Source organism: Balearica regulorum, chromosome 4, assembly GCF_011004875.1.
Source record: "Balearica regulorum gibbericeps isolate bBalReg1 chromosome 4, bBalReg1.pri, whole genome shotgun sequence".
Classification (NCBI taxonomy): domain Eukaryota; kingdom Metazoa; phylum Chordata; class Aves; order Gruiformes; family Gruidae; genus Balearica; species Balearica regulorum.
The window spans coordinates 12,612,882-12,684,970 of NC_046187.1; positions in this window are offsets into that span (position 1 = coordinate 12,612,882).

Below are 72,089 nucleotides of genomic sequence, written 5' to 3' on the forward strand. Positions count from 1 at the left end.
GTAGCTCAGAGGTCTTTGCTTTGAGAATGCTACCAGCACACTGATGAAACCAGTTTTTAAATAACAAGCTCAAACAACTTTTTACTGACATGCGTTTTAATGCTCACACAGAGCAGCCAAGGTATTTTAGTTCTGAAGTGCCAGTACCATTGTAGGATTAGGACTTTACATCTGTGTAACATATCTATTACAAGGAGAAAACAATTTAAAGTATAAATTCAGAAGCACCATCCTGACATAACCCTATGCTAGCATTTTTGCACATAACTCAATCTTCAGGACGATAAACTGCTTTTTCACCAAAAAGCCCTGCAGAGCAGGACCCATGCGCAGTTTCACGTGAGTTGTCGTGTTGACTCCAAGTTTAAAATTGCATTCAAGCCTAAAATTGCATTAGGTTTGTGGCCTAAACAGCTACCTTCAGACTAACCTCTGTACTTTGTTCATTCCATGATCTATTTTGCAACTATGGAGGGATGCAAGAATTCCCCATGCTGCCTTCCATTTTATGTATTACAGAAATTACCACCTAAATTGTATTACATATTCCAGAGATTTTAAATGAAGGCAGAAGCATTCATGCAACTGCAGGGAATTCATGAGAGGATATTTAAAATCACATATTCATGCTCCTGTGGAGAGCTGCAAAGCCAGGCACGCACCTCTTGGCCACACAGCTCAGCAGCAGCCCTCCCACTCTCCTCACCCCACAAACACTCGGAGAAAGAGATAAATGCCGATAGCCTGGGACTGCTCTGCCTTCCTAGTCAGCTGTGCACATTGTGCAGAAATCCTACTAAGAACAAGGTTTTAATCTTGTTCCAATACCCTTTCTCCCAACCCCATGCAGGCAGGCAAGCCAACCCATCTCCTGCATGCCTCTGCTAAGCCTCTGAAGTCCTTTGTTGTGCTTCCGACTGTGTTGCCTCTAGCCCAGTGTTTTTCCTTTGAAGACTTGCATCACAATTCCTCTCTCTATGGTTTTAGTGCTTCAGTGAAGGGTTTTCTGTCTTAAGTAAGTGTTTTTACAAACCCAAAAGTATGTTTTTAAAAAGCAACTTCCCTGTTTGCAAGCCAGTGCACGGTGATGTGACACTCCATCCATGAGATCTATCATTACTGAAGGAGGGAAAAGGTCTCCTCACATTCTCAGAATACGCTTTTTGCCACTTTTCTTTGTTTCTAAAACCATTTACTGAAAAAAAACTTTTAATTTTACATTGTCAGTTGTTTAGTGATACACCGCCAAAAATCAAAATAATGCTTGCCACAAAATGCAGATATTTATGTTCAGAAACATAAGGACTTGCAACAATTTATCTATACCTAGAAGTACAAAAGAATAACAAGAAAATTTTTATGTTAAATATTGAGTCTTTGTCTTACTGTAGCTTCATCTTTCAGCTGCTGGTCTTAACAGAAATGGCTTTGCACCATTTTGTGACCCAAAGCCACCCAAACCACAATGGAAACAAAGCAGCTCAAAACCAAGTTCTGAACACATCTCTCCCTCTCTGCCCTGTGCTGTTGGCATTTACCTTTTTTGCACCAAAAGGAGAAGAGTTGTACATGCAAAATGGGGTCAAGTGCATTCACGGTTCAGAAAACTGAGGCTGAACATCATCTGGGTCACTGAACACAAAAACGAGTTTCAGCTATATAATCTATGTGACAAGGTGCACTGCACCTCACCGAAGCTCAGCCACAACAGAGATGGTTCTCTCATCACTGTGTTCCAGCACTTTTTGTCAACAGGATAAAAGAAAAATGTCACAGAGCTACCAGAACTGCATGGGGCTCATCTACATGATGAGATTTCCCTCAGAGTAACAAGTGGCTATTCACTGCAGCAGTTGATTCATAAATGCAGACTTTATACCCAGGCTCTCATGGCAGGCTGACAGTGAAGATGACATCCAGCTGTAAACACCAAGGGAGCAGTCTTTACTGGTACGGTGCGGGACTGGGAGACCCCTGTTCCCCCTCAGGCAAAATGGGACCCTGCCCTCTAAGAGCCCTACAATTGAAACTCAGTTTATAAATTAACTGGGAAGGTACTGAACCTCCCTCGCAGCGCCAGTGCTGCCCTCCATAGAGCCGCTGGCTGTTACGATGGAGCAGAGGAATGCGGGAGGGTAAGGAGGAAACCCTGGTATTTTTGTGCTTTTTAATACGGTGCCTACTCCTGCTGCAGGTAACACAGGTAAAGCAGTTCATAGAGAATGTATGAACTGATTTGGGATTATTACTTAAAGGCCTTCGAGAATTACATTTCTGCTAAAGCCTCTTTTAGAATACGAAATTTACTTTTATTTAAAAGCCGTTTATGAAAATGGCTGAGATATATAGATACACAAATTTGTGCAAGACCTTGGAGAGCAGCCTCGCCAAACTTGTACCAATTAATATCCCTCTCTATCACGCAGCAGGTGCTTTGGATGGCTCATACAAGGTTTCCTGCTCAGTAAAAGACATCTTTGTTATGGAAGTCTTCTCCTGAGCCAAAGATGGATGGGGTGCCAGCTAATAAAGTCAGATGGAGAAGCGGGACAGAGATGCAAAGAGAAATAGTGGCTAGATAGCACTTTAGGATTCAGCAAAAGAATAAGATGGGGGTAAAGATGCAAAACCTGACATTTTTAGCATGCATTTGAGGAAGCTATATCATGGAAGAAATTGTGCTGAGTCTAAACTCTCGTTGTTCACATTAACCCAAAATGATGACAACCAATGTCAGGAACAAAACCATGCATTAGCTCTAAACATCCCCTAACAGCCAACACAAGCACAAGCATGCTTAGTGCTTGCACTACAAGGCTGCTGGTAGCTTCACCATGAAGGTCTAAGGCTCCACGACCTGCCTCAGGCTGCCAACCACAGCACAGCTCCAGGCAACCAGGCACATCCCTAGTCAGAGTGTCACCTTTTCTACCCATGTTACTTTATTCCAAGCTATCTTCATGCTGTTCAAGACGTGAAATTCAGTGCAAGGCTTCATGCCAAAATCCTGTCCCCCTCCCTCTGCAATTCTGGAGCAGTGCTAGAGGTGTCATTTCTGTCTTTGATCTACTACTACTCCCACCTGCTGTCTCGCTGCAGCCCTGCAGGCTACTTCAATTACAATCTGGAACAAGGGAGATTAGTTCCTTAGTCCCCATATCTGTTACTGTGTTGGGTTTGCGTGGCAAGGTTTTGGTAGCGAGGGAGCTACAGGGGTGCCTTCTGTGAGAAGCTGTGAAAAGGTTCCCCCCATGTCCCATACAGCCAATGTCTGTCGCCTCCAAGAGGGGCTTGCTGCTGGCCAAGGCCGAGCCCATTAGCGACGGTGGAGGTGCCTCTGGGATAACATAATTAAGAAAGGGGGAAAAAAAACCCAGCACAACTGCAGCCAAGGAGAGGAGCAAGAATATGTGAGAGGAACAACTCTGTTGACATCCAGATCAGTGAATAAGGAGGGGGAGGAGGTGCTCCAGGCACCAGAGCAGAGATTCCCCTGCAGCTCATGGTGAAGACCATGGTGAGGCAGGCTGTCCCCCTGCAGACCATGGAGGAAGGTTGATGGTGGAGCACATACCCACCTGCAGCCCATCAAGGACCCCATGCTGGAGCATGTGGAGACACCTGAAGGAGGCTGTGACCCCATGGAAAGCCCACACTGGAGCAGGCTCCTGTGGCAGGACCTGTGGCCCCATGGAGAGAGAAGCCCACGCCAGGGCAGGTTTCCTGGCAGGACTTGTGACCCCTCCATGGGGGACCCACACTGGAGCAGTCTGGTCTTGAAGGACTGCACCCTGTGAAAGGGAGCCACACTGGAGCAGTTCATGAACAACTGCAGCCTGTGGGAAGGACTGACATTGGTGAAGTTGGTGGAGGACTGTCTCCCATGGGAGAGACCCCATGCTGGAGCAGGGGATGAGTGTGAGGAGTCCTCCCCCTGAGGAGGAAGGAGCGGCAGAGACAACCCCCATTCCCCGTCCCCCTGGACCGTCTGCAGGGGAAGGGGTAGAGAAATCAGGAGTGAAGTTGAGCCCAGGAAGAAGGGAGGGGCGGGGGGAAGGGGTATTTAAGATTTGGTTTTATTTCTCATTATCCTACTCTGATTTGATTGTTAATAAATTAAATTAATTTTCCCCAAGTCAAGTCTGGTTTGCCTGTGATGGTAATTGGTGAGTGTTCTCTCCCTATCCTTATCTTGACCCACAAGCCTTTTGTTGTGTTTTCTCTCCCCTGTCCAGCTGAGGGGAGTGAGAAAGCATCTTTGGTGGGTGCCTGGCCTCCAGTCAGTGTCAACCCACCACAGTTATTTGTCCTTACAGGATGAGCTGGGGGATAATCTTCAGAGAAGCACAGATGTAAATATCAAACCATCAGCATGGCAAAGGGTTTGCTAGTCAAAAATACATATATTCTTGAGGTGTCCTGAAACCATCCATGTAATGAAAGCGGGGTGTAGGCTGCCTGTGAAGACTCCACAAAAAGCAAGTTGCAAGAGAAGCTTCTCTGTGTGAGACAAGGAAAGCATCACGTTGGCCCCACACTCTTCCTGTCCTCCTGGCCAACCTCCCAGGCAAACACGACAGGCCAAGAGCCTCAGACCAGAAAATCCTTTCCAAAACAAGCAAAAACCAGACAAAGTTCCAACACTTTCCACACAACGAGAATGCAGGAGCAGACCATAGGAGGCTTGGGCAAATCCAAAATGGTATTTTTGGCTTCTACCCAAACAGGTAGAAGTCCAAGCCACATGTAGTTCAAGAGGTAAAGCAGATGTGGGCAACCTAGCCATGCTGGTACCTCATAGAGTCTCAACTTCTGGTCACAGGAGATGTAAGGAGCAAGATTATAAAGCACTCCCAGAGCAGAAGTCTGGTCCCTTTCCTGAAAGTCTCACCAGCCCATCATTAGACAATCAAATTATTTCAGTATAAAGGGACATACAAGTAAACACGGCTATGTTATGAGTTGGTTTGAGGCAAAATTATACCCACTTCAGAGAGGAACAAAATTTCCAAATGTACTCCTGACTCTGCAACAGCAAGGAGCTGCATTCTACAGGCTTAAGCTTTTCCACATCAAAGAAAGGTGGTTTAAAAAAGACACTCAAACAACCGACCCCATGCTTTTTGATACAGAGGGCAAAAGGAAGATACAGCAGTGAAGGAAAGCTCAGCAGCATTCTGTCATCCTGAGCTACCCACGAGACAAGAACAAGGACCTTCTGTGCAGAACATGTCGGTACGTCTAGCCATTCAAATGAGATACATCCAGCACACATAAGCACAGGAGAGTGGTTTGTTTCATGTCTAGCACAAAAATCTATATACAGTGATAAGCAATAAAGCAGATGGTCTCGGAGTAAGAGGTCTAACTGTCCCAGAGACTCTCCACTCTCTCTTCCCATGGTCTTCCAAGCTTCATTTAAACCATATGTTTTACTACAGCTCCGAGTGCTCAACGCTCCGGAAAATTGCACCAGTAAATTAGAGGACTGTTTATGTCTACTTGTACAGAAATCCTTCCTCTGCTGGCTACAGTAATGAACGAGTAAAGCTTTCATTTGCTGCAGTGTTTCTAACTATTTCTCTAACGCATCGCTGCTTAGAGTTTGTGGAAAGATCAGTCCTTGGCAAGACAGGAACTTTGCTAAACAAGTACTTACAGGCCCATTTGGAAAAGGTTTTGTCGAACTGCATTCCCTCTGTTTAAGCTCAGGAAGAACTGCAAGCCCCAAATCTGCCAATATGCCTCTATTAATATTTGGAGAATTAGCTGTTTTATTAGAGAAAAAGGCCAGGCAGTCAGAAAGAGATTTTGTGAGCTCAGACTAAAAATAGTAGTGAGCATTTATTCATCTGTAAGTCTGTTTATCTTCGATAGGTTTTCATTGATTTTACTGGGGCTCTTCCAGGTCTATAAGCTTGAAAAGCTTTTAACAAATAAAGGTACTAGTTTGTCAGATGGGCTGTTTCCAAGCTTTCAAAGCAGAAGCTCCCTTTAACCTTTGTGGCAAGCCCATCAATAAAAAGGATGATCAAAGAGGGCAAAATTCTACCCTCAGCAGTACAGATCTGTATAATCACACATCCCCAAAGAGCGCAAGCTCCTTTTCCTCAGCACACACGCAACAGCCAAATAATCAAACGGAAAGCAGGACCCAGACACTTATGCCATGTGCACATTTAACTGTGTCCCAGTCTTCTAGAAAAGCAGCAACACGCTGGATAACTGTAGGAAGAGACATGATTTAGAAGATGGTAAGTCATACAGAAGTAGGTAGTATGCTGCTGGAACTGTACCTCCTTGTGTATTAGACCTAATACTTGTCTAAAGAACTGTACCAAAGCATTAATTTAATTTGTGCTATAAAACACTCTAGAAGTACTTAGCCTGAAGGATTCATAACTGAAATGCAAACTCTTCTGATGTAGAAAGGTAGCAAGAATCATAAATCAAACAGCAAGAGAAAAGCTGGGGGAGAAGGGTAAGCATGCTGCTGTCCTGAGTAGAAATTTAGCAGATGAGGAATTTCGCCAGAGGAACAGGAGCACTGACCACCCCCAGGTATCACAGCTCCCACAGCACTTTCTGAAGTCTTGAGGCTAATACTGTGTCTTAGCCGAACACAAGTGGTTATACTTTCCTTTCCTCAGCTTCCCTTCCAGCATCAATTGCAGAAGTTATCCTCTTGCTTTTTCATCGCTTCGGTTTCTGCTAGCAGCTGCTGAGTTCCGCGGGTTCGGTCAGTAATCATCTGTGGGTGGATTCAGTCTCTATATCCTGTATACACACAATTGTTAGTGTCCCAGTTGGATCCTTGGGAGTACAGGGTATATCTTAAGCGTCCTGTGCACCATAGGCTGTAAAAGTAGCTTAACATAGAGCTTAATACCCAAGCTAAACCACTTTCAAAGCTTAAGAGGCTACCTCTGCTTGTGATTTAAAGCAGCTTAGTGTGTCTAATCACAAAATCTATGTCCCACAAAAGAGATCTTGTCATCCCCATTAAAGAAAGGATTATCCATTGAGTGTCAATGGAAATAAACTGGCTGTTTGAAGAAAATCCATTCAAACACACTTCTCAATTACCCATTTCCAAAACTAATTGGAGTGTACTGTATTACACAAATGAAGAATGTCACTGATTAGTGTCCCCATGGAATCTTAACCTACTTTGCATGAAAGTTTCAAGGCCAGAGTTTTAAAGTACAACCAGTAATATAAGCCCTGTCATTTCTGGGTACAAAACCTGAGGCGTTTGAAAGAATGGTATTTCAGAGACCGCCAAACCCTGTGTTTTTGAGATTGGCATTCAATGCCCAGCCCATTGAAGTCAATGAAAAACATTTTGTTGAGGGGAGGATTTCACATCCTCACCTTTTAACTTTGTCACAGGAAGAGCAACTGAAAGTAGATGAAGCCGGCTGGTTCGGGGGGGGGGGGGGGGGGGGGGGGGGGGGGGGGGGGGGGGGCGGATCTAAAAATAATTACCTAGTAGAGTTTGTTTAAACTTAATTTGTAAAAAATTCTAAAGTGATAATTGCAGAATGTCCTCTAATCTCTTATATTTGTCTTCTTCACAAGTACCAGATAAGACAGACATGTATCTCTGCATTAATGGTCTTTTATATAAGTAAGTGTATCTTGTGCTAGCTCTAAAATAAATTCAGAGCATGACTACTTGGTGACTATTATTAAAATGAAAAGTACATTAAAATTACTATCAAATCAGACATAATATTCTTTCACGTTCACAGAGCAAGATACAATGTATATAAGTAGTCATGAACTTCAGTTTCATTTGTGTTCCCAGTTTTTCACTTAAAATTTCATGTCCTAGTACAATCTTTTCATTGTCAAGCCAGCCCTAATGCCTGTATTTTAGCATGTATTTACAGAAGCGCACTTCGCACTTTCAAAAAAGTCTCCCAGTCATCTTCCCTTTCAGCAAACTTCAGATTTCAAAGATGAAGTGATAATAATTGTTTCTTATTCCTCCCTACCCTCCCACCTTTTTTGGTTTTTTGTGTGGGTTTTTTGTTGGTGGTTTGTTTGGGGGGTTTTTTTGCCTCAGGGGAATCTCCCAGAAACACATTTCTTGCTGTTTGCATTGCGACCACTCAGCGTATCTGCTCTGCTTGGCATTTGGAACCTGTGCACTGCAAACTGCTGCTCATCACTGCTTCAGAGGGGCTTTAAATGCCATTTGGTACAATTACAAACAGATAGAGATGCTACAACAATACTTACTAAAACATTTCATGACCAAAGATCGTATATGCTGAGGCTGTTCAAGTACAGAATGTGGACTGCTACTCTGTCTTCAGTATATTTAAAAATATCATAAAGACACAGAGCTAATCTCATTTCTTAAAATGACATAAATTGAAAAGAGATAGTAATTCTTACTGTAGGGTTAGTTCTACCGAACCACATAAAGCCAGCGTATACCATTTATAGGTGCAAGTTTTATTTAATTTACAGTATTTTTATTACTCAAAGTTTCAAAAATGTCTTTATATATCCACAGCCTACTACTCTCTACTGGATTGAATTAGATCCCCTAAAACTGTCACAGAATTTTCCGGTGAATTACAACAGGCATTTTCATTAAAATAGGTATGTATATATAAATTTTGTGTATATATATATATGTATATTTAGAAATGTACCTGTGTTCCCACCCCAGGAAGCCATAAAGCAAAAGCTCAATATAACCTTAGAGGGAAATCAGTGGGCTTTGATAGGCTCTCTTGCTGATTTCTGATTATTTTAAATACTATCGTGAAGCAAGAGTGAAATACATGTATGTCACAGGAGAAAAAGAAAATACCTTCTGTTTTTTACAAATTATTCATCTTATTATTGCTGTACACAATATATAACATTTATTACAGCTTCACGGAAAAGTATCTGATTATTATTGGTATCTGTGACTAACATGCAATACAAGGAGAAAGTGATTAATTATCAGCTGATACTGGGTTACCATCAGATTAAGAATCCATCTTATGTTTTGATAGGACTGGTCAAATGTTCATTTCAAACAGAAAAAAGTCCTTTAAAAACAATCAATTTGATTGACTGCTATGGACCCTCAGCATACACATTTTCAGATCCCTTTGAAAATTGTAGTCTACCATCGGAAACACTATAATAAATAACATCTAACCAAAATCAATGATATTTAGACTTTATTGTTAGTAAACATTTGAATTTGAAATGCAGGGCCAAATTACATGCTTCAGCCATACCATCCATCCACCACGCATCAGCACCCACAAGGCAGCTTCGCATTACCCACCGAATCCCTGACTTGGCAAAGCTACAACGTGTGCACTTGGAGGAACCCAACAAAAACTCTACCAGAAACTTGCTGCTTCACCGTATTTTGGCAGATGTCATCCACAGTTTGAAGAGCACTATCCCACCTCAATTCCAGATTTATCAGCCCAAGCAGTCACAGTCAAAAATTTAGGCCCTTGAAGTAAAGACGATGTGTAAATTCTCAGAGTTTAGAAGTTAATGTGGTTGGGTTGTTCTTCATCTCACAGAGGACTCAGAGTCAGGGCCCTGAGAGCACCAACAGTGTTGAAGCATTTAATGGCCCCAACCAGCCTCCCCTGGAACTCCACTCATGCCAAAGTGCTTAAGCTACAGTCTCTTGTCTTTTAAGACCACAGGTTGCAAACACACACATGCAAGTACATAAATACTCGTATTTCCTGAAGATCTTGTTTTCCAGTGTAAAATCTCATTATTCAATTTCTGCAAGCACTGCCATAAGACAATTTCCATAAATATGTTCAATACTCTAGCAGGATTTATCCAAAGTACTGAGAACAGCAATACATGCTCTCACCTTTTTAAGACTTGTGACTATGAAAAAGAGAATTTCATTTTTAGAAATCCCATAATTGACTCTAAGCTGATAGCTATCAGGAATAATAACAATCATGGCTTGTTTGTTGTTTTTTTTGTTTTTTTTAAAAAACCAAAACCCAAACACCTAGCCCTTGTCCTCACTAGGAAAACTGAGTGCTCTCAACTGGGTTAGCTCTAAGCGGTGATCAGTTACCTTGAACTGAAGGTAGCGGACCAGATTAAACCTTCTGATTCTCAGCATGTGGTAGGACAGGCCTGGCAGCCCTGCAAACCTGCAGATACTTCACCTCCTGGTGGGCCAACCTCTTCAGACCCCCTAACCCACAAGTCTGTTTTTAAGACAGGCTTTGAGCATCCTAGTTTACCAGGGACATCAGACCTGCTCAGAGTGACAGGTTGGACAAGATGACCTCTAGAGGTCCCTTCCAATCTTCCCTCCATCCCCCCACCCCCCGCTGAGGCTTTTCTTAGACTGCAGAGTAACAGTGTCTCAACACCTATTTACCTTTTCATTACAGGCACCACTATAAACCTGTAAAACTAGCATAAAAAAAATACCTTTTGTACTCTTTATACAGAGATAGTGACATAAGCCCATCAAGCTTCAGCGCACATTTCAAAATACACTGTCACCTTGAGAAGGACTGGTTAGGGCAAAAAGGGGAAAAATAGGAGCTGAAAGCAATGCATAAGCAATTAAAGCCATTGTTTGGACCGGGAAGGAAGGAATACAGGTGAACATTTCACTCAGGTGGGTCTCAGCTATTCCAGAGTGTAGCAGAGAGGCGTTGTGCTGATTTCTTGACTGCTACAACCGCTTGTGCTAGAACTCCTGTCTAGCTCAAATACTACCGTTGCAAACTCACGTGTGAACAAAGTTCAAATAACCACTCTTTCTAGAATAAAACCTTTTTTTAATTCCTTCCCTCAGAAGACATAGCCAAAGTCTTTCCAAACCATTTCCATCAATTGATCATGGCTTAAGAGTCATAAATTCAGTGGCAAAAAGTAGAAAAAAAAGTCACTCTACAGAAAGCTCCCAGCAATTCCTGAAGCTTTCCTGTCATCTTCCTTTTGTCTGTCCCTTCAGAAATGTTTCCACACTATCCACTCCTATTTTATGATTTCTCTGATCACAAAACTGGCATAAGGAGAGCCTGGGAGAGGGATCACAGAGTTCACTACTCACAGTTGCCCTCATATTCCAGTGTAAAGCTCACTCAGTTTCCATTTAATTATTTGTGATTCAGAGCCCAAACCACAAAACCTTTAATCTGATCATATCATGGATCTGGTACATCTCTCTATCAATCAAATGAAGACAACTTAATTCTGATGTAGGGCATGTATGCATAAGTTTAAATAGTCTTTCAGGGACTCCATGTTTCACTTTTTTATTCTGAGTAGGTGCAAATTAGCTAAAGGAAAAAGTTCATCCAAGACAAGCGAAGGAGCGCCTTGTGTTAAATTTGACACGGCCTAGTAGTGAAAATATGACTGGAAGCCCAGAGACTTGAATTATAGACTTCACTTCTCATCTTATTGGACAAGTTGTGTTAAATCCTGAGTTTCAAGTGGAAACATTTTCTTGTACCACTGTTCTAAGCATTACTCATCAATGCTTATAGCCCTCTGAGATTCCCAGATAAAAGACATCACGCAATCTACAAAGGTCATCCAGTCATTTGTTTTTCTATTTTACTTTGCTGGCTTAAATTGTGATAAATGCTCATCGATTCTCCTATATGACATAACTGCAGGCATTAAACTTCCTGTACCACTCTGACACGTGCTGCAGTTCACGACTCTGAACCCCTCGCCTTTAAGTTGTAGGCGAGTTTACTTTGCCATTATATAATGCACCAGCTATTTTCTGAAATGCGCTCCAGATCAGTTCTGACTTGTTAAGCTTTCTTATTTCCCAAGTAGACTAAATACATCCATCTTCTTGATTCTGCAGCACATTGAACTCAGATGCAAACTCATGCAACAGGCTAGCAGAAGTATACACACCACCTGGATCCCCTAATACTGACGATAAAATCCACGTAGCCAGGATACTGAAGTCTAGGACATCAGAAAGATTTTTGTACAAAAAGACATGAAACAAAAGCTTCGTAAAAAGATAATTTTTCCCTATTTTAAAACGTTACTCTGAGAGTTGACAAAAAGTCCCAAAGGAAGTAGTCAGCAAATCCACAGAGATGACAGTTAAAAGCTTCAAGTAACAAAAACAACTGAAAAGTTTTAACAGGTCTCTAAGGCTGAACAATTTGTTCCCACCAGGAGATTTCTCTGTGGAAGTCCATCTTATATTACAAGTGACAAACCACCAACAGAGCAAGTAATAAGTGTCTCTGAAATCAATCAAATGCAATTATTTTACTGCAGCTGTATTTTTTTATTGTGGCTTCTAAAGATTACAATATTTTATTAGTGCTGCCACCACTATAAACTTATTTTATACCACAATTTTGCCTCACAAAGAGACTCAGCAATTTTATTTTTTGGTCTTCTATTCTATTGTTATTTTGTGTTTTACACTTTTACTCTGTTACAGAACCACTGCAGGGGGCCCTGGAGGAAGCCACTTGCTTAATCCATTTTAGACTTGTGTATCATGGAAAAAACATCACTAAATTCTCCTCACTAATTTCAACTAATCTTTTCAAGCTATTTTAATTTTAGATTTATGCAAAGGAGTAGAAGGAGAAAAGTACTTTGTTGCAAGAAGCAGCGAGGAAACAACCTCTTACTGCAGCATTACTACACTGTCAGTTCTTACAAAAACAGATCTGAGGTCCAACACATCTGATGCGTGAGAAGCTCCCACATGGGGGACAGCACATGCATACAGAATGAGTAAATCTAATTATAAGAACTGAAATATTTCTCCATCAGGTTAGGTTTGCTCCCATTCCCATTATTCCTCCGAAGAAGCAGCAAACGTGTTCAAGAAGTTTATGGATTGAAAGGAAATAGTTGATTTTCTTCTGTGTGCACCAATATCACCTCCTGGGAGGGTAGTGAAATTTCTGGTTTCTTTCCATACATGTCTACTTTTAGGTAACACCTATTTTTCAACTTTGTCAATATTCATCTGCCATTTCATGAATGACAAATAAACAAGAAAGGAAGGAAGGTAATATTTCTGAGAAGTTTGAAGTTACTTGTTAACAAACTTGTGAAAATTGGCAGGAATGCATCTACCAGTGGCTTCACAGAAAACCTTTTCTGAAAGTTGAGTAACAACCTAAGAAAAAAAAAAAATAATAAAATGCTACTGGCTCTCCACACCCAGCTACGTAGCCAGTAACCCACGTTCCTTTATTTTTCTCTAGGTGATGCAGAAAACCAGAGCTGCTGGTGAGAGCCCTGGGGGTCTGAGCTATAAATCAAGAACACCTCAAGTATAACAGAAGAAGGGAAAATCAGGTCCAGGTACATCTAAAGAGATCTGAAAAAGTTTTTCTTTGTCTTCTACTCAAAGCTGTTTTCAGCTGGAGGTCAACTGCTACAGACTAATTGCAGTTTTATTTCATGAGCATTAGCTACCTACCAATCACCATACAGCAGCACCAACGAACTATAAGTATTCTGGGTTGCCCCTTTAATCACTTCTCATCACTCATCATTAGGTGCTGGCCTCACTGCAAATTTCATCATCCATCCTGGATGATAAGCACATGCTTCTGTGCTACCAGTACAGGACACCAAAGCAGTGACAATCTTTGTTTTTCCAAAACAAGAAAAAAACTAAAGCATCGTAACTGTCTTCATTTTACCCTCAGAAACCCTTTCGCTCAATCCCCTACAGTTTTTCTTGCACATTCATTTATGCTAAATTAAACACTCTGAGTGACTGTGCTAAGCTTTACTCAGCTGATCACAAAGAAAACTACAGACATTGGAAAATACCTTGGCACATACCTAAACCCAGACAAACTTTAGGTCTAATAAAAACACTTCATCAAATATATCTCCTTTATTCTTTGATAATTTCTACATAAAAGTTGGGCGAGTGGGAGCGGAATGCTCCAGACTTCCTTCTCCAAGGACGAAAAGGTAAACTGGTTTGATTACTTTCAATAATTATTTAGGGCCATGGTCTCAAATAAAGTGAAGAATTCTTACTTCTATACCAGATCTATCCACTCTTACAGCAGAACCAGTTGGTTCTGTTTTCCCCAGAAAAATGCTAATTTTTCCTGTTAGAGTCAATTCTAATTTAAATTTGAAAAATGAATTTTAATATATAGACTGGGAAGCTGATAAAGATAATTGCCACTTTAGTTGCGTGTGATTAGAACAATTGAAATTGCTTACAGCTAATTCATTCTCTTGACTTCCACTCTATTTCACTAATCTTCTCAGAGTGTGCCATACCATGCATAGAAAAGACCATCATGGGGTCCTAGATGCTAAGCTAAAATCAGAATGTAATAGCAAATATTTAAATACAACATCTTCATTTTCTAATGCCTTACACCTTTACGTCAGTTATGTCCCTACAGATGGTTTCTTCACAGCCCTCTAAACTTCCATAATCCCTTTCTTCATACATAAATCCTTCCACTCTGTTTGTCATGTAGATGCTCTAGGACACATGCTCTACAATTTTAGTACATCTTTCTTCAAAATAGAGTGAACTAAGTTGGGCAATAAATGTCAGATGAAGACAAAATGAGTTCTACGAAGTGACAGCATAACACTCCTAGACTTACAGCCCACTTTATGCAAGCCAACATCTTATTAAACTTTATTACTGCTGCTCACTGGTCAAGGAATTTAAATAATGTGTGTATTAATACACTTCAATCAATTTCTTCTTAGGCATGTGTGAACATATTTGAAATTCTGTGAATTGAAGCCACAGATCATCCATCACAATCTCCTTTTGGCTGCATCATCGTACAACTGTACCATGCAGCAACAAAAGACGAACCTTTGTGTGGATACAGAACTATTTCAAACAACAACAAAAGGAGCACAGTTAACTACTGATTGATTCCCCTCTGCTACGTATAATTGTTCCCTCTCCTTACCAGCTTGCTTCAGTGAAAAACCTGCTTATTTTATGCTTTTGAACACATTTTCAGAAGGTTAAGGAAAGGACAACTTTGGGAAATTACAAGATCTTTGTTCTGCATGACAGAATTATGACAGAGTGTGAATTTGCATAAAGTTCACTTTCCTTCAGAGAAATTTAATTTCTCTGCAGAGGTTTATACGCCTTAGGAATTCAGAGACTGGATTTGTTTGGCTTTGTGCAACACTCACCATCTGGCTTCTTGTGTCCCTTCCACAGAAAAGTTTACTTTTCTGTCAATTCTATGTATTTGAGATGTTTTTAATCTTTCTTTTGAGATCTTAGAAATGGCTCCACAGAGTCTGGCACGTAGCGGCATTTAGAGAACTTTGCTGAGTGAAAATTAGTCATTTATTGTGCTGTGTGCCAGCTGTACTTTTGCCTGTTTTGTCTGTTTTCCTAGCTGCAGAGAGGCCATTGAATAAAAGAACATAAGCATGAAAAACCCCTCTGTTCTTCATACACTGTGGACTGTGAGCCTGGAGACCCACCAGGATCTTGCCGTCGCTTGCTTTCTACTATCTATTGAAAGGATAAGGTGAATCATCAATACATAGAGTTGCTAAGGTGTCATTTGCATTTTTGCCAGTATATCTACAAATACACACACACAAAAAAATAATCCCCAAATGCAAAATGTTTAAATTGTCTGCCTCCCTATGATGGCAACTACTTAGCCAGCTTGTAGTCAGTTCCACCATAGTGGGGAGGAAATACTTCTCCCCCATCTGGCTGTTCATTCACTCCACACCAAAATCCATAGTTTCCACCCATTTGCAGGCATTTTCTGTTCCCTTTTTGTCACCTAATCTCTCCCCACTTTCTCAGCCTTTCCTCACACACCTTCCCTGTTACCAATCTTTTTCTTCACTTCCTCCAAGTTCATTTGAAATGGGAACAACATTTCTCTTTATTTTACTCTGAAAGTAAAGCAGAAAAAGAAAGAAAAGATGTAACGTGAAAAAACAGAGTAGACTGTTAGGAATACATCCATCTAAGGACAACAAAGAGGTAAAGGCAAAGCTGGCAGCAGAATAGCAAGGAAGTCAATGTGGCAACACTATTGGTAAGGGAAGTGCAGCACTGCCGGACGGGACAGAGGTCTGTATCCATGTGCTACGTTTGCAGACACAGGTCTGTTTTCCTTCATTGCCTTGAAAATTATCCTTTCTCTTCCACTGCCAAATGAAAAACATCTCACATGAAAAGCAGAAATCCTGTGAAACACTGACACTATGCATTGTTCTTAGAGTATACGGCTGTGTAAATCAGGAGGAGCATTATGTTTACTTGCAGATAGCTCTGCAGGCTCTCCATGTGCAGCCATCCCACAGGAGAGTGTGCAGCAGGAGACAAAGCCCTGGCAAAGTCACACATCTGACATAAATCTCTAAAAAAAGTTGTTTAACTGATCTGGAGAAGTAGACAACCTGCTTAAAGCTTCTTATCCCAAGTGACTCAAGTCTGTTGGCTCTATATGCCTCTACAAGCATATATATGTACACGAGACTCTCGCTTTGGACGGGCAGAAATAGAAGATTAACCAAACACAAGCTGGGGTAGTGGCCTCTGACTCACACAGAGGTGCATCTGTGTCAAGCAGGTTACTGCAGTATCTGAAGCTGCACTTATTTGTTTACCAACAGACATTAACTTTGAGTTCATCCTCGTTTCCACGCAAACACGAGGTGCTGCGGTGGTGTGAATCAGCGCTGAGAATCCTCCTACATAGCTGCATGGCACTCCATATTCTCCAACCCCTGTCTTCACTACAGGGCATTTTTTTGCCTCCATAAGCACAGCAAAGCAGATGAGATGCAATGAAAATAAAGGATATTTGACATCCGTCATTACATGTAGTTCAACACAATACAGCCTGGGACACTGAGACAGGATTAGGCTGAGCCATATAAACTCCCAAGTGTTCTCATTACAAACGAGACAGCAAAAGACCATCAACTAAAATGTTGAGGAAGAGTCAAGAAACATACAGCACAATACTCCACATGTAGTATAAAAAAATTACGGGTGCAAAGAGGGGCTTACACTTGCAGTGCTTTATACCCATCTACGCAACCTCAGCTGTGTCAGCAGATGCCAGTTTGGCAGCCAGTAGTTACCATCCAAGGAGGGCTCTGCCCCAAGAGCCCAAACCCAGCAAGTTTCTCGGGTGCCCCCAGGAGAGCCTACGCCAGTGTTACCTGTAACACACTTGTACCTCTTCTGGTATTTTCCCTGTGTCAGCTCTTCCAAGCTAATTCACAAATTTAAGAATAATTCAGCAAACAAGCTATCTGGGGAAAAAACATTGCAAGGACTAGCTTGGCAAAGCAGAAGATATTGACACTGATGCCCAGTGCAGAGGAAGTTCCCGGGGGAAAAAAAAAAAAAAAAAGAAAAAAAACAGTAGTCAGCAAGTTTCAGAGAGAAGTCTGCAGAGGTTTAAGAGATGCATTCAAAGCAAGACAACATTTGGCAGCCTACCCCGATACCACACTTTGATTTTAACAACATAATGACACCAATTTTTTAGGCAAAGGCTTGCCTTCCAAATGACGACTTAATTATTTTCACAAGTTCCTGAAGTGACACCAGTACTGCCTCCACTGCAGCAAGGCACCCAAGAAGGCATGATAGAAGTGACATGGTCTACACAGCATGGGTTAGAAAAACGTGGAGCCTTTCAGGCTTCAGTAAAAACAGAAACTGTTTCAACCAGTAACTAATTATGCACTTATTTTATTGCAATTTTATGTTCATATTTATCATCTGCAAACCAGTACGCTTTCTTTGCTCGAAACACTGTATTGTCATTATAATTCCATAGGTATTTTGACAAGGTTAACCCACATAACAGGATATCAAACTAATCATCAGAAGCACTTAGGAATATGAATATTCATAGCAAAATCTGGTGCATACCCTAAATTGGGACTCTTTCCATTACTGAGAGATAAATTATCAGGAGGTCAGTCAAAATACAGGTTCCCTACACTTAAGATCTTTCTCATACTTAAGTAAATTCCACAAACTTGGAAAATAAAATGCCCTTTCCGTGCTGAACACAGAAGGAATTTCCTTGCTCACGTGTTTGCTAAAGCCCCATACCAATACAGACATACAGATATATTTTAAGGAAAAAAAACCAACAAAACCACAAACCCCCCCAAAAAACCAACCTGAAAAAATCCACAGTAAAAGAAAAGTTATGTTGACAGTGTAAAGTCCTCCTTGCAGGACCTTTGGCCATCAACACAGTGGTGTGAGTGTCCCTTCGATAACCGTTGCACGACTACAGCCTTTACCTGTCTACCAAAACCTGTGGGCATCCGGACAAGAACACAGTATTTGTTCTGGTTGGTCTCCAATCCTAAAAGCATTTCTACCTAAGTCAGTTTAATGATCTAGATATCACAAAACTTTTGGTTTTCATGCCCTTCTTCACCTTGCTCTTAAGGAGGAAGGGAAATGAAGGCACTCAAAAACTTCCCTCTCAGTACTCTGTACTGTTCTGGCAACTGCCCATCCATGAAGGACGTATTTGTGTTAAATAGCAGATATAAAGTAAGCACCCTAGGGTAAAACTTGCCATTTTCATCAGGAGATGAGGCAGAGCGCTCCTGCATCTCGAAATGCAGGACATGCATTTGTAGCTTTGTTTCCTGCCATGAGTTTTCCAATTTTCCTGCCTGCTTTTTGTAAACTTTGCTAGATGAAAGAGACTGTGTAAGAAGTGACTGATTTTTCCACACAGAGGAGAAATGTGAGTCACCTTTTGGCTCCAACTGCGCTGCCTGGGGTTTTGCAGATTCCAGGTCCAGCAGGCTATGTCTTCTTCAGGCCTACTAGCCATCAAGTCCCTTCTGAAGTCAGCATAAACTCTAAGTTTATTCTAAAACTTATGATTCATATGCTGGACTGATGTCATTTATGTTCATCTCATTCTTCCAAATTAAAAGCAGCTCCCAATATAGCATGTACCCATGTTCAAGCATAGAAAGAGTTCATGCAAATGTTTTCCTGCTCCTCTGCTGTCTCAGAGGGGATTTAATCACCATGCATAGGTAGAAGGGATCCTAGAGAGCTCAGGTAGCAGTTTGTTGCAAGAAGGAACATAGCTAAACTTCACCTTAACTTTGTCTTTCTCTAAATATAAAACTATTGCATGTAAACTCCTTTGTAGAATACTAACTTTAAACACTATTACATTCATGCATGCAGGAGTATATACACATCCATATATGCATACACATCTAAAATCATACACGTCAAATGTGTGACACATTACACATAAGATACACGCAGAGCTTAAGCCATCTCTGGAGCTGGTTTTCTGACGCTCCTTTGTACACTGCCTTTTAGTTCTGCATTCAAAGACCACAAAAGCCAGCAAGGGCAAGGTTCTGGAGGTCCCCTTGGCAATAGCTGTTAGCTGCGGCAGGTAAGCAACCACCCACGGATGTAAATTGCCAGTGGAAGCAGCCAGGTACCCAGCACTTTTGAAAATCACATATTTAAATAGGAGCTAGGGTAGTATTCACAACACCTAACTCTAAGTACCTAATTTGTGTTTCCAAGTTTGACAGCTTTTCTTCCTGTGTTACCACTGAATAGAAACAGCTCCTAAATAGGGAGGTTTAGATATTAGAAACATTTAAAATTATATAGTGTGAATACACCCCCTTCTTTTTATCTTCCAGCTCTCCCCTCTTCCCAGAAAGTGTAACTTGAAGTTCCTATTAACAACAGCATCAGATGGATATATTTCGTATACAGGCATACAATTGCTATACGTATATATGTGTACGCAGTTACACAGAGCAGGGAGAAATCTGTCTGTAATTTGCCACTGCTTTGTTTAGTCTTGGGCACCAAAACAACAGATAAAATTACCCTAGCGCACACACACACCCCCCCCCAGATACCACTGATCAGAGAAATATAAAGTATATCCCCGCTGGGCTGTGCAATTTCTGCATTTTTGATGCCTCTTCAGCCTGTTCTCTCACACCAGTCAAGCAAGGAAAATATAAATGTCAACAAGTTCCTGCATATTACCCGCTCATTTTTCATTTAATCCCTTTTTGGGTTTGTGAGGTTCAAGTAATTACAAAAAGATGGTGGTGCTTCTGCGGGGAGGAGTTACCATTATGCAGAGCTACACTTCTCTAACAAGGTCCTTGTTTAACTTCCACTCTCAATACAGGCTCTGACAACATCTGGGACACACAGAAGGATGCTTCATATTTGAACTCTGAGTAGAATCAGCATCATCCCAGTATAAGATATCACAGCTCTTTTTGGTATAATCCAGACGCACCTTCAATTTTTTTTGGTAGTTACATTAAGCCTCACACAAATCAGCAAAATTACTTGATAGATATTTTTTATCTTCACCCCCCCACCCTGCCCCAAACAGTTCCTTCTCTCCTATTTTTCTTTATTGAAAAAATATTTTCTTTATTTCTTTATGGAAAAATCCTACAGAAAATAAAGTCTGTTGACTTTCTTATGCCACTCGGTAGGATTTAACTGAAAATTGTATTCCTCTTACAAAACATCTGTAGAATTGCTTTTGGTTGAGACGGTACAGGTTGTTGTTTCCTTAAGATTTTTAGACCTGGGTTTATGGAATAACCGTATGTTTCTGTATAAGTAATACTGAGTTTGTCTTATTAAACTCATGGAAATCTGGCTCTGACCTTTTATGGGTTTATTTCTTTATTTAACTTATCTTAATAGTTGTGAAAACATACCTGTTGCTCTATTTGCCCACAAAAGCTAGACAGTAAAGCAATTCAAGTGCTGCACCCCTGAGCTGAAGATAATATACTTGAGTAGACACTTCTACTCCTGCACCCCAATTCTCCCTGGGCCAAAATAACCAACAGGATTAAACCCTTCTGGGGACTGAGAGGTGTCTGTGGGCACCTGGACTGCAGTGAGCTCAGACAGCTATTTTGTATATCAAAGAGCTACATTTTGCTCAGCAATTGAAATAACATCTTGGGAATGACTGATTCTATTGACTAATGAGTTGACTAACGACTTGCTGAATCACAAAAATGCGAAAAAAACCCACCCATCCTACACGGTTGTATAGGGATCTGACATTCAAACAAGAAGTGAGAAAAAGTTATCCTCACATCAGCAGATATCCATGCAGTTGGACTGGATGATCACTGTAGGTCCTTTCCAACTGGAACTATTCTATTCTGTATCTGGATTTCCAGCTAAAATAACATTGTCTTCATAGACTACAGATCTTGGAAAAATAATAATGTGAATTGCAATTGTCTGTGAACACCTTACCATACGTTCCAGCACAACTGTAGGCAACAAATAACTATCCAAGTATGATTTAAAATCTTGGACCCATCCAGGTTCCCAAACAGAGTTTGACAAATGAGTCCACAGAGAACATAAATGCCAATGGCTGGGCACTCCAAATGTCTCCTCCTCAGTTCTTTGAGCTGTGCAATAAAGGCAGACTAGCGCAGTCCTTTAATGCCTCTACCAATATGCAGTGACATTTTAAATTGAGTAACACTTTTCTATCCATCTGCTCGTTACACAGGTGAGTCCAATGGCAATTGTGCTAATTTCACAAATGCCTAGAAAGCTCCCAGCTCACAGAGAGATTTTGGTCTTTAACTAACCTTCATCAATATAGGCTTTAGAGATAGGCATGCTACTTTGATGTAAGCTTACCTTTCCATCCTAATTAAAGGGAAAGGAGAGAGAGCTGGGCATTACTGCTTCCCTCAGGTTAGTCCCTACCTGTCTGTAGCTCAGAGACCTCCTGCATAGCTGACGGTTTTCTGAACATAGCACATTGAGTAGAGAAGCCAAGAGAGAGGAGAATTTGACTGCAAGCACCTCTTTACTTCAACCTTGATATTTTAAACAATGCCTGATGTTATTAAGTCTACACACACATGCTTATTCTATAAGCAGAGGAATTATCTTTCATCTTTATAGACAGTCACATGAAAAATAATTTAAAAAAGAACAATATCTTGTTTCTTCTTTTCATATCTATGAAACATACTGCAATAACATGAGTGATGTTTTAGTCTGTTAATAAAAAACACGTGAAAAACTTAAGGAAAAATTTAAGTAAAGTGATACCCTTTCACTTTTAAAAAGCTGTTTTCCTGATAAATGGTAAGGTTAAATTCTGCCATAAAAATCTTCTTGAGGATTCTTCAGGAACCTCAAATGTTTCCTAGTAGTTAGGTTTGTATTTAAAGACCTGTAAGTAACACCATAACATTGCAAAGTTCCCCGAGATACATGATTTTTTTCAGAATTAGTATAGAAACAGAAGTGCTTAATGGAAGGGAGCTGAACTCCAGTATGCCACATCTACCTTACCCACTTAGGATACAAACCTATCTGCCAATTGCACAAAGAAATTATCTTTATATTAAAGACTTTGTAACAGAATAAATATAAGCATTCCTTGTAAATATATGGTATGTTTCACAGGTGGGAAAATACTGTAACAAACTCACCAGATGATTTTTTTCAGATGCAAATATCTTCTTGATTCTTACATTACTCTTATTTCTAAGGTCTACAGAATTCCACATTCAATAAACCAACTTTCAAAGCCAGCTGTAGTCACACCACAAAATTCTTCTAAAAAAGCTGTTAAAAATCTCCTGTTGGTGCGTGGTTGTTGATAAAGGCTTGTTCTCTTTATTTACTGTATGCAGTATTACCATGCAGACTGCAGGGTCTGCCATGCCACCTACCTGCTCTGGGAGGCAGGACGAAGATACAGGATTCAGGTGTGGAGTTCAATCCCATGAGGGAAATTATTCCCTAGATATCTCTGGCCAAGTTAAAGGAAGGGCCACCTGTACGGTAAGGCTGTACACTTATTTCACAGCAGTGCAGGCTATAATAACACAGGCTGTTACTCAAGTGCAGCTGAAATCTGCAGCCAACTATTTTAAAAATCAAAGGCAACTCATGTAAACTCAAACTTTTCTACTAGCAATCACATTTCTGGATGCAAGCTCCACTTCTGTTGGACTTGGAGCTCCAGGGAATGCACTCACTACTGAATTCGCTACAACTTCTCTCCTAATTACAACAACCAATTTTGATGTCACAACCTATGGTCTGAACTATTCTGGATAAAAAAGCAGCTCAACTTACCTATGGAAAAAAAACCCCAAAAAACAAACCAAACAACAAAACAAAACACCACACTCAACAAAAATAGTTTCTACTTCATTTTATATAAACTATCATCAGTTACTTCATCATTTGGTCAATGAGACACCAAGGAAGCCACCAGTTTAGCAGAAATGTCCGCCATATGCAGCATAAAGGCATCTTTAGTGCACAAAGGACAAAAAAAACCCCTTCTGCTATCATTGCCTCTGAAACCAACTAGCAGATGGAAAGTGTAGCAGTCTCTCCTTTGCTGAGCCAGTCACTGCTGCACTATTGGAAGTCATCTAATCAGATTTTGTTCATATTCTTTCCAGGACTGCTGAGTTGTGTCAGCAAAAAGTGTTCAGAAAATGCTAACATACAGCATTTTGCAGTCAATTTGGTGTTTTCATTTGAACTACCTTTTGCAACCCATTTACCTCCTCCTTCTAGAATGAGGGAAAAAAAAGCAACAAACAAAAACAAACCACAATCACTAACCTTGAAAATAAACTTGTTAAGTTTTAAAAACATGTAACAGCTCCTGAGGTTGGGAACTGGGAAACAAGCTCTTAAATATTTTGGTCTTGCGTATTGAGACAGACATCTGCTTTTTATGTTAAGGAACAACAAAGAAAGTAAAGGCAGAACAGCTTGGCAGAGATGCACAGGAGGACTAGGCAAGGTTCCTCAGGGACATCACATGGACACCTCAGCCACCAGGCCACACCAGCTAATCAAATTTCTATAAGAAAATAAAGGGGGAAGAATAAACATACAAGGGAAAGAGGTAGTTAAATTCAGGGCATTTTGGCTAAACATGCCATGTGCAGCAAAACAAAAAGAGGTAAGAAAGTCCTGTAGGTCTCTCTTACCATCCTGGGTTCTTTACAAACCCCAAACTTTTATGGTAACAATCGTTAAAAGACAAAATACTGTAGGAGCAAACCTTTAATAGTTAGAGATGGCTGTTTCCTTGTCAGGATATATAGAAATCCATACACCAAACCCCATTTTTATGAAAAGGTACATTACATACTCATTTAGGAGAATTATAAATGCTAATGTCCTATTAATCCCCCACCTTACTTTTATCTAAGAAATAGTTGCCTAATCTCTGTCATTCTATTATTCAGTCAGCTACATAAAAGAATAGCACCATTTCTCCTTTGTTTTCTACTTAATACTGGAAAAATAAGAAAAGAAAAATTATTTCCCCAGTGTATAATATGAGAAAACCAGGATATTTTTGTTGTGGTTTAACCCACAGGCAGCTAAAACAACCACATAGCTGTTCACTCACTACCCCTCCCCTCTCTTCCCCAAATAGGATGTGGGAGAGAATCAGGGGGGAAAAAAAAGGTAAAACTCTTGGGTTGAGATAGTTTAAAGGACAGAAAAGGAAGAGAATAATAATAATAATATACAAAACACATGATGCACAGCACAATTGCTCACCACCTGCTGACCTATGCACAGCTAGTTCCCGAGCCATGGTCCAGCCCCCAGCCAGCTTCCCCCCAGTTATATACTGAGCATGACGTCTTATGGTATGGAATATCCCTTTGGCCAGTTGGGGTCAGCTGTCCTGGCCGTGTCCCCTCCCAGCTTCTTGCGCACCCCCAGCCTCCTCACTGGTGGGGCAGTATGAGAAGCTGAAAAGTCCTTGACCTGGTGTAAGCATTACCCAGCAACAACCAAAATATCAGTGTGTTATCAGCGTTATTCTCACACTAAATCCAAAACGCAGCACTATACTAGCTACTAGGAAGAAGATTAACTCTATCCCAGCCAAAATCAGGACAATTTTTTTCATTTTCTATTTATTTATTCTTATGTTCTCCACAGGTATGTTCTTCCTCTCCTTCCATCTCACATGCTATTGATGTTGCATGCAGTTCACAACATCTGAAAGGTGCTGCAAGGCTTAAATGTTCTTATCAATATATGTTTTTGTGGCATCAGTCTCTAATCCATGGAGTTATCACCTCCAGAATAATACTTCTACAAGCAAAGGCATGCATTATTATCTAAATCACAGCAATATCAATGAACAAAAGGATATGCCACTTCTGCCCTGAGGAAGACCTAAAAACATTTCAGTAAAGTAAAATATCTCATTTTATCCAAACCAGAAAAAGCTTTGCAATAAATAAAAGACAGGTTTCATTTACAAAAACAAGTTCCTGCTACATAACTTTCAGAATCTTTCAAATATGATTGTATAAATACATAGGGCCTGTGGGTTCCTTTCCCTGACTTTCTGCTATTCTCTTTTCCCTCTCCCCACCTGGCACAGGTTTCTTACACTCAAAGTATCATTAATATCTAGGATGGTTGCTTGTCTCCCATCAAGCAACTTCTTGAAATTACTTCATAGTTATAAGGAGGAGAAGTTGTAAAGAGCTGCTTGTCTTCCACGTTCCTTTTCATCCAGGCTGATTCCCCATAGGAAATTACACCTACCGGACCAGCTAATTGGCAAGTCTCTCCAAATATAGTAAAATATAACATAATATTATTTAATTTAGTAATAGTAACTGGCAGCAAGTAAAATTAGCTGCTGCCCATTTGGCAGAGTCCCTGCTTGCCCCATGAGCAGCTCAACACAGAGGAAGACTTCGGGCTGCTTTGACAGGGTTGCTGCCCCATGAGATGTGGCCCAAGAGGTCTTGCACTGTTTAGAAATGCTTGGCGCTAAATCCCAGGGCCCATTCCCTACAGGGAGTAGGGAAACAATCCCAAAGATTAGGCAAAACAGGTCAAACAAAACTCTGTGAAACCAAAGCCTTTGAACTTGGTTCTGTCAGGGAGTAACATTTATAAGCTGATCACAGCCATGCACAATATCAGCTGCTAAAGACCAAGAACAGGAAGGCTTCAGTCACTTCCTGGTAAAAGGAAATCTACTGAAAATAAACAGTAAAATAAATAATATTGGGAAATTAACCTACACTCATTACCAAGCATAGAAGCAGCCTAATCTGTTTTGCATGAAAAAGCTCTTCATCCATCCCTAGAAAAGGAATAGGTGGGTTTGATTGATTGATTTATTTTCCATGCATCATTTTAAAAAGTGCTGTAAAACCACAGTCAAGCCAATACAACTGGTTAACTATGTCTATGCAGACATTAGGAGATAAAATGATTCCAACATCAATCTCTTTTTCCAGTTTCTTGCTGCAAAACACAGCAATAAATTGCAGACAGTTCACCGCAAGGCTAAGATGTAATGTTGTAAAAACTTCTATAAAGCTTCAGTACCAAATTTAACTCCAGTGATAGCCTGTATCACAAGGTCCTCATGCTGTGGCAGGAGATGGCTTTGCTAAACAGCAGCAGCAAATCAATTAAAAGTTGCAGTAAATAGTACAATCCATTAATAGCGTTCACAGTACAAACATGTTAATGCTCCATGTCATATTTATGAATAGGATATAACTAACTTAACATTACATTTACAATGCTTCAAGCTTTGCTTAAGGATAAAGCATAACTGTATAATAATTAGAGCTGAGGAGGTTTAAGGAAGTTTCACAGAGGCTTTGTTATTAGTGCATTTAAGACAACAGACTAGTTGCACTATTGCATTAAAAGTCTCTGCTATTCTCTGTGAAACTCCTAACAGTAACAAAACCCCATGTACCAAAGTACCTTGAACTATCACTTGTCTGTCTGGCAGTCTGTGTCCCTTGTGAGTGAGGGGTTGTGTTCAGTGGAAGAAGCTTCCCAGGGATGTCCACCATGCTGGAGCCCCCGAGAGGGCAGATGTGAGTTGGGGAGCACGAGTGGGAGACATACGCATGGGGCAAGGGCTCCAGTGCACCAGGGATGAGCAGCGTCATTTCCTTGACCAGCAAACATTTGTTTGGCTACCCTATGTTATGACTCCAGAAATGCCAGTACTGACCCATGCGTGAAATATTAACATGGATAATCTGGAATTACCATATATTTATATGATATGTTCCAAATAAAGGCAAAAGTATAAGTATGGGTGATATCTGGGACATTAAAGAACTAGTATCTTATTAATGAAGATGCTTTATAAACCTTAGGAATCAGAGAAAAATCAACAAGACAAAGAAATCTCAGCATTTTCAGAGAGAGGTCTTTCAGTTGCAGGTAGTTACATACAGCTCGGCATTAACAAAACCCACACTAAACCCCCGTGAACCTAAAAAACAACCCACACTTTACAACCCAGACTAACACAGGAATCCAGCTAGTAGCTAATGAACACATGCCATTTGCCCTAGAGCCTACCACAAAGGAGCCTGACTGAAAAGATGAAAAGAACTCAGGATAAAGTTTCATCATCTCTCATCTAGATTTAGAAAATTACAGCCAGCCAATAAGTATAGAGCGAATCGTATTCTCCTTTAGCAGAGGATGTCTTCTACAAACAAAAAAGAAACAAAAACTGATATTGGCAATGGCACCTGCCCAGCAGAGACCCATACGGTGTCCCCTGGGTCTTCATTTCTGCAAACAGAAAGTACGTTCTTGTGCGTACTGAAGGTATCACATGTGCAGGACCAGGTGCAGACCCATTAAAAGCTATGGCAGCGTGCCTGCTGATTTTTCCTCTTAGTGAAAAGCTTAACAAAACAATAAAATATATTTCCCCCTTCTCATGAGCATCAGCCCCACTGGAGTTTAATGCATTCGTCTTTTCGTGCATTAGAAAGTGCTTCAGCAGAACAGACATGGACAACACAGAATTAAACAGAAAGGGAAAAAATACAGAGAGAAATGACCACAGGCTAACAACGCACATGCAAGCATAAACACATATATTTTATAACCTCAGTACATCATACTTTGCCAATTACTCATTTAAGGATTTGGCAGCATAACTGGCAGTTACAATGACCACTATTTTCCTACTGCATAATTTTTTAAATTGAATATATCTTTCGTACAGGGGTGTGGGCAATTTGAAGACATACAAAGTTCCAATACACTGCAACAGAAACCAATTTTTGCGTACATCCATGCGACACCAAGACCAGCAGAACCCCAAGAACAACTGGAGCCTTTGTGTACGGCTATAGTAGACCTAAATATATCCTTACACCTTTTAGGCAATTTTTCTGTGACAGAAAATTAGGTCATCGCCTTACCTATTTCAGATTAACAGCTTCTCTTCAGCTCCTTACCTAGCTACTAAGGGTATTCTCCAAGGGCACCATGTTGAAGATTATGTCACTTTAAAAGGATTTTAGTGTAGAGACTAATTCATTAAAATTGAGAGCTCCTACCTGTGCTTCTAAAAGGCCATCTCATATAATGCCTACGTATTAAAAATACACTCTGGCATTAACAAGCAGAGAATTGAAAGTAGCAAAATTGATAGACAAACAAAATTGAGGTGGGATAGTAAGCCATCAGGTTTTTTTCTTTTCAAGAAAGAAGCAGAGCAAGAAATAGAGCTGATACATTTGTGAAGATTTGGGTGTTTTTGAGCAAAAATCTATACGACAGTGGGGCATACTGTAGAAAGGACATCATCTTTCTCATCCTAGGAAAATATAGGTTAGATATGCTCAACTCACATGATAATTGTTATATCCACCACTGTAAATTGCCCGGTTACCCATATGCTTGCCTCCTGTTCCTCAACACAATGCCATGAATTGCAGCTGTTGTTTTGTGCTGGTTTTGACTGAGTTAATTTTCTTCATAGTAGCCAGTACAGGGCTGTGGTTTGGATTTGCGTTGAGAACAGTGTTGGTAACACAGGGATGTTTTCATTACTGCTGAGCAGTGCTTACACAGAGCCAAGGCCTCTTCTGCTTCTCACCCCACCCACCAGCGAGTAGGCTGGGGGTACACAAGGAGTTGGGAGGGGACACAGCTGGGACAGCTGACCCCAGACTGACCAAAGGGATATTCCGTATGGTGTCATGCTCAGCGTATAAAGCTGGGGGAAGAAGTAAGGGGGGGGCATATTCAGAATGATGGCATTCATCTTCCCAAATACCTGTTACGCATGATGGAACCCTGCTTTCCTGAAGACGGCTGAACACCTGCCTGCCAATGGGAAGTGGTGAATGAATTCCTTGTTTTGCTTTGCGTCATGGTTTTGCACCAGCCAACAGCATGGCGTTACATGGTAGGGAATATCCCTCTGATCAGTCTGGGTCAGCTGTCCTGGCTGTGCCCTCCCAGCTTCTTGTGTACCTGGCAGGGCATGAGAAGCTGAAGAGTCCTTGACTTAGTGTACACACTACAACTACCTAGCAACAACCAAAAACATCAGTGTGTTATCAATATTATTCTCATACTAAATTCAAAACACAGCACTATGCCAGCTACTAGAAAGAAAATTAACTCTGTCTCAGCTGAAACCAGGACACTTTGCTTGCATGTGAGGCTTTTGCTCGAGTGAGGGGTTGCATAGTGCTTAGTTGCTGACTGGGGTTAAACCGCAGCACGTTCCCTCATTTGTTGCTCAGACTCACATTTGGCACCACCTCTTCAGTAATGAAATAAAACCACCACCAGCAGCTTTTCTCCTTCTCCTGAAAACTTTGTCCTGTGGGTTTCCGAAACACCTACAAGGTTCCCCCAAAGGTCACCCCATCACCTCTCAAGAGCAACATCATCAAGAGCAACAACGGACTCAAAAGGAACCATAGAGAGAAGATTAGACATGCATGAACAGCTCTAGTGTGAACCCCTAATGTTATAACAAATGCCAAAATATTTTACAGCCAATAAAATTATATCTTTCTTTATGTAAAGGCATTCCACACACAGGAGAAAAAAAGCTGAATGCATTGCATTCTGCTTTGAACTTCATGTGTGTTTCTTGTAGAAACAGACACTCTATGCAATTCCAAAACCTTATAAAATGTTAATTGAGCAAAATTTAAATACACCAACTGAGGACATGAATGGCCATGTATTTTGTGTACAAACTAGAATGAGCACATACAAATTATGTCAAACCCTACATACTCTAGGCATTCACATAATTTCTATACATAATTACCAAATCCATCATGCTAAATATGTTATAATTCCCATTTTATCTAAATTGTATCACAAAAGCCACATTTCTGTGCCACCACGTAAAATTTTACAGGTTACTTTTTGTTTTCTTTTTTTGCATTTCATTCTGGAAATAAATTGAGATTCTACAGTTAGGTGATTTAATGCAACAGATTTTTTCACATCTTTAAAGTGTCATATAGTTTAAAGAGATCAGAGTTCTAGAGATAAACCTTTTATAGGCATTTGCAATTATTAGCTTATCACTTTTTAAGATCTCCAAATTCATACCTGTCACAAATACACTTTGAAACAAAAGCAATACCCTCCTCTTTCTTTTTCAAATGCTGAAGTAATGCTTCAAAAAAACTCTTTTGTTCTGCTCAAAAAGAAATGAAAGTAAATAAGGAGAAGTGTGTAGGTCTTGCACTCTACTGTTATCAGGACTGAATTCGTTAATTTGATGAATTGTCACAGATAGGCTATAAAGTGTAGAAAATGTCTGTAGCGTACAGTAAGAGAAGTTCTGGAGTTTCCAACTTCCCACTACCACTTACTTTGAAACTCCACAATCAGCAATAACTTTCATGCCAGAAAGCTAAAACTCACATTTTTGGTTTTTATGGCCAAAGGAAGAGATAATACAAATGCTATTAGACAAGGCTACTTTTCTTTCCATCCACGCTTCCTAAAAAAAATCCAAGACAAATTACATTTTCCATATTATCCTAAAAAGTCAAGATCCCAGCCCCACTTGTAACCACATAATTCCAGACAACTGTACTATTTAAAGTCCTAAGCATATGCCTGTTTTCAGGATCAGGATCCCACAAGTAGCGTACCAAAATAAATGTCAAGTCTTATAACACTTTTAAGACTGTAAGAAAAGGGTGATTACTTTGAGCTAATATGTCATGTTGACAACTCTACATATTTTGGGTCTTTTGTGTCATTTAACCAAATAACTAAAGAAGGTCACACAGTGCACATCAGTCAAAAATTTACTCCCAAAATATCCAGGGACCTCAAATCCTGCCAGTTTCCATTTCCCCTTCCCTGCAATAGACAATTTTCTAAACAACTCTGATTCACATCTACATTGAGAACAAATATTTGACCACTTATCTATAGAAAAGTAGCTAGTAATAAAAACAAAGCACATTTCTCCTTTCCTCCCTTTATTTTCTTTGATCATCACCATGACCCATCCAGCTTTAATTTGATCTTATTGAAAAGAATACCTTGGGGAAAAAAGGTCCTAGAATCCACCTATACATTCTGGAGTAATCAAAGTGGGTTTACTTTTACTTCTGTTCTTTTTCCCTTACCAGCTATCTAGTGCAGTAGTGCTTACTGCCTGTTGCTACCACCAGCAATGCTCAAAAACCATGAGCACCAATTTTTCTGCGTGTAAATACACTGTAGGCACCCTATCTCATTAGTAATCTACAAACAGCCAAAGCTGCAGAATTATTTGCATTGCCTAGAGGTGAAATTCCCCATTACCATCTCCTTCATGAACCACACTGAGATTCAGAAATTAAGTATTACAAAATTCAGGTCCTGTAGGGACACTTGAGTGCACCTATTGCACGCCAACTGTATGGCACAGCTATGCGGCACCTACACAGCTATACAATCAACTATGCCAAAGGTGTGTGCCTGACTCCCCTAAGATTAGACCTGGGGTTCAGTGCTCCTCCTGAGCTCAAGAGTGTCCTGGCATTTGCTGTCAAAGATAACAAGTAATGGGGTACCTGAAAATAGGAGAAAAAGGGGAAGTATAAATTTTTCTTTAGAAAAAATTAAGGTCACAAGACTTAAATATTTTTTCCAACAAGTGACAATTTGCACATTGGTAATACAACGGTGCGGGTATTGAACCACATTAAGAATGGGCCTCCAGGGAACCTCTTTTCTGCCTGCCTTCTGATGGAAATCAATGTGATGTATACCCATTGCACAAGCTGAATTGCATCCTCCTTTTTGTGAGGTAAATGGTCAGTAGCAAATACTTTCCTCATCGATTACATCTCGTCTTTACTTTTTCATTTGTTAGAAAACAAGGGCAGTTGCATGTTCCAGCCCCAGAGAACATTATGCTGCCACAAAGATGTAAGAACTGGGTATAAGCAGCCTGAATCTCTAGACATCTGGAGCCTTCTCTCTGCTCAAGGAAAGAGAAACAAGCAAAATAAGATTGAACTGCATTATCTACTGTGTGGCACATACAGCGATGCGAGATTATCGCTTCAGAATCCTATTTGTCAGCTGTATCTGAACTCTCATATTATTTGCTTATGCATTGGATTCTATGTACTGTGCTTGAGAATGACTGCATGAAAAATGATTTAACGTGCAAGCATTATTAATAGTATCTGGAGGAGGTTGGTTTTGCCTTAAAGAGTAGTTAAATGTGTGTTGGACTCTTTGGGGAATTCTGATCTTAATCCAGCAAAGCATCTTAAGAGGTTGAAGCCTCTCATATGCTTAAAATCGAGCGTATGCGAAAATGTTTTGCCAGGCTGCAGCTTTTAATAGCTCCACATATGCCTATAATTAATGCTCTCTAGCTATTTTTCATTATTGGATTTTTGTGAAAACTGCAGGAGACTTGACAGACCTGTCATAGTATGCAGTCACTCAACAAAAACTAAGGCAGCCCATATCAGTGACATTGAAGACCATTTGAGTCTGGTAACAGCAGAAATCCAAGCAGTAAAGGACACAATTTTACAGTGCCTGCTTAATGAAACAACATAGAGTCCTGGTGAGGATCGGAAGAGCTAACTACAGCCAGAGAGTCACCTTGCTAGAGACCTGGATGCTACCCAGTACTAAAAATGCCAGGGCATTCACTTAGCTGGCGGTCACTGAAGGCATTTGTCCTTCACAGTTTTCCTCAAGTTTGACTTGAAGCACCACTAACAGGTGCCCTGAAACAGAAGCCCAGACAGGACAAGTAGTATGGCCCTCTGCTTCCCAGGGGGAAGCCATGAAAACACGTTCGCACCTTCTGTTTTACACTGTATGCTGGAACATCTATCTGTACATTATATGTATACGTGTCACGCTTTTGGTGTGGGCATATTACTTAAAAATTAGCAATTCTATTCAAAACAGTTCCCTTTACCAAAATTATTCCAGTTTTGTTCAGTTACATTCCTCCCTGCCATTTGTTCGGGAAAAGGGGTCACTAGAGATGGAAAAACAGTGGTAAGGTAAGGCTTTTAAAGGGAAAAGAGCTCTATAACTCCATCTCTTGGTCAGTATGGGGAGAGACATGACAAAGGCACACAGCAAAAATGTTACCTGCTTTCATTACTAGCCCTCTGACAAGAAGGAAAGTTTAACTTCTAGTTCCTTCTAGGGGTAATTGAATCTTATCTTAATTGCATATAAAAAGATCCACACAGACTCCTGCACTGGGAACCACCACGCTGCAACCAAAAAGGCAGGACAGCGGAACCAGGACCATGTTAAAACCAGAGGGAAAAGGGCGACCCATGGCCAGGACAGATGCACCAGGTCTGCTGGAGGCTTCTGTGCATGCTGAGTTCCTTCCACGGTGCCATCACAGAATCAATTAGATATCCTGTTCTCCTATCATTTAGGAGCAGGGATGGAAAGAAGTCTTATTTCATACCTCCAAAGAGGAGCTCCTAGAAGCTAATACTAACATCCCTAGATAGGACTGCACAAACACCCATTCCCCCCCAAAAATTACCACGTCATTGAGATCCAATTGTATGATTTCATTACCTGTGTAACAACCCTAATGAAGTCAGGGGTAAATCAGAGTTTCCACTGTTAGGTTTACCGGTAGGACAGTTATGCCAACTCAGGAACTCTCATCCTCTGCAAACACCACTGACAAAAGACGCCAGCTCCAGCAGTACAACCTATCCCAAGAAAACATTTTGTTGGCCTACTACTTGATTCCAGGCCATTACTCATGACAACTTGCAGTGAGAGACAAGATTATGGAAAATAATGAGTACGTATACTTTTACGTTACACATCTGAGCAGAAATTAGTCTTTTACTGGCCACAATACAGAGGGAATGTTCAAATGCAATACAAGGTGCACATCTCATTTTATACCTACTCCCCAAAGTCCACTCAAACACATAGATAAATGCTGAGGAGCAGTACCTCCAGGGAAAACAGATACCTACTCAGTCTGTGGGGCTTGGTTCTCAAGCACAAAGAGAGCTTTTCAGTTTGTTGAGCCAAGATAGAAGAGACAACAGTAATAGAGTGGAATACTAGTCATCTTCCAGTGAAGTAAGCTTATTTTCGAGTGCTCTAGCACATGTAGACACTCAGGAATCAAAGAAAGGAGTCAGAATAAACACAGTCTGACTGAAAAACTAAACCAAAAACTTTGGATACATAGAGAAAATATATTTAACAGATACAAAAACACTTAAGTTATGTGGTCACGCATAAACCCCTCCAAGGCTCTGTTTCACCTTTTGGTCCTCATAGGGCTTTTAGCAGGGCTCCAATCTCACATTAATATCAAATCCAACAACTTTGTTGTTTTAAAAACAGCTTCTTGGTGCCAACCAGCTAGAGCTGTCCAGTCCTCTAAGGAAAAAGACATCTCAATAATCAGTCAACTCTAATCTCCCTGTTATTGACATGCAGAAAAAGAAACCCTCACTTTTAATAATATGACTTCCTTTCATGCAAAGATAGTGGAAGCTTTCAAAGGATAAATAATTCATTGTCTTCCAAGCTCTGAGAATAAATTTGTTCCTTTTCTGGTTTACTTTCCTTCAAGATATGACATCTTAGGAAAGCAGGGGGAAAGAGACTGCTCTTTGCTTCTAAAGATATAAACACACTCGATGTTTCATTCCCCACTGCAACAAAACTATAAGATCAATAGACAAGCGCTGAAAAGCTTTTCCCACCAGGCAGAGACTCTGCCATCTAAATAGTCTCTCAAAAGATATAATCTCACAAGCAGCAACAACAAAGAAACATCTAACACATAGCTAGGGAGCATGCTTGGAATAATCTCACACAGGGACAACTCTGCAATAAGACATCAAATTAATTAAGCTTGATCATATCAGTGACTGGTGACCTATCTGTCTCCATTCTTTTAAGCTTTATCTAAACTCCAAGGGGATACCGGAAAGTTGTTTTACTTATTGTGACATTTTTTGTAAACAAGAAAAACAAAAAATCTGTAGCCAGGTTGAATAAAAAAAAAAACCAAAACCTCAGTATACTCTATCTGGCAAGTTGGGCTGCATTTATATAGGTCTAAAGCAGCAAAAAAATAACTGAGCAGAGAAATCACCGTTTTTCACCAGTAACCAATAACACCAGGAGGCTAAGCGTTTCTGTCCAAAACTCAGGGGGGCTATTCTCATGCATGGGAGTCACTCAGTTCTCAGCCCAATTGCATTTGGCAAAGCATCCAAAAGGCAGCTTGGAGATGATTCTCATGGCTCCTGTTTGTAGCACGGCAGGAATCACCTTGTATTAAGTTTATATATGAATCACAAAAAGTAGATGCAAAAAAAACCCATAAAAGCTGCCATCTGGTCAGTTGAAAGCCAAATCCATCCCAGGAAGGCATTTCTCACAAGGAAGGAGGTGATCCCTGAGGATGGTGTGTGAACAGGAACACCAGAACAAGTATTCCCATCCATCCTGCAGGATTATTCCCTAATACACACTTACTAATCTTTGTCTGATCACAGTTTACATTTATTAAAGAACAGAGCTTTCAGTACTTACTTTTAAAAGCTCCCTCAGCATTATGCAGTTAGGTCATTGCCAGCGGCCACAGGACACCAAATGTAAACATCGTTCTGCAGATGACAGGGTATTATTTTCTAATGATAATTTTAAACAATGTATCCCTCTTCAGGAGGCTGAAAGTGCATTAATATGAATGATTTGCTGACCAAAGAGGAAGCAACGGTATTTGAAACTTACAGCTGCCTGGTACAAAGTACCGCTAGAGAGGGTGGAGGATAAAACCACTATATAAGTGATAAGTCATTAATTTATACCTTAGTGCTGTGGATTAATTATTTCCAGCAATAGTGACAAGAGAAGCCATGGGGAAAAAAAAAGCACTGCCAGAATTTATTTTTCTTTTTTTTTAATGACTGTTACTGTCAGCACTACTAATCCAGTTAACAATCTACTAAAATGATTAAGGAAATGCAAGATAAGGCTTCCACAAATACAGTCCACCCTATGAACCAGTTTGCTGCTTCAAGCCCAACTCTATCAAACAGTGTGCTGGTATCCATGAAACTGCAGCTTTTACAAAGAAGCTGTTATGAAAGAGGAAAAAGGGCGGCGGGGGATTTAAAATGGTTCATTGCAAATACTTTGCATGGCAGCTACTATCACGGTGCTGAGAGGCAGTGAAAGTTGAGGAAAGAGCAGAGGAGAGATCGGTTACAGTGACAACACTTATTGCTGTGGATGTCATTTTATCTGTGAGTTCTGGGAGCAGAGATCCAGAGCTGTTATTGAAATGGTATTGAAAACACACTCAATGCTTCTCTTCGCAGGAAATGCAATTCCAAAATATGGAGGGTTTGCTAGTTTTAATGACCTATTTTCACCATTTACATGTACTTGTGTGGAGGAAGAAGAGGCAGATGTCTTCCCCTACTACACCCTGTTTGCTCCTTGTCTCTGCTGGTTTTGCTCCCACCAGAGCAGCAAACATGAGGGGAGAAACCAGCAACACTGAATTGAGCTCTTTGGCTCAGCATGCCATACACACCATTGATCTGGTATCATGGTGGGCATTCAGCAGCATTCACTTCAATAACCTTTACTTATAAATATAAAAAGTGAGAAAAATTAAATTTCCAGTATTGTGGGTTTTTTCCAGTCTTCTCTTTATGCCCTGATACAAAAATAAATGCTATCACACATCACAGGCAAACCTATCCAAGGAAAAACCCCAACATTTGGCCCATTTCGACATCAACCACAGAGGAGCTGTCAAAAAGCTGCTACACAGCATGCAGGAGGAAAAAGAACTGGTGCAAACAGTTGCTGAGGCAAAGATTTTTTTTTCCCCTCAGCACTATTATACCCCAAGGAGCAGAAACAGGCTGCACACCCAGTGCGCCATTGCTCCAGGGAGGGAGGGAGGGAGGGAAGCGGCCTGGGCTTTAGTCCCATTAATCAGCAGTACAGCTAGTAAAAATCTCATCTCTGCACTGCTAGGACTAGAATACAGCTAGTACCCAAACTCACTGTTAAAAGTGGTTCAGGTCATTCTACCCCTACAATATTCATTAAGATGTAAGCGTATCCCCTGCCTAAAAGACATTGGGTTTTCAATGCCTCACCGATACAAACAGCCTAAGCCTATATACATATGTATATATTTCTTAGTCAGTATACGTTTAAAGCAATTTGGCACATACATTTAACTAAAATCCAAGGGGATTCCTTCAAAGAAATTCAACCTCATTAGCATTCCTACCACAAGGAAGCTGGCACAATCCCCCTGGAGCGCAGGTTACTCAGCGCAGTGCCGACCCTGCAGCTTTGGGCTTCGCTTTCCCCAACACAGGTTTAACATACGTATTAACACGTGAGGGCACAGGGGAGCAAGTGCATTTCCCTAGCTGAAACTGGAACCTGTTCCTTAAAACTGAGCTACGTGACCCAACAAGCCACGCTGCTGGGCACTCCACAGTTTTCCATGCAAGCTTTCTCCCCACACTTCTGCTAGTGTATGTGTGTCAGTCGGAGATCTGGAGCCAGATCAGTGTCGGGAAAAGCTGCCAGAGAGAATATAAGCAACAGGCAAAACCCCACCAAAGTTTATTCACTTCAGAGAAGAGGAATACAGGCTGACAGAAGCAGAGTTTTGCCATACCCCCACCACATACAAGACGTGCCATTATAAGCTGAACACTGTTCAGATCTGACCCAAGCAGAGATGTGGAGCAATTCCTGAGACATTAACTTCACCAGATGCCTGGAAAGACCTTTCACTTCCCAAAGTGAGCGCGCTTTGTTAGGTCACTAGGGCTCGGCTAATTAGAGCCATTTCCTGCTCTTCCAGAATTGAACATATCAAATAAAACTGGTTAGAAGAAAGAAGTTTTCACACGGATTAGTTTCAGTCTCTCAACATAAATTTGTCCTACATTCAAATGGCTCTCAAAAAAAATGGGAAAATTTGGAACATTGGTAATAAAGTCTGCAGAGGTCAGTCCTAGATGCTCTGCATGTGCTTACTATTTGCACACAGGGGCTTTAGCAGCTCCTAGTTCAGTGCATTTTTCAAGATTTTGGATGTCCAACAGCTCAGTTAGCATCCCAGACAAATGGCCGCTGTCATTTGTGCAGTGAGCGTGACACATCCTGGACTCACACTGCATGCACTATGGGGTCCGGCTACATGGCCACCAAAAGACCGGCAGTTCCTATAGACTTATCACTTCAGCTTCTTCCATAAGCACAACACACGTACAGCACATTTGGCCTACTGACACAGTGATTTCATTGCACGTGAACCCAAGTGTTTGCCCAGGATTTCTCAGAAAGAAAATATGGAAACTTCCCATACAACTCAGAGGTCACACAGCTGTACAGCCCTTGCATCTCCCCAACTCCCACCCCTCCCCAGTTTGGATCAGCCCAGCTCAGCTCACACTATTAGCACATAGCCGTGCTTTCACCATCCCTGAAAAGATGTTTTCCTGGATTTGCAGCTTCATATCATAGGGTGCCTTCAGCTCCCAAAGGAGGAAAGTCTCCATCCTCTTCTCTCGGCTGAGGACTTTATTAATACAGTTTTGCACAAGTAAGACAGGGTGCTTTCTATCAAAAAGTAAAGGCAGAAATGTCCGTAATATATCAAATTCCATAGTCTCAGTTTCAAAATCAATAATGCCATTGCCCTCACATTGTGCTCAGACTTTTTCCAATGCTGAACGGTTCTGCTCTTATATCACCCACTGATGACTCTTTCTCCATTTGACACTGTACTTCTTTTTGAGCTCTCTCAGTTTCTCTCCTAAGCTGCTTTTGCCCCAGCCTCCACCACAAGTGTATTGGAGCAAACTGGCTACAACAGCCCTGGGTATCTGGGTGCCAGCACTGTATCAGCTCCACTCAGATCCCTCCCCATGTAGAAATCCTTTCAAGTTATTGTCTGAAGAAGAGAAAGTCTCCTTAGGTCAAGTGGTCATTCCATTGAGCTTGGTTTAGTGTTTCTCTCTCAAAAGGCACTCAGGGTGCAGAAGTCAGTGGCTGTGAAAGAACATGTCCACTTCTGACTGCTGTCATATCATGGAACAATTCAGTCCACATCTCACCCACCTTTCTAAATAAATGAGCCTGTTGTCTTTGATGAACATAATTGGTTTGCCTTCCTCATTCATATGCTTACATTTCTTTGGTGGAAATGAAAACCTAGAGCAAGTTTTAAGACAACAGGTTTCGCTACTCAGGATTAAACAAGCAAACGCATACAAAAAAGGGATTTCTCCACAGAGTTGTAGCCAGGGCTAATAGGACTCCAGAAGGTATATACACACTACAGGTTTTCTGGATGTGAATCTGGGTTATATCCAAATCCAGCTGAAGCCGGCCTGTCCTGCCAAGAGACCCTGGGCAGTCTTACACTGATAGCTGTTTCCAAGATCAAGTCAGACCTGGAAAGTAATTGATTCCTTGCGTGCTAGAATAATTAAGAAGAACCAAGCGCTTTCTGAACAGCCTGGAGGGACTTGGAGCCCTTTCTCCCAAACTACATTAAAAATATTTCTGAAAATATTTAGACCAAAAAAAAAAGTCTAGGGTATTTCTCGCAAACAATCTATAGGAGCTAGTTATTGTTTGCCTTCGATCCAATCAGTTGGACAACAGATAGTAAGAGTTTGCACTAACTTTAATAGAATTATAGTGAATTATTTTTTCATTCTTCTCAGATTTATTGTTCTTTTACTGTAAGTTATCTGTTCTAATGCTACATAAACAGTTCATAGGAACAGAAGAGCAAAACTAAAACCTTTATAAGCACCTTAACTAGTTCTCATAGAGATCTTTTAGGGTTTGAAGTCAGTTAGCTTGTAGGGTGCACAAGAGGATCTAAAAATAAGCACGTTTCAGAATCCTTCTTCGTGTCCAGACCAATCCTTCAAACTCAGTTAAAATTTTGGATGTATGAGAAACTTGCACTTGGTTCTCCCATTTTTCTTCTTTACAAGGATCTGTAATTAAAGAGGGAGGGAAGCAACTTTACATGCTTACCTTTGAAACATGCCATTACAGCATTTAAGGGAGTACAGAAAGAATCCATGCCCTCAAGCAAAAAATACAAACAAAACAAAGGGTTATTTAATGGCTGGGGGTTTATTTCAGTTTCCTTCTGAAAGAGGAATTTTGCATTGTGGTGGTTGTGTGGATGGCAGCACCTGGTCATTAGATGTTACTGCAGGCTCTAGGCTGGTTTCCAAAATACACCTCAGCTAGGTAAAAAGTGCACACCAGATTTATAGGCTGTAAATGCAGCTAGAAAATGGGTAGCTTGGTTTTGATGGTGTTCTTAGCAGCAGAAGGTAAAAGTCACTGGCTAACCCCTGACATTCTTGCATAAGATACTATAATGACTTCTTGTACAACCCACAAAAGGCCCGAGGACATTTCAAAAATAGTTTAATTTGCCCCAGAAAGGACAAGGTAGCACGCTGCCCAGAGGACCAGCACAACTTCAGCACTCCCACGCACCACAACATCTGTGTGCTTGGGCACACACCCACTGCAGACCTGCACTTCAAAAGCACGATCTTGCAGCTGCCCAGTTCACAGTGACATTACTGTAGACAAGGCTGCTCCAAAGAGAATGCATTTTGAGATATCTCCTATGGTGGACAATACCAGGAAGAAGTCTGTAGAATGTACGGATTTTTTTCTTCCAAATATGATCATTCTTGAGCTTCACCCAAGCCTTTAATATAATTAACCTAGACAGGACCATACATGCAGCAACCCTGGGTATTACTAGCACTGTAAAGCACATGCCACAGATCACAGAAAAATATGCTGCTTAACATTTAAAGTATCAGAAGATAATTTAAAAAATACTGTCTAAATAACTTGATCCATACCTAATTAGTAGGCTGATTGTGTACTTTCCCCTGGGGGATATTACTGGAAACAAGAAGTGCTTTAGCAATCCATTTTTCTGAATTCTTTACCTCATCCACAACAAGCATGAAAGAGTAAAGGCACGTCCTGCTGACACCCTGCTCTCCAAAGGGATAAATTCCTACACATTCTCTGGTGCTCCACCAGTGCTGCCATGCTCCCTCATGATTTGTCAGCACCCCAGAGAATCCCCATTCCTGCCAGCATCAGGCTTTCAAACCTATAGCTCTCGTATAAGCAGGTTTATTATTCCTGCAGCTGAAGGCAAGGATATCAAAGGGAGCCTCTAAGGTTAAGTTTTCATCAGAGTTCAGGCAGAAGGAGCAGGATTGTGAAGGATGCTCTTAAGCCAAGTTTTTCCAAGAATTACAAAATGGTTAATTTTAAAAGAAAATAAAGATGTACCTTTTCCAGGTTTTAATGTTTCAAGCATTTTCAAAAGGCTAGGGGAGTAAAGGGAACTGAACAAGGAGAAGCAGTAAGAGAATTACATAAAAGAAAGCAGATTAAAAAGAAATAGTCTGCTAATAGTTGCACTAACACTTCTACATGCTGGCTTCCAAACCTTCCCCCAAAATAGCCTTGAAACTGAATAAAACTTGTACAACTTCATATTTGGAGCAGTCTCATTCAAAACAAAGGGGAAAAAAACCCAGCTGAAAAGAGAGATACTGATCTATTTACATGGATTCAAAGCACTCGGGGATGGTACTGATGAAGATACTCAGAATAACTGTGGAACGTCTACAGTAAATATATAGTATCCTTACACTGCTTTGCACAATGGTGAAATTCAATTTTCCAAAGTTATAAGCTTGTGATGACATACAAGCAGATTTCCTCAAACCTCTAGAGATTCCTGGCTACATCACAAGTGCGACTGGTTAGTGGCAACTCATAAATGCCTTCTCTCTAACGTCCGATGACACATTTTGTGAATTGAATAAGCATTTCAAAGACAGCAAAGGGAGGGGATGTTTATTTTTCTCTTAGAGAAGTATCTACTGGCTACGGTGGGGACTTTGCATAATGCACAGCACAAGCCACATTACATAAGATGACACAGCTTTATAGCTATTATTAGCACATGAGTTGCTTGTTAAACTGGAAAGCACAGAAAGGCTTATTTTAACTGAAGCTGGAATTGCTCACCCAAAATCTTCCATTTACAAACAATGCAGCACAATCGTAACAGCATGCACTCGGCCAGCATACAGGTTTCCAAACAAACTGCTAATATATTTATCGAGATTGCATAATGATTGATTCATTTCCTACGTGACTGAATCAATATTCGAAGTCTAAACTTAAAGCTCCCTGTTAATTATGCAGGAAGATGAATGATCTTATAGGTTAGCTTTGTCAAAACCAGTTGCACCATCTGTCAGAGATTAATTAAGAAAAAAATTATAAGCACAAAATGAATTTGTCACATTTACTACAGAAAAATTACTTGGCCGATGAAAATTATTTTCTAATGAATATAAATAATAAATACGACTGTAACCTTTTGAACTAGACATGAAACTTCAATTCAAAATAAGGGGAGGGGATAGAAGTATGATTTCAGAGCTCCAGTCAATTTTCATGTACACCACATCAGGAAAACGTACTAAAGATTCTTCTTGAAACTGTTTTTCTTGCCTTGTATTTTCTTAGATAAGTCTACAATTCTTCCAGAATTCTTTTCACAAGGTTCTTTAACTACCCAGACAATTTCAAATCCAGCAGTAACTGATCAGTCAATAGATATTTGCATGTGTACAAAAATAAAATGATTGCTAGCTTTTTAAAAAGAACTCAGAGGAATCATTCAGAGAGGTAGAGTGCTAAACAGAAAATTTTGCCTGGATGCAAAAAAAAAAAAAAACAAAACCAAAAAACAAACAACCCACAGGTACCATTCAGAAACCAAGGACAGACATTTGCACTGAGGTACACGTTAAGATAATCAGGCTGTTCTTTCTAAAACAGGATTGGAAACTTTGCTTTATCTTTTTTGATGTAGTTATTAATTACTTACAATTCATATTGCATTAGCCCCTAGCAGATTTGTCTGCTCTTACATAGAGCTGTTTAGATCAATTCAGCGATAAAGGTTTTTCTAACAATCACATGAAGAATCTTAAATTATGTTCTCAATTTCCTACAAATTCATCTTCCAACTCCTAATTTTCCACTGGCTTAATCTTAGGGCATTTACTTTACAGAATAAGACATTCTGAAGTGTTATATATTTCACACTGCTTTAAAGATCTGACCAAAAAAACCCACCCCCTACCCTATTTATGTTCCATTTTCTTCAGAAAACACAGTTCCAGTTGTATATTGTGTTGACTGCCTGCCGGGGCAACAGCTTGGTAGGCGCATCGGCGCCGACTGCTCTAGGTGCTTTGAGGAGCTGAACTACAAGTAGGTAATAAATGGGACTAGGTGTCGATACTGCAGAAGCCACATTGATAAGGTCATCACACCTGACCCTCGCTGCAGACCTGAGCATCAAACATAAACAGGTCCCCCGAGCCTCCGGCAGCCTGAAGGAGCATCAGGATTACTCTTGGAGCACTAAGTGGCATCATTCCTTTAAAAAAAATATTGCAAAAATAAAAATTTTAAAGGTGTCTTTTCCAAATTATTTGCTTTCACGGTCTGCTTCTCTTTGTTGTATCTTCTGGACAGCAGTACTGACATGCTGCAAATAGTTATGCTTAATGACAGTGCCGTAAGACCTACCGCACAGCTCTGCAAAGCGCAAACTACCTTTCCATGCTGTCCTCTTTAATTAGCACTGCTGCTGCTGCTCAGCAGTCCTAAGATGAGCAGTATCAACAGAAAAAGCAGGGCCAACGTTTCTGTTGAGTTAATTGAAAGTGTCTCAGTTACTGTGGAATAACATTTACAAAACACTTCAAGGTCTTTCAACAGGATTTTTTCTTTAATTCCTTTCTATAGGCTCACTTAAACAATTCACCTCCACTGGCTCTTACATGTTGTGCAGCAAATTCTGGCTGCAGCAGCAGCAACAGGTCTCTGACACAAATTTCCAAGCAGTTGAAATTTGGCCATAAAAAAAGTGAAAACAAGGAGCACTCTGTACATACACACACACACACACAGGGATGGCCAGAAAGCATGAGAGTCAGACATACCTCAAGTGGGAAGAATAAAGTAATGTGAGAAGGAAGGCAAACAGAACACAAGGCTCTTTTGTAGGAAGGGAAAGGAAAGAAGTTTGGTCATGTAATAATGAATATTTTTATGCACTCTGAGGCAAACATTAATGGTGAAACCTGTAACAGGCCAACAGAGGCAGCATGAAAGAGAAGATGTGATCCTTTCTTGTTGTCCTCAGAAGAACCACGCTGCTCTCAGCCTCAGTGACCATTTACAGCGGTAGTGGTAATACAGTATAAATTGTCATCCTGTCAGCAACACTGCCAGTGCTCGAGTTAATGAAAGGCTAAACAGGAGGAGGACCCTAAGGGATGTTAATGACAATACATTTGGTCTTTCTTCCTCTTGATCTGGGGGATGGACTTGGAGAACACTGTGTTAGCAAACATGAGAACGGATGGGTGACAAAAGAAAAAGAAACTGTTTGCGGCTGCCTAAATTTTATACTGCCTCTGTCCTCAGCACAATTTAAGGCAACTTCAAGGGATGTAATACAGTGAAGCATCTGACTTTTTTTTTTTTCTCTCCAAGTGCAGAAAAAAAATTAGAAACAGGGCTCTACTTCATGCAAACAAGAGAATTTGCTCTTTTCCTTCTGCTCACTTATTAAAATGGTAATAGAGCAGATTGTTACATAAAATAATCAAACACCACCAATTTTTCTCCCCCGAGAAGCAGAACTAATGAAGTTTGGCTCCACGTTCATCTGCATCCTCTGACCCTGGCCCCTCTGTTTTTTTTACTATTTCCACACTCTCTCCAGCTCTCTCCTGATGCTTCCACCACACTGAGACCAGTCTGAAGCTGCCCATGGACTGGCCAGGCTGTGAATTATCTCTTTCTCAGAGGCAGCACTACTGTACATCACTTGCCCCTCTTGCACATTTTGAAATGAAACTAAAAAAATTAAGATACTTACTCTTTTCTAATCAGGTTGTGATTGGTCCCCATTCAAAATTTATGAATGGAGGAAACTTACAGACAAACTGGACTAAAGTCTTAGTTCCCAGGGAAATCTGCCTAAAAATACTTACATATAACACATCGAATTCGTGCACCAATGTGGACATTGGTTGCTATTTCTCAACAAAAACAAAAGGCTAGATGATGGAAAGAGAATCTGATCAAAATGTACAGGGCATATACATCCTCAAGATCAGTGATATTAAATCAAGGATGAATCCAAAGAGAAGGATGGCAAGATCAACAGGAGAAAAAAAATAATCTAGTGGGCAGAGTACAAAGTGTATCTTATCTCCTGTTTTCAAAGTATACTTGAAAAATTTCAGCAAAGTCATACCAGACAGTACATTAGAGTTAACAGAAGTCTGTTGGACTTCTGACACTAACCACAACTCAAGACCTGGTTTAAAAGGTTCATCAACAATCACTTTGCTGAGCAACATAGGTAAGTCCAAATCTTGGCAGTAGGATAGCAAGAAGGTCATCACTAACTTCTGTATTGAAGTTTTAAACACTGGTCAGTCTGATCCTTCAGATCAGTTCCCAGTGGCCTGTAGAGTTTAACATACAGCTAATTAAAATGTATAAACAGCCCTGAAATATGTTGATAAACCATTTGAAAAAAATTCTTGGGTTGTTTTGTGGTTGGGGTGGGTTTTGGGTATTTGGGGGGTGGGGGTGTTGATTTGTTTTCCAGAAAAAAAGACAAGCTTAATTCAAGAATCAACCCAAAGAAATCATTTACACAGTCCTCATTTTTCCTATACTACCTAAAAAATTTTGTCTGAGACTTAAAAATACTTTAGGTATTATGTCTTTTGTTTATAATTTAGGGTCACGTACACAGATTTTACATTTATGAAGGTGGTAATTTAAGAGGAGTATTTATTTGAATAAAGTTAAGCACAGCTATTAAAAAAAAAGAGTTTCATGCTTTGCGACTTATCTCATGCTTTATGCTGCTCTGGAAGATGTTAAAAGGCTTTGTCTTTTGTGCTAATCCTTAATTACAAGGCTCTGCCTTTAGTTGTATAACTACTATGCGTGCACATTTACAGCAGGAGCCTAGTGCACTTTCCCTGCCCACTGAGAGCAGCTTAGACACATAGCACAGAACTAGAATAGCACCATTGTAGACTTAAACATGGATATTTTCTTATTAAAACCCAGTTCCCCTAGTTTGATCACTAGGAAGACAGTTTCGAGTGCACACCACAACACAAATTCAAGACAAAAAGAACGCTAAATCAAAAAAGTGAGCAAAACTCAGTGAAACCCAGATAAATAAATTAAAAATAATCCTGCTAAAATCTTGGACTTTGTAGAAAACAGACAGAACTGCCATTTGCTTCTAAAATCAGTTATAGAACACTTCAAAAATTATCCAAAGTCATCAGAACAAAACTCTCTGAATGCATGGACTTCCTGTTCTATGAGAAAAATGCTATTCCCCAAGCAGAGACAGAAAATACCCTAAAACCAAGAGATTGACAACCCTTGTTTTTCTCTTTCTTTCTGCTGTCTTTCCAGTTTATGAGAACCTCTTTTCATTCTCTCTGGTCCTGCATGGTTTAAACATGGCCACTGGTGGGACCCCATTGAAAGCAATGGAAAGAAGTGCTGCATCTGCTGTGGGAGAGGAAGAAAGGAGGTCCAAGTTTCTGTCCTTTCAGAAATGAGCTATCTTCTCTTCAACATCATCTGTTTATAAAGACTCCTTTGAGAAATCTAAAAGCATATGGAGTTCTTCAGGAAATAAAACAATAACTCAACTTTGCTGGGATCCAGAGGGCTAGCTTCAAAAAAAGGTAGGTATTTTGGAGTTGAACTGAAGGTATTTATCTTTCTTGCAAATACTATGTATATGGATGTTCCTCTCTTTCATTCTGTTCTGCTATTTCTAATTTAATGGAGAAAATTAAGCAGTAATTTCAGCCAGGTCCTGCTGTTCTATTCAAATCTATTTTCATCAGATTATCACTTCCAGCAGTGATAGAAATATTAATGATTTTTTTAAAGGGAGTGTTGTATTTAAATATTTCAAAACTATCAGTTTGTTTGTGTCAATGAGAAGGAAACATATTGACTGGAAGCTGCAGCTAATGCTGCCTTTTATAAATCTCCTGTCAGGCAAAGAATGGCTTTCCATAGATTCCAATATGATGCAGAGCTCTAAAGCAAACACTCCTATTGCCAAGAGGCTCAAAGGGAACTGCCACCACAGTATCGTGGGCTGAATAGCGGGATTTTCGCTTATCTTCCCTCCTATAGAAGCTAGGCAAGAAGAGGAGATGGCTCAGAATGCTTCAAGTAGAAAGTTTATTGATTTACTGAAATGCCAAAACCTCTAGATAAGCAAAACCGCTGCGCTGAAGTTTACAGGCAATTTCATTAGATGACAGCACAGCGGAGACAATGCGTTTCAAGCCTGCTCTTACTGGCACTCGGACTCTTACTTCAATGCAGAATTGCACATAGGTATGTACGTGTTGCATGGGAACGTACAAGTTATACAGGATTCTGGCTTCAGTGTCTGGGAAGTCTACAAGCACACTTTCAGCTATCCAGTGAAAAAACAATATAAGAACCACAGCTATGATAGAAAATGTAAGCCTAAGGAAAAAAAAATACATTAGCATGATCTAAGTATTCCTAACTGCATAGTAGAAGCAAAGAAATAAGTCAGCAACAAGCGATAAATTAGCTAATTTAATCTCTCAGTATGATTTGTTCAGACTAACTTCTGTGAGTTTTAGTCCTATTTGCACAAGTTCAGCAAGCCCTTTGGGAACTACACAGCATGGCATACTTCACAAATTTCTTCAAACAGTCTTACAAGTCATTCAGTCATCAAATCTTCCAACAAGCAGCAGAAACAGGTTAGAGAAAGTGCTGCCCTATGCCCAAGGACGATCCCATTGCCTACAAAAAGATGTTTTTATAGGGTTTGTGCAATCACAGTGACTGCAGCAGTTCGGGTTTCTGCCATCACTCGCAAGATGTGAGTACCGCTGCTGAGGTACCCTGGCCATGTATATTCTGCAAGATGTAGCACTGCTTGTCACAGGGCAAAACTGCTCAGCTTGCATGGTTTAAATCAAACCAGAGTGGAAGTGGTTTATTGATTTATTAATGACACATAATTAACCAGCAATCAGTGAACTATACATTCAGGATCACTATCAGCAACACAAGGGACAAACCATGGCACTGGACTATTTCAAAATCTTAATAAGCTCATGCAAATTTCTAGCCACCCTTCTACAACTAAACCCTAAACAAGTCCCTACCCCCATGCACAGAAACACATGGGCACAGGCTCGCTCCAGTGAGCGCGGCTCCCCCTGTGACAGGACCCCCAGCGTCCCCTGCCCCACACTGCTCCCCATAGCAGCGGATGATTTCAGGTTTTCCTGCCACACACGGTGCGTACACACTCACGTGCCCCATCCCAGCAAAGCCTCCCTCTCCACCCACAAGCAGGTGCTGCAGGGCAGGGTTCTCCAGTGCCCCAAAACATACAAGCTCTGGTCAGTGCTTCCTCCAGGGTGGGAGAAACACCCCCAGCTCCTCTCCACCAGACATGATCCCCCATGTTTAAAATGAGAGAGTCCACAAAGCAGCATTCCTGGGGTCTGGCAAAACAACTCTTCCCCAGTCATTTATTTTCATGAAATAAGTGAGAACTGTCTTGGCTTGCAACTGCACAGACAGGTAGGGCTGAAATCGGTCATGGGGCTCAACAGTGACAAACATACACGTGCACACACGCAGCGCGACACCACAAGGTTGGTTCCTGAGCAAACTAAGTAAACACTAGAAGAAACAGAGTGTTCTGAGACTATAAAGACTTGGTCGGGAAGGACATTGCTTTAGTAATAAGAACACTGCAGCAAGAGTTACACCCCAGGTAGCCTCCCCACTGACAACCCAGCGGAGCACCATCCCCCAAGGACCCATCACAGAGATGCTGCACAGAGCTACAGCTTGGAGCTGAGCTCTGATACAAGTGTTAATACCAGGCACCTTTTAAGAGATACCTGTGTATCATTTTGCAAAGCAAACAGGAAAGAGGACTTGGAAAACCTTGCAATCACTTTTAAAACTAGTAGGCAGTAAATCTACAGTTGTTCTTTGTGCAGATTTCCCCATGCTGTTGCTCTTACTCATACAAGCAGTTGCAAAACTACTGCAAACATACATATTCTCTGCACGTATTAGTTATTACAAAAAACTCCTGCAATCTAATAAGTGATTTTTTATGGAGTTTATTCACAGTGAACTAATGGATTCGACAAACAAAATTCTGTTCATAGCTCTCCAGGAGCAATTGTTTTGATTACAAATTAAAGTAATTTGGTCACTTTCTATTCCCCAAGTTCCTTTCCTATGCAAATCTTCAAAATACATTTTTTAAACACATCTTGCCTCTCTGGTGAATGCTTTTATTTCCTGTGCCAAAACCCCACAGGAAGTTATAAAATAATAATTAAAATATATACTTGTCTGAATTTTTAATTAATAACATGCTCTGTTTGTTCCCTTTGTTTTATTGACAAATACTTCAAGCATATTCATTAAAAGGTTCAACAAATTTTGTAACAGATACATTACACACATCTGCTGTTCCCTGAGGATGTACCTCCTACCAGTCATACAGAATCCTGATCTCTGGTTTATGTGCCACCAATCATCTTGTTCGCTGTTGAGCGGGCTGACATGGAGAGAGGACTGATGTCCAATTTCAGTTGCAGAAAGTCAGAAATCCCCAGGAACTAAGGAGTTTCCTTCCAGAAAATCTCTATCCCACCTGAGCTCAAAGTATAACACAGCAAAACAGACACAGAAATCAAACAAGGCTTAGGTTTTAAAGAAGCATCACATCTTAAAAAGGGCATGCCACTCAAGTAATAAGCTGGTTTCTGGTTAAAGTTTTCAGAAGAATATCTGCTCAGCTACTGGACACTTTCTGAAGAAGATTAAAAGAAACCTTCATACTCTGCTACAGGCTCTGGTTACCAGTTTCTGATTTATTATCCATTTATTTGGAGCAGAGGAATTGCCTCTAGTCCTCTTCTCATCCCAGCTGCCTACCCTCTCTATATATGTGGATGGCAGAAATGGCTCCATGTTCTTTCAGATGGGGCAATCTTTTTAACCTGGATGGGTTTAAGTGACAGGAGGGAAGCACTGCTGCAGCAGAGAATGGTTTCTTTCTTGCCTTTATTGCTTTCCAGGACTGTAAATCTACCAACATCTAACCTAGTTTCCCCAACTTCACAAAAACCTTGTTTTCAGTTTCAGATCACACTTTGACCTGGCAAAAAGAAACACATGCTACTCCAAACAAACAATCCTGCTTATTATCTACACAAACAAAAATTTGGTTTTCAATTAAGTTTTGTTTTGTGTGGACAGAGCTGTACATCCCAATATAACCTGTGCTCTTACATTCACAGTGTAAAAACGTTTAGTTCTTCCAAGTGGAGCAAATAATAGTAAAATATTTCACTGAAGGATTTTTGGAAGTAGAAAATAAATGTAATAAAACAGAGGAAATCTCTAAAAGCCTGCAGCACTAAAACACCAGTGTAGCTTTCAACGTAGTCCCCTAGCCTAAGAGTTGCAGGGAAGCAGCTCCCCAATAGCTGGCATTGGCAGTAGAAAGAAAGAGGCAGGGAGGAGAGCTTGTCCTGCGTGTTTGTTATCTACCTTTAGAGATGTCTCTCTTCATTAAAAATGCATTTACGCTTGCGCTCCTTGTTACACAGTGCAAAAACAGAACTGTACTTAATTTCCCTGAAGCAAGGCACCTTCCTGAGAAAACCTGTTCCCAACGGCCCTGCGACAGCACATACATCACAAGAGGAGAAATGGGAAGTGTGCTGCCGTTTTGCAGAGAGAGAGAGGAATTTCTGGTAGCCCCAACTATCCACCAAGTACCCTCTACCCCTATCCCCATTGTAATGGCAGGAAGGAAGCAGGGAAACTGAGACCTCAGCCAGAGGTGGGGGGTGGTCAAGTTCAGGGTTCCCACCGGAGCTGCCAAAGACAGCAATGGAGCTGAGGGTGTCTGTGTGAGGACTTCCCTTTTCTACTGCCCGAGTGGCTGAAAGGAAAGAGCTAGAAGAGCAGAGCCATCAGACTGCAGCATCACAGGCTTCACTCCTGGCCTCAGAGGCAGCAGGGTAAGGGCAAAGAGAGTATCTCACCACAGGAGGCACGGACACAACACAACCAACCACTGAAGCATCCTTCACAATAGCCAAGCAAAAGTCACCCTTAGCATCTGGAGGTGGGCTTGCCAGATGCATCTGGGGTTTCACTATCACCTGGTAATAATCAGCAAATGAAGCTAATCAGGAAGGTGGGAAAGTGGTATGTCAAGAGGGACAACACAGCCTTTTCTGCATGGGATAGCACAAGCATCATGCTGTGACCAAATGAATGATCTGTATCCATTCATAGTCCAGGAGTGAATTCCCATCTGCCTGGAAAATGCCATGTCAGCATGCCCAAAGTACATGCAGGCCACAAGGCATCTGACCCAGAGCAACCCTGGAGATAGAGGGAGGTGGTGTTACTTACTGTTTCCAATATAGCGCTGCTTTATTGCTGTTAACTCCATGTGCCTTTCCCTCCACAAGAACATATTTTTTGCCTTCCCATAGCATCAGTACTCATGAGAAAAGAATATTTGCTTAGAGTTTTAGGGGATTAACAGCATGAACAAGATCTCCAGGCAGACAGCAGGCAATATGCTCTGAGAGAAACCCTGAAGGTATCTGAACCTTGCTATTGCTTCCAACACCATCTGATGGGAATTTTTCTGGCATGACAGGCTGCTTTATTCTCCCAGCAACCTGAATTCATATTGATAATAATACTTCTCCTTATACTTGAATGTGTGCCCTTTGTATTTTCACCACTTGTGTCCGCTGTAAAAAATTTAGATACTAGTTGCCAATAGCTAGTCAATATCTCACTTGAGGAAATGCTATATTCATTCGTAAAATAATTCTGCCTTACATACTGAACTGAGATCCTGAGAAAAACTGCAATATGTTGAAGCAATAAGCTAAGTCGTGTAATGAAGTACATTTTTCGAAACCTTAGGTCACATACTATCAATAAGCATTGCCATTTAGCTAAAGATACCATTTCTCTAGAAGTTAGATAAAATGCAATCAATAAGATCACTGCAGCAATATTATCCCTTGTGCTGATGAAATGAGAAAGTTTATTTCAAAGGTAAGTTGTAAATAGAAAACCAATTATTAAGCAAAGAAACCAAATTTTGCCTTGTTGGACTGATATAACCCTGCAGCTATCAACATACAGTGCAAGCTTGATGAATGAACAATGCCATACAAGTCAAGATGCAATAAATATTACTAATACAGTGTCACATAAATTGGATTACTTCACTCCCCTCTTGTTTCTGACTCACAAACTGCCAGCAAATCTCTAGATCGCTTCTGTTTAAGTTATGAAGGCCACCAAGGAACCAATAAAATGCTGCATACAGCACTACTGATATTTCATGAGATGGTGGGGGACAGCATCCAAAGTTCAAGCCCTGCATCATAAAAGCGGTCAGGAAGAGGAAAAACAGTTTAAGTTAGGTGTGATCAGCTGGGAAGCACAACCATAGGATGACATGCAGGCAGATGACTATTCAGAAAAACAAAACAAAATCATCTCTTGTTACCAGAGAGGTCCAAGGTGTGCCCTAACTGGGGTGTAACCACACCAAGTGCTTCAAACCATCTCCCGTCCGTCCCTCAGCCTGACACAACAGCAACTAACAGTGGCACGCTTTTCCCCTACCGCTTAGACAGTGCCCAGCACAATCACCACAGCGGGCTCCATTGGTAAGCCAGTTTACTCCTGGTAATCAACAGCAGAGCGTTTTCCATAGTAGCATTTTGTATTAAGAACTTGGCTTGAAACCACTCTAACACCAGTTAATAATTAATTGCTACATAAGCCAACATTTTGAAGTGTGGGTTGCAAAGTTGCACAAATAAATTACAAGAGAACACTGTATGTTATTACTACCTGAAAACAAGGGTTGCAGGGCACCATCACATATTATCAAGCGAAAGGGGCTGCAGCGCAAGGACCAGACCAAGTGGCCAGACAGCCCTGCAGGCAAGAGAGTAAGCACTGTCCTTAGGAAAGCAAGAGAGTAAGCCAGGCTCACCAGGCAGTCTGCTAAAGCAAAGTGACATCACTTGCAATGAATTTCATCTGAAAACACTGCACAATATTAAACATCTGCCTGACAGATACCCTCCAGGCCAACCAAAGTCCATGGGAAGTTTGCTTGTGACTTCAATACAATCTGCCCCTAATTCTCACTGGGTTTAAAAGAATGATTTTTGTCCTTTCAATGCAACTTTGGAACAGACTTGGAATAGAAGGAAAAAGGTCTTTCTTAAGGCTTGAGTCAAATCACAAGAAAACTTGTGACTTGTCCAAGGAGGAAGACATCTACCAAAGAAGGGAACCACACAGCACATATATAGCTCTTATAAACCAGACCTTCATCCCATTTTCTAGACTCTTCTGGAATTTGAGTGAATAAACAATTACAACAAGTGCCAAAGCCTTCAATAAATCACAGCACTCCATCAGTCGTAACAAGTGTAGTCTATCAGTTAAAACTGACATGAGACATACAAAAGGCACAAGGATAAACCATCACTCCAAGAAATAAATTTTAATCCCCCTTCCTATTCAAACAGGGGGCAGGAAGGTTAGGTACAAGAAGTCACATAAATTAAACACACAGGTGGGGAAGGGAACAAAATCACTACATTCCTGGCCTCGAAAGCTAAAGGCAGCACTATTATTAAATAATTAAACTGTCTCACCTTGTGCAGTCAAGCTAAATTTCAACAGGAGCAATTAATCTTCATGTGGTCTTTTATACCCTGCCCTATCTGTACTTTCAACCAAAGTAAAACATTTCCTCATGTTGCCTCTTTCTTTCCAAATGGTATAAATACATGAGGAAAGAATAACTTCTCATTTAAATTAAATCAATGCCATTTACAAGGTTGCTATTCAAACATAAAGGCTTGTCCTTGTGAGAGTTTTCACATACATTTGTAGAGCTTAATGTGGGATGAGAAATCGTTTGCTTTTCCTGAAGAAGCATTGAAAATTGCAAAAGATTTCCTATATCACATCAGGACAAGTCTTAACCTCTGGAATTTTTTTCCATAAACAAGCAAAAAGCAGGCACAAAGTAGGAGACTATCAACAGGCCAGATCTTGAGGTCTTACCTGTCATGAGGGATACCAGACCCAAGTCTCCTTGCTGAATTGGGTAGATCACAGACTTCAACCTTGGTCTCAGCCAGGGTGATATTTGCTTTCTCTCTCGTATGTTATTTCCAGCCTAAGAAACTTGTCCCAGTATAAGATATTCTGGAAAAAGCTTTGGCTTTCTAGGCTTAAAGTCTTTTTGAAAAGAATCTGTTCTACCAATTTCCTGCCTGACTCTGGTTAAGCTACAGGAACAGTGCTCCATAGACACAACATACTGGACAACATACAGACGGACCATCACAAATCCCAAGGGCTTGTTCCACAGCACCAGCAAGTCCCGCATCACGCTCTCACACATTAGGCCAACAAGACATTGACATGAAATAGCCCGAGGCAAGCCATGGGTTCAAAATCATATACCAAGGGAAGGGTATCACATGGGAAGGGAATTGTGCTGAACCTCAGCTGCAATACCAAGGCAAACTTTATGCAAAAGTAGATTTGAGCATCATATTTGGACCTGACTCTGGATTACAAACACTTTGACCACCTCTTTGTGAAGTGCCACAGGTTCATGTCGGATAAGCGCACTTACAGAAAGTCTGAGAGCATCTTTTGGGCCATGGATGATACTAACAGAAAGTGAATAACGAAGAACTTATAGGAAAAGGTTGCACACATACCGCACCAGCTGGCAGCGGCCTGCTGGAACGCAGGACAGACCACTGCAAGCTACTACGCTCTCACCTATCTAACCTGGCATTGAGGCTGCATGTTTACTTTCCCTGGCTGAAGATACAATTCAGATTTGAATGAGATGAGGTCAACTAAGAGTCGCAGCAGTGGGAAAGATGGGGGGGGAACAGAAGGAAAGGAAAGAAGGACTTTCAACCTCCCCCTCCCTGCAGCCTTGAACAATTGCTTACACAGCTCTCATCAGGCACGGCTGGACTTACAGGGTTCTTAGGCCCCTCATTTGAAGGGGCAACTTGCAGGCAAAGCATGCTTCCAATTTAATCTTTTAGCAGTTGTGTTAAATGAATACTCCAGGTGGCTGTTCAGAAACAGAAAAGGCGAGGAGGAGATGGATAAGCAAGAAATAACAGCTCATGGGTAAGAAAGGGAAAAAAAATAGTTTTCCATTTCAGGAGATTATTAATTGTCCAGTATAGCATATCCTGGAATATCTCAATGCTTTAGTACTGTACTTTACACACTCTGACAGGGAATACACAACATTAAAAAAATAATAAATACCCACACACTTCCCCCCCCCCTCCCCCCATCATAACCAGTATTCTGGATTAGTGTTTCTTTTGCTTTTTTCCTTGGGTTTTTCCTCTCTCATTCATTTTGCCCCTGTACCCCTGCCCCCCACACATACTTTTTTTATTTTACTCACTTTTTCATTTTTTCCATTAATGAAGGAGTAAAGACTAAGCCTTCTCTCATTCGAAGTGCAATGCTGCCCTCCAGAGATGTCAGGAAGAAAATTACTCCAGGAAGCATGAAACCATCTCAGAGTAAACCTGCAGTCGTTAAAATGAGATTGCTGAATCTAGTCTCATCTTTATTCTCTGGATTGAAAGCCAGTCTGCATGGACATGTTATCTGGCTTAGCCTGGTTTACTGACAATCATTTTGCCAGCTCATCCACATATAAAATCTGTGCACCAACTGCAAAGCAAACAAGGGACTTTTCTCCTGTGTAAGATTGTGGAAAAATTCCAACTAATAAATTAAGTCATCACTTCTTAAAGTCACTCAAAATAAGGAATGATCTTATAACTTTTCCAGTTCTGATTGGAAGGATCATTCAGAAGATATTTACTGAGAAGCCAGGCTCCAGAAGTATCAGTGTTTGGGCCTGACAGGAATGCAGCTACCAAAAAAAAAGTATTTGAGTTTAGATTTTTCTTTAATCTTGTTCCTGGGAATAGATGTTTCTACTGACACTCCTAAAAATGCTGGTGCTGTATCATAGCATATCAGGCATCTGTTCTCTACAAGGGATAAAATTTTAGCTATAATTGGAGAATAAAATTACTCCAATGATTTACAATTAAAAAATTGCACAACTGGAACAATATTGTTAAAGTTCTGCCTGAAAGAGCTGCCTTGTTTATCACCTGCAAAACCATAACATACAACTTGCAAAGAGCTTTCATTTTCTGTAACACTAGGTTCCAAGTCAGCAAGTTTCACTAACTTAAATATGTATCACCACAAAAAGCAGACCTCCTCCTTCTTTTTATTAATATCACTTCCTAATAGCTTCCAGGAGGTAAAAGGCAACAGCAACAACAAATAACATCATTTCCAAACTATTTTCTCTCACCTCTGAAGTCTGATGAAAAAAGTCTAAGAGAGGAGCTTAAATGTTAAAATACAGATGTGGATTTCAACTCCCCCCCCCAGCCCCAGAGAAAAGTCTGAGCATGATGGTACACAGCCATTACGTCTTAGAAGGCTACATCAAAATTCATTGTTGGGATTTTTCATTGTTGGGATTTATCTGAACTCTTGCAAAGCTCGAGACTGTTCCAGTGCAGGAAGACAAGAGGAAAGCAAGGGGAGGGCTGATTCAGGGCTACCACATAGGGAAAGAAAAGAAGAAAAACCCTAAAAATTTCATAAGCTGGTTCATATTTATTTTTTCATTCTCACTGAATAGGGTAAAATAGCTGCCTTTCTCTCATGACACCACCAACCCCAGAGCTCCTTGTTTAGTTCTCTCGTCAATGTGCAGATGTTCTTAACTCCTTCTCACTCAGTCTGCGATGGGTCAGACCCTCGCTGGTATGATCAGCTCACTTCAACAGAAACACGCCAGGTTATGACAGATGGGAATATAGCCCCATTTATTGTGCCAAAGAAAGCTGCAGTGCCGAGAAAGCACAGCTCCCTAATGTTTTGAACTGAGCACATCTAAGCCATTTTTGCCATTCCCAGCAAAAGTGTTCAACCATTTCAAACATACAGCTCTTCTGATACAGGGACCAGAGAGGCAGGCAGGAAGCCTCACAGGTCAAACATCATGACACAAGGGTGCCGCCATGTCACGGCACAGAGATCCTGAGGGGTGATTTGAGCTTCCTGAAGCAGATGCCCTAGAAACAAACCCAAGGCTAGATTTACAGGCTGAACCCAGCATAAGCATTTTATGATTTACACGTTTACTGCCAAATTTAAATGCCAAGCAGGGCAAGTGAGATGCCTGGGAAGTGCCCCAGCTCACTGGGCACAGGAAGAGGAGGAGAGACCTTCCTCCACCCAGCAGCATGCCAGTGGGCTGAGCACAGCACTGGGAGAAGTCCCCTTCCAATTGCTGCACTACCTGGTGACCCGGGGTTAATTGCTCTGCACTTTGCAGCTCCATTTTCCAGTCTTCAAAAACTGAGAAAAATGCTTATTAATACGTATACAGCCTCTGCAATGTGCTGAGATGATCTCTGAAAGAAAACCATTAAATAAGCAGACCTGGAAGACAAACAGAAAGAACAGCAGGATGTGTCTTGATTGTTGATTATCTATTGAAGAACACAAAGTTTCTGCTTAATTTTAATTCAGATACCAATTTACCAAGCTCTAAGGATTTGCTGCACCATAATTTACCTCCCTCATGCCATTCAGTCACTTATCCCTCACATCATACACTAGATATTTCATCCCCTGTATCTGCATACTTTTTAGGTGCTATAACCAATTACAATCTAGAAATACATGCAATCAATTTTAATACAGAGATTTTAATTAATGTTACAGGAATATATTTTACCCACAGCTTTAGGTAATGGAACAAAGCTGATGGCTCTGAGTATCTTTTTATAACTGTTACACTAAAGTTTGGACACCACCATTTTTTCCCCATCACACTTTCTTCATTTTTACTTAATTTAGATTTTTTTGCTTAGTTAGTGCAATTTTTTTATCTCTCTCTTGCCCCATTTCAGGCATTTCTGTTACCTATAAAACCTTAAAAGATATACTGTGTAGCTAAATTTGCTTGCTGTAAAACCACAAATCATGAACATACACCAAGGGTATCATACTTAGTGTAGAGGGACAAGAATTCAATTAAAGTATTTGCCATATTCCAACCTAGACTCCACTGAGAACAACAGTTGGAGTTGAAAAAAAAATAGATGACAGCTTTTTTAATTATTATTATCTGTTTTAAAGACCAATTTTCCAGATTGTCTCCAGATGGTGGAATTTTAAAGCCAATTTACCTATTCCCTTCACTGAGAGTTTTGCAGTGGTTTTCTTCAGAAAGCTCTAGTATTTGTAAAATTATAAACTGCTTCCAATAGGCATAATCCAGTAAAAAGAAATGCTTGTTTATTTAAATTGGTATTATGTTAGATAATTATGGTCCAATCTTGTAACCCTGTCTGCATTAATGGATTCTGAAGTGTTGCTAGCAGTGCTTGGGCCTCATCCAGTTCTCCTTGCAGCTCTTTGTTTCATAAAAAATATTAGCAGTGATTTTGCTGGCCTTTTTCATACAGGGACCTTTTTTTAAATTATTATTTAATAAAATAAATGCCACACTTCCATACAAAGTTTCAATAGTACCCTAAAGCCATCCAGAGAAGCAGTATCTATGTGAAAAGCCCATATTTCAAAAATAAAGCTATGGTTACTCTTTAAAAATACCTCTTCTATGAGACACATCCAGCTTCCCAAGAACACACTGAGTTGCACCCTGTGGTCCCTCAGCTCCTTTAGTGAGTTCCCCAGAATATAATCAAAAGTACAAATAGGTGAAGAGCTATAGTTAGAAAATCTAAATTGTCTGGAGAAGGATACAGCAACTGAATAGCAAGACATCTATCGATATAGAGTTTCCTCTTCCTTATCAGCATGGTAGAGGTGACCCTTAGCAAATGAATACCCCAACAGCTCTTTAAAATCCAAAATACCTGAAGCTCCAGAATCAATAATTGCACCAGTTTTCTGCAAACTTCTGGAAATTTCAAGAGCATACAAGCTACAATGCCATACATGACTAGGAAGACACAAGGATACTCTTTCAGAGGGCATTTACAGGGAGCGAGCGGATGAAACTGCAGATCTATATGAGAAATAGCTAACGGGATCAGAAGATACCAGAACTGGGGTGGAAAGGCAGGGCCAGGTGTCCCCACGTCCCAGCCCTGCCACGAGCAGGTCTGGTCATTCAGCACAACGACAGCCAAGCTCTGACCATCTCCAAGGATGGAGGTTGCCCAGGCTCCTGGACCAACCTGTGCCACCACTGAGCCACCTTGGCAGGGGTAAGGATTTCTTCCTCATATCCGGTCACAACTTGCCTAGCTGCTACATGTGACCACTGCCTCTTGTCTTTCCACTCTGCACCCAGAGAGCAAGCCTGGACCCATCTTGCCTATAAACGCCCACCTGGTAATGGAGGACAGTCCTTCGGGCTAAGCACAGTTGGGTCCCACAGCCTGGGAGCAGCACCGGGGCCACAGCTCACCCCAGCTCACACAGTAAGTACATACTGCAGCCAGAAAAAAGTATGGAGGCAGGAGAGACTGTGACAACAGCTTTACGCTGATGGTTCACATTTATCTGGACTTACGATGTTCATCTCTTGTAGCAGAGCAGCAATAGCAGACAACTGGCACCTCCAGAAATAATGTTGGTAAAGCGTACATGAAGGACCACCACGGAGAAGTTACTGAGGACTAAAATAGCACAACACAAGGACAATTAGACATGATTAAAAGTGATGAATGTGGTAGGAGGTAATGAAGTGGAGTTAACTGTTAACAAGTTTTTCCTTCCTTCTCAAAGCCTTGGTAAACCGGTGGCGGCTGGGGCAGGTGACAGTTTGCCTTTGCAAGGTGTGACAAACACAGAATGAGAAAGACAACATAAAAGAGCAGAGGTGGCAGCCTGAAATGATGTGGGATCAGCATGCGTTATAAAGCATAAAGCTTTGTATTGCCAGAGTTTCAAGATTCAGTGTTTCTAGCGTCCATAAATCACAGCAACGCGCCCAGTCAGAAACCAAGCAGGGTTGTGAGTGGCGAAACGAAGCACGGCCCTAACCAGAGCAATGTGACACGTGGCAGCAAAGAGGATCCTTTTTGCCCAGGCATTTCCTGCTGGAGAAACAAAACAAAATGAAACACCTTGGCTTAGAAAGGCACCACCTCATCCTGTCCCTGATAAAATCCTACCAATGCACAAGTACAGCCTTTTGATCGGAAATACACAAAACGTTTTTGAGAATTAATGCAGCCTATTTGGAAGCCTTCTTGTCTAAGGAAACTTTTGTTTGCAACATTTTAATTTTATTCTACCAGGGCAGATGCTTAAGTTGAAGCAGGTCTGTAAGGATGGGCACAGGGAAGAAAATGGGGCTGAGTGAGAGCGAAATGAATAGGAGGCAATACTACAAACAAATCATCCATCTTTTTGGCTCTGCTTTGCCAGCAGCAATAATGCAATGCAAAAGCCTTATGTCCTGTACAGCCTGCCAAGTACAAAATCAGCACAGCACATCCTCTCTGTCACCGAGATGCAGGAAGAGATAAATTTCTTGAATCTATCTGAACAATAAGTAGATGATATAGTGTCAATCCCATTAGGAATAAGAGAAAGAAATCAGAGTTGTCATCTCATGAGTTGCCAAAGCCATGAGGGGGGGACATGGGGGTGTGTGTGTATTACTTTTTTTCCTCTTTAAGAATAAAGTGCATTCTTCATGAACATGATAGAAAGGAAGAAGAAAAAAAAAAAAGAATGGTGTCTTATACTGAAGGCCTGTTGATCATCAGTAACCTGAGGCCAGCCCAAATCTGCTGGCTTTAGAACAAATATGGTTTAGCAGATCCTTCTCCTGGCTTGAGCTGAGTGTATGACACCAGGGTCTGAGATAAACAGCACAGGTTGTCTCTGTGGAAGAGGAGAAACACTAACTCAAAGGCAGAAGGCCAGCACAGAGAAGTTAGAAGGTTATAGTAGTAGAAAAACAGATTGGAAGAAAAACCCATCCTGCACTACATGAGCTTGTCTGTCCCCTGAGAGCATGAAAGGAAATATTATATACCACATTTGGGGGTGCAACAGCTCAAGTATCTCATCTAAAATGGTATCCCTAAACTGTATCACCACTTCTGATGCTCACTGCAGCCCTGCACTCCCCACTGTTGGCACCACTGCTTTCCCACCTTCTCCCCCTTCAAAGGCTGTTATCGCCCCCAGCTGCCCAGAGCCATACCAGGAACTGGTGCCCATTCTCAGTCAGTCCCTCCAGGCAACTCGTGGTGGCATTTTGGTAGCGATCACATCAGCCCTCCTCGGCAGGAACAAGTACTGCCCTGTTACCACCAAGGCCTGCAAGTCTGTGGGTAGAAAGGGGCAGAGGTGGACCTACGAAGGGCTCTTAGAGCAACTACAATCTGAATAAAATCCAGTTTAAGAGCCAGTGTTTAGAACAACATTCAAAACACTCAAAAATCTTTCTTCTTTTTTAATTAACAAAGAAAAGAGCCCATCATCTTTCAAAATCATTCCCCTTATCTGGAGAAAAAACTTCAGACCAAGGGAAGATATCTTTAAAAAAAAAAATTTTTTTAAAAACAGTCACCTCTATCATCCAAGGGAAAACCATTAGGAGTTTCAATTAGTGAGTGTTGTTTCACTACAGGCAGGAGTTCCTTATAACAGAAAGATGATTATTTATCTAAATCCCATAAAAGCACCCTCCTCAGTAGAACAAATTGCCTATGACCAAAGTAATTGCCTCAGATGTGAGAGATTTCCATTACACACAGCACAGAGTTTGTGGCAGCTGGTACTATCGGCAGAATCGATACACACGTGATAAATAGACAACATTTGAGAAGAAGCCCTCCCCGATCTACCCATGCAGATTGAACATCTCTAACTCCATGCACCCAGCACGCATCCACCCCACCGAGGAGTGGTGCAGGGATAAACACAACCCCTGGACCCCTACCTTCCAGCTCAGCCCTGCAGAGGCAGGAGGTGGGGATGTGCAGGCACAAAGAAACAAACCATATCTCTGTCCATAATGCTCCAGGTCTGCGTAGGTGAGGTCTGGGATTCGGGCATCCATGTGAAGAGACAGACTGTGTTACGTGGTACTGAAACTATCCACAGCTTTGCTCCCCTTTGTTCCCTCTCTCCACCTATCCTATCTCCACTTATTTTGAGGATTTAAGCAGAGTTTGGGTTTGGATCAGCTTTTTTAGACAGAACCATATACAACATACTTTTTCCTCCCCCCCTTTTTTTTTTCCTCCCCTCTCTCTCAAAGGATTGAGCCAAAGCCAGTTGAAGTCAATTGAAAGACAACCAATGACTTCAATAGGTTTTGGCTCCAGCCCTAAATGCACACCACATGCCAGACATGATGACTGGTTCTATATCTGTCTCTAGGAAGCACTTAAAAATTGAAATGAGGAAAGGGAAGAAGAGAGCAAGTCTGTGTATATCACACACTGTATGTTCAATTGGCTTCAATAAATTTCAGAAGCAGCACACATGCTGGGAGTTGTTTTCAATCAATAAATAACACAGAGGTTGAATTGTTCACCTGCCACCTCATTACTGCCCCCCAGCAGAGGTGGAATTATCTTTTAGCCTCAAGGTTACTTGCAAACTAAAAGTTACATTTACAGAACATCTATTTGCCAGCCTTTTATTTTTTTCCTTTATTTCCATTACAGGCAGCAGCAGCATTTGACACCCACAAGGACCCTTCTCAGCAAGACATTATATATCACTCCATGGAAATATATAAATGACAAATTATCCCTGATAGCATTGTGTCTCTGCTGACCTGCTCAAGGTTTAAAGGCAGCTGGCAATTAAATGCCATGGCTACAGACCTGTTAAAGGCTTAGGCAGACTTGTATTTATATTAAGCAAAGGGAATTGTATCTAATGGTATTTTCTAGATGTATTTCTCAAATGAATGAGTAGTATTCATTCTTTTACTTCTCTTATTGTAATTATCTCTCCATCTCTCATGTATTATTGCTTAACAAGCTGAATTCTGACTTGCATTGGCAATTGGCTGGTCTAAACCAAGAACGTTGTTTTGCTCTCCCACTGCCCCCCACCAAGTAATTTGCCAGGGACTGATAAAGTAGAAAGATATCACTTACCCTGAATCTACAAAAACTAAAGACTTGTTAGCAAATTTGTGTCAGGGAGCACTACAAAGGGCTGGCGGCTGGATTGATCCTATGGGAGATAAAGCAACTGGCAGACACTGGCTTGTTTTGGGGGGGGGGTGTCTTCCTTTTTTTTTTTTTTTTTCAGTAGAGGTACTTATTTTAACTTGGTTGGGGTTTTCTGGTTAGTTTTAAGTGCAATAGCATTGCCTTGCCCTGAGAGCAGGCATATAGTCTAGACACAGGACTTAGAATAGATCATCTCACCCTTGACTCTCTAGGAACAGGTGTAGGCAATGCACTACAGTAGACAACTACCGCTCCGCTAACACCTTTTTGGGTGACCCAGGCAGGATGGAAGAGAAACACATTGCTCACTGGGGTATCTAGGAAAACACGTGCATGTCTGAAGTTCAGTGCTTCGGTACATCCCCAAGGTAGAGGCAGGTGGGAGGTAAATGTACCAAGGGACACTTCTGATCAAACACAGTCCTACGTGCAGGAGTCATTGCCCAAACCTCGTGGCTGAGCAGGAAAGAGAAAGGAAACCTGTCACAGCCAGAGGAAAAAACTGATAACCAGAAACAAGGATTAGAGCAGAAGCAGCAACCAGATGAAGAATGGGAAGTCCATATTTTAAAAGTTGGGAGTGAATTTGAAGGTACATTAACTCTACTGTTTGATCTGCCATACATGCATGCCATAAGCTGAGAACTTTCTGAACTAGTTTTATCATAGCTGTTCCCTGTGTTCTAGTCCTGATATTTTTATGAAAGGTCAACACTCAAATTAGCCATGCCAAAAAGCTTCCCTCTCCTCACCTTCCGCAAAAGCCCTCCTAACTTAATACAATCTGTCCTTGCTTCAGCTGTTCGGCTATAGTAAAATAACCTTATGAGAACAATTAGGCCTATAGAAATAATAAAACTTTCAAGTTTTCTAGCATAACCAGGCTTAGGCTAGCAAAACCCATCTCCAAGTGAGTGAGCGTTACAATTCAGACCCAGAATAGAACAGCCTGATGAAGCTATAATTCTCTGTGCACACATCATTAATAAGCCTTGGCCATTTAATTAATAACCTTATGATTTGCAGTAAACCCAGTATCATAAAGATATATTTAATCTTCCATCCACTTAAAAGAAAGCCCCTTCCACATCAGATGAAGATGACAACCACATCCTCAACTCTTAGCATTCCTAGATTTTTCCCTTAACACTCAAACGAGACACATGAGTAATGGAGTTTTTAAATGCATTCAGTGCCAGAAAAATCTCTCCTCCTATCCCAGTCAATAGGAATTTTCCAGCTGATTTCAAAACAAGCAAAATCAAACAAAATTTTGTGCACTTTGAAAACCATCTACTTCTATATGTATGGGGGTTTTGTTGGTTAGGGCTTGGGTTTTTGTGTTTGTTTTTCAAGTCCAAATATAATTGGAGTTATAATGAATAATAAATTTTAAAAGAGAACATAATTCATATGTCACATAATTCATTAATATAATTCACGGGGACCTCAGAGGCTATAGCCTGCTGGTTTATGATCAGCATTCCTACCACGCTTATCAATTAAACAGTGATAAACTTCACAAGTCAAACAGTTTTTCATATCATGCGTTGGAAAAGAAAAGGTATTTGATTTTGTATGATAAAGTATCATTATTAATCATGTTTATTGAACCACTGCCTGCAACCAACAGAGACACAAGTTAGGTCCTCCTATATGCGCACTGGACTAAAACTAACCTCCCTTTCACAAGTCAGTCCTCATCTCCACATTGCCATGCCATGCTGAGATCTCGATAGTTTTTAGCATGAGCAATCTTAGTCAAGTCAACTGCTCTTTTCATACTAAGAGATCTGAAATGTGCCCAGCATTAAGAAAGCTGCAGATGGAAGATGAGACCATGCAAAAATCTTTAGTAGTCTGAGAAAACCCAGCAGAGAAAGCTTGAGAAATACTAAGGCATCCTTATGTTACTGATACAATATCACAAGGCAGTAAAGGATTTATTGGAGAAATATTTGAGGCATTCAGAGATACCTGGTCGGGACAAGGAGAGGAACACAAGAACTAAAAGTCATTTAGGAAGGAAATGGCACTGAGGAACCAAGGAGTTCACAATTGGTGAGGAAATCAACCAAGGATGAAGGTGCCTTGAGAGACTGAGAAAGGGACTGAAGTACATTAGGATGACTGGGAGAAAGACACAGATTTGGGCAGACTGTGAACGTTAAAGGAAAAGGAAGAGCTGGTAAGTAGACCAAGGAGAATTTTCTGAGCAGTGCATAAAGTGTCTTCTGAAAGAAAATGAAAATTCAAACACCAAAATCACCTCGGCCTTTTTGAAACATCACTGTTTAATCTCAGAAGGGTTATTGTGACCCAAAGCTTTTTAAGTTTTTCAGCCATTAGTCAGGTCCAAGTTTTGAAAATTAAGGGTATACAATTTTATCTATAGATTGCCCTGGGAAGGGAAGTACAAAGGACCTGTGGGTTAAGAATTTCCCATGAAAGCTGTGCATCAGGTTTCCTTTATAGCTCCCTTCTGCAAGGAGGATATAGTTATTTACACCTTTTGGACCCAATCCAAAACAGACTGAATGCCTGTAGGGATACCATTTTACATGGCACCAGGAGACAACCGAATTCAGTTCCAACATCTTTAGAAAGAGACAGGACACATGTAACCTGTGGTCATCAAGAAGCAGATCAGCAAGGAAAAGAAACACTATAGTCCAAGACTTAAAGAGTTTGCAGACAGGTCCCAGTCACTTAAAGCCTGAAACCGTGCTGTCCTGGCACATGCTGTGTTAGTTGAAAGCAGTCACTTCTAAGCACTGCTTGGAAAGATTAGCTTCATTTGTACCATGAGATAGAGGGCAGAAGTCCATGTGGGACTGAATCTTTGTGAACTAAAAATGGTATATCAGTTGGAACTAGGTAGTTTTCATGTGAATTAAAAAGAAAAAGAAAATAGCTTTGGGAAGAAAGACTAATGATGTGAAAGCAAATCTCACAGAATGCTGATATGAATGTAGCCAAATACAAGTCATTCGTCAATTGATCCTCTTTTTAGCCTATTTCAAACAAGAAAAAAGTATCTGTGAACATACACTGCTACACAGTTTATATATATATATATAGTAAAAATTTGTGTGCACGCACACATGTCTGTACAAAGTTCATGCTGCTACCTTAAAAGCCACCATGTAAAAGCAAGGGAGACTATAGCAGTAAGATCACAAGAGCACCACTTCACCACTTATGATTATCACACAAGAGATGCTTTCTCGCTGTTGTTTGGCAAGGGCATTCCATTTTATTCACACACTTTCCATCTTAATTGTTCAGCAATAAAAAGCAAATGGTTCTACTGTACTTTACTACTAGGACTCTAGTGTCAAAATGTCTCTTAACTGAGCCTAGAGGTATTTCTCTCACACAAACTTTATTCAATCTGTTCTTCCCACATAAGATAGGTGGGTGGTAATTGTGTCTCTTCTGTACAAGAATATTCTATGTTATTAACTGCTTTTCCATTAGAGGAAGGCATGTCAAAGTCATGCACTCTCTCTAAACGAATAGTGTGTATGTGCAAAGTACACATCTCTTATACTGTCCATTAGCTTAGAGTATTGCACTTACAGTTATAATAGTCTATTTTTCCTTCTTCCATGGGTAATGGTGCATGGAATGAATGTCTGAATCTTGAAATGGCACTATAGACTACTAATCTTTAAAAGAGTTTCCAGCAGCAAGAAAGGCACAGGAGAGCAATTCTTTGCAGTGTCTTCCTGATAGGGGACAAGCCATCAGCTCAGTTTCACTGCAAGTCAAAAGACTCAAGTTACAGTTTTAGTTGTTTGGTTTGTTTTTTTGTTTTTTTTAAAAAGCACCAAAAAAACAAAGGAGGAGGGGAAAAAAAAAAAAAACAAACAACCCACCACCACACAGAAACCAGTCTTCAAGACAAAATACAAAGCACACTTATTAGCTTATCAAAGAAAGACTTGTAGGAATATTTAGTTTAGTTTACTGTGTTGCTGCTTAAGATTCTTGGTGCAGGACTCTGTGCCTTATATAGTCAATTACAGTCCTACACCTATGTTTACCCTGTATTCAATCTACTATTGAACTGTTCTCTCACACGCACATCCTCTCAGTTTTGCTGAAGTTTTTTCTGTACAGTAGCAAAAATTTCAAATAGTAGCTGGGAGCTGCCTTTCAGTTTCAGTACATTTTGTTATAAGCTGAAAAAAGGACAAGACAAAGCCTGTGAATTAGCTACACCTGCATGCATCACCACCTTAGAGCATCCTGCTATTGTTTGGCTTTTACCATGTTAGTATCTGAGATGTATTGCACTTTAATTAATGCTAGATACCTTTCTAGATTAATCTTAGACCCCTTGATGCAATTTTAAAGTCCTGAATGGCCTCCTGTCAAAGTGACAGGTCTCACACCAAATAGAAGCATCGCAAACGAAGAAGATTATTACAAGTCAAGACTGTACTGTCATGAGCATGAAACTGAGCAATAAGAACACAATTCTAGAAAAGGGAATCGGGATGCAAGCAGCTCTCTAAAACGTGATTTTCCCCCCCTTCATTCTTATTGTTGAATATTTTTTTAGGAAAATACTAGCAGCACCTGAAAAATGAAGCTTTAGTTCCACTGAGTACACACACCACCTACATACACAAGTCATGCTTCACTTCCTACTGTCTTTCCAGGAAACTTCTGTCCTTGACACCTAGAAGTGGGAGAGCAATAGCAACTTCATGTCCACTCAAGTCCATTGTCAGTCCCACCTACTCAAAAACAAGCTGTGAAGCTGGTGCTTGGGAAAGCCTCTACAATTCTTTAATAACAAATCCTCCCAGATAGTTCCCTAGAGTTAAAAATATGGGCAGCTGACCATTCAAGCGACCAGGATGCAAGGAATAAGGTAAACCTGAGGCAGGGACCATCAACACTATGAACAAGTTCTCCCAAGACCATACAAGGGTCCGACACTGACCACCTCCTGAAGATCCTTCTCACACAAAGGCACAAACACAACCTTATGATCACCAGCAGGCTGCGATTAACACAGTCCCAAGCTTGTTAAACACAGGCCTTTAGCACACTCCTTGCTACAATGACCAAGAGAGCCCACGTGTCACCATAGTGGTGTAACATGGACTTGACCAGCTCTGGCAGCCATAATGCAAGATGAAGAGCAGCACCAAGTATGCTTGACAGATGTAGAGCAAATACCTCTGTATGTGATATGAGTTGCTTACCAACTACTGCTGTTGTCTCAGCTAGAGTCAGGGCTCCGTGTAATTAAAAGAACAACACGCATTATGAAAGTGTGGGGACCAGCCAGCACAATTACTGACTGAATTGTTTGCAACAGCAGAACAACTGGAGAGATGGAAGTAGAAGACAGAGACCAGTAAACTCAAGTAGTTGCTAACTGTCATACAGTATTTGTATAGAACAGAACAAGCAAAGAACATTTCATGTTATGTTGACATATGTTGTCCTAAAGGACAACTTTACAAAATGGATTTCATCCACACAAGCGATAATCAAGTGAGATGACATATAGCCATGACACAAGTGAAGATCAGTTAATTCCACCTACTTGTTAGGTTTACAACCTATGAAATACAATGTTGTGTCAAGAAAAATATGGGCAATCCCTCAAAATCCCTTGGCAGACACACTAATGCAGAAGCTTCTGCCCCAAGAAATTCAGTGACAAAAGGGCTGCACCCTTTTGAAAATAAAGTTGTCACATGCACATGTAAAGGCATTTTGTCAGAAATCATCTGAAAGAAAAGAATTATATACTGTTTGTTACATCATTGGTGATAATTATTCTGCCAAATTGCTTTTTTTCCCCCTAGCTTTTTTGTCTGTAGAGGGCATCTGTTGCCATCATCATTGAAAGATGGGTCTTAACAACCAGGAACCTGCACAACTCCACACCACCCAAACCCCACGCATAACCTAACACAGAGCTCCCGGCACATGGTTAACTGACTCCTGGCTGGAGGGCAATAAGCCTGTCTAGCATCAGCTAAAAGATTTCAACCGTCACAAATAACAAACATCTCTGAAACATGGGCTGCTCCCCAATATCTCAGGAACAGGAAAACAAGCTATTACGAAACTCTTCGACATGTCTACAACAGGAAGGGCACATTAAAAGTATGAAGATACAAGAAGAAACGACAAAAAGAAACCACTTTGCAAGGTTACTCTAGCAAAGAGATTTGAACAAATCTTGATTTTAAGGTTCTTGCTCAGAAAGCTACAGAGTTCCACCTTTCTGTAGGAAACTGCCCTTTTAGTGAAGGCGTGGCAAAGCCATCTGCTGCTTTATCGCAATGGTTTTTGGCGTGGTGGTGCAGGGAAATGGTGCTGATCACAGAAACAGGCTGTTCAGCCAGAAAGCGACGCCTGCCACAGAATCTTAGCCCACGTGCTAATTTTGCCCGCTTGCAATTTTATGGGTGAGTATTTTCTGTATTTATTGGGCTGGACCAAGTTCAGCTCCTACAGGAGGAATACGACAGATTTCATCTGTTTGACAGCCAAGTCTAATTGTATTCTCTGTATGGAATGACCAAAGACAAAAGTCCACATGTCTAGGTACTCCAGTGATGTGCCATATGGAGGTTTAGATAAAGGTTTTGTTGGTTGCTAGAGCTCCCCATAATAATTGGGCACGGCCTGCATCCTGAGTAGCTGGAGCAGAGAGGACAGATCCAAAGGCTCTTCTGGAATAGAGAATTAAGGTATCATGTTATTTTTCCATGAAAAGAAAGCGAGGTCTCCTGCATTTAACTTTTTAGGAGAATGCACATTCATCCTGCTTCTCAGAAACCTATACATATACCTACATCTAAAACTATATAGAGCATTGGATTTCAAATATGTAACCATCAGCATAATAAATTCTGACGTGATAATACCCCTTTCACTACTTGGACCACGAAGTGCAGTGGGAAGAGAAGTTAAAAGAAATAATAAATAAATTTATCAGACATCAACACTGCTGGTAGACACATCAGTCACCAAACCGTAAATACTTAGCTGGTGAAATTCAGTTAAAATAAACAAAATCCCACCCAGTGTATACATATGGCAAGCTGCCAACTAAGCAATCTGAAATTTTTATATACCTTTTCCTGCATGAGATGTACTCTATCACATCACAAAAACAAAGCAAGAGATGAATATGCCTGAAAATCTCTAAACATGAGTCCAACATCGTGCTCTTAGTGACTATAACCACTTCTAACCCACACACCCCACCCCACCCCCGCACAGCACCCTGATATTTTTGTTTGTTGGTTGGTTTTGTTTGTTTCTTAACTCTTCTTACTTGGTAACCTAATTTTCTTCCACTATCTTTATGGCTATCTGTTGAAAAATAAGTATCATGTTAAACACCTAGACCTCTTTAAAACAGAATAAGTTCTCTTTCCTCAAAACTTCATCCTTCCCCCCAAAGTCCCACTTTGACATACTTAATTTAGGAAAATAATTTTTATATCCATCAGAATCTGGAAATGCCACATTACTGCAGTAACTCAAGCTACACTGCAAGTAGCCCTCCTCTGTCCAGTTATACAACATCTGTAAAAGTTCTACTGAAGTGTCATTTCTAATTAGCAGATTAAAATGAAAGAAATCTTTGTGCTTCAAATGCAAACTTTGGTTTAGTAAGAGCTGTTAAGAGGAGGATATAAACTTTCAATATTGATGCCATTAGATGAGCAAACTAAGGTTTTCAATACATCATCCTCACTACAGTCATTGTTAAAAGACTAGTCGAATTTGTACAATATAATATTAGCCATAGAGTCTTTGTAATGAAAACAAGTACCCAATTTTATTGTCCAATATATTTTGTGAATAGTGACGTGTTTTAATACAACAGTCTCATTTTCTCTGTGTTTGTTGGTCTCTTTCGTTGCAATGGTGCAACTGCAAACAGATGTGGAGAAAGGTGGCAATGAAAGATTCCCGCACAGTCCAGAGTGCTGTAGCTGTGACCAACTCAAACAGCATATGGAGTCTTAAAACAGTCCTGCCTGGTTAGTGGGACCAAATCACAATGGCAACAGAAAATACCACAGCTTTAGCCCACCATTATAAACTTCCCAGGAAGGCCCTACTCCAACATTTATTGCTGACGTGGTAAGAGG